Source organism: Dasypus novemcinctus, chromosome 1 (assembly GCF_030445035.2).
Source record: "Dasypus novemcinctus isolate mDasNov1 chromosome 1, mDasNov1.1.hap2, whole genome shotgun sequence".
NCBI lineage: Eukaryota > Metazoa > Chordata > Mammalia > Cingulata > Dasypodidae > Dasypus > Dasypus novemcinctus.
This window is the reverse complement of record NC_080673.1, coordinates 76834375-76906463: the sequence shown is the minus strand read 5'-3', so window position 1 is coordinate 76906463 and position 72089 is coordinate 76834375. Positions and strand designations below refer to the sequence as shown.

At 37.5% G+C, this 72089-nt stretch overlaps 1 protein-coding gene across 1 annotated transcript; it reads right to left on the bottom strand.

Annotated features, from left to right (window-relative positions):
• Positions 1 to 30698: 30698 nt before the first annotated feature.
• QRFPR (pyroglutamylated RFamide peptide receptor) lies at positions 30699 to 69192 on the bottom strand. Its single transcript, XM_004474682.3, has 6 exons — positions 68545 to 69192; positions 39088 to 39246; positions 37297 to 37358; positions 35195 to 35430; positions 33655 to 33752; positions 30699 to 32927 (listed from the first exon to the last, which is right to left on the bottom strand). Exons 1-6 carry the CDS (start codon positions 68882 to 68884, stop codon positions 32527 to 32529), a joined length of 1296 nt encoding a protein of 431 aa, XP_004474739.1. The 5' UTR covers positions 68885 to 69192; the 3' UTR covers positions 30699 to 32526.
• Positions 69193 to 72089: the final 2897 nt, after the last annotated feature.

Here is a 72089-nt window from a genome sequence, read left to right as displayed (position 1 = left end):
TTGTGAACCAAAAGATGTTGTTAAAATACTGAAATAGACAAAATTCTGCTAAACTAGAATTCTATACAGAGTGAAAATATCTTTCAAAAAATGAAGAAGAAATAAAGACTTTTTCGGATAACCAAAGTTGAGATAATTGTTGCCAGGAAATCTACACAATAAGAAATAATCAAGATGTTCTTTGTGCTGAAGGATTATGATCAAGATGAAAGAAATGAAGCACGAAACAAATTCAAGAGCTTATACCTTATAAGTAAGTAAAAAAAATATGACAGTAGCATTAAAGATAGTAAAGGGGCCAGATGGAGGTAAAGTAGTATAAGCTCCTTGCATTGTTTGGGACATGGTAAAAACAGACTTTAGCAAGTCACAGTTGTATTTTTGTAATTTCTAGGGTAACCTCTAAAATAATGATACAAAAATATATAACAAAAAAGTTATTAGATAAGGTAAAATCCAATAATGAAAAGATAATTAATGCAAAAGAAGTAGGTATCCTAAGTCAATATGAATGAAAGGATTACATGACTTGCCTTTCTTCTTCATACAAGGTTGATTCAAACTAAGAGCTTCACCTTCAGGTCTTTTCATGTTATTTTAATATGTTGTTAGAAACAACTTCCTTATCTTATTCTCCATTTTCTTTCCCAGTCCGTATCAGTATCTCCACAGTTTGGAACTATTGTTTTCTATAAGTCATTTTAAACTAAACACTGGCTTGCATTAAATTCTACCACTTTCTCAATTCACTTGACACTTTATAAAGCTTGCAACACCAAGAAACATTAAGTATGCAGCATGTCCAACAGCCGAAGATGCCAGCTCATGAGGAAGGAGGCCAGGAGATTGCTATTTTTCACCAAAAGTATATCCTATTTTTCTGTCAGATATCATCAGAAGGTAAGTATGATCCTACTTTCAAGATATGAAAAAAAGAACTTTAGAGAGAAAGCAATTTTGCTCAAGGTTTCATCAGAAAGCACTAAAGGGATTTAGATGGCAGAATTTCAAAATTTAAATCTTTTTTTTTTTTTTTTAAGATTTATTTATTTATTTATTTATCTCCCCTTCTCCCCCACCTCCCGCCCTGGTTGTCTGTTCTCTGTGTCTATTTGCTGTGTCTTCTTTGTCTGCTTCTGTTGTTGTCAGCGGCACGGAATCTGTGTTTCTTTTTGTTGCGTCATCTTGTGTCAGCTCTCCATGTGTGCGGCACCATTCCTGGGCAGCCTGCACTTTCTTTCGCGCAGGGCGGCTCTCCTTACAGGATGCACTCCTTGCACATGGGGCTCCCCTACGCAGGGGACACCCCTGTGTGGCACGGCACTCCTTGCATGCATCAGCACTGTGTATGGGCCAGCTCCACACAGGTCAAGGAGGCCCAGGGGTTTGAACCGTGGACCTCCCATGTGGTAGACGGATGCCCTAACCACTGGGCCAAGTCCACCGCCCAAAATTTAAATCTTGACCTCTCACACTCCATGCATAGTTCTTTCATTTCCAACCTTGTAAATGCAGTGATTAAAGAATTGTCTCACAAGTACTGGGAATGTAGCCATAGTTTTTCTGTTTTTTAGTATCAGTTTTCACATTTCTTCTCTATGGACCACACTTCCAAAGTTATCAAATTCTTGGAGTGATTTGTGGAGCATTTAGGAATCCAGATTCCCATCTCACCTCAGATCTAACTGCAGTACAGTTAGGGTGGGATTCAGGAGATTTCTGTTTTAAGACACAGACACCACCCTTCTAGGTTATCCTAAAGAAATAAGGTACAGTTAAAAAACCTCTACCCAGTGAAAAGCACTCAAGGTATACAAACTATTTTCTTCAAAACACATAGCAGATCACAGAGCTAAAAAGATAATGGACTGCACTAAAGAGAGTCAACACACCAAATTATGGCTGAGTAAATCTAGACCAAGAATGTCTATTTGATTTAGTTGCTCACCAGTTGGAGCATGTTATTAATGCAGCTACGTGTTTGCACAAGATGACTCAAATTTACTTCTACATTAATGAGATTTTCTGGGAGTTATTATTCTTCCATGTGTGTTCAAATTTGCTGGCAGTTTTTATGAAAATGTGGAGTTGATAGGAATGGAGAGTGGCCAACCATGTCTTCAGTTATGTTGTCTGGCTCTCCAAATAGGTTAATGAAGTGCAGAATATGTCTTTATTTGGGTTTTATTGCTCACATTCATATTCTACTTCTTAATTTCCTTCTAATAAAGTTTTGAGGGAATAATTTATTCCATAAAGCAGAACTCATCAAGAGATTAATGTTTTCAACCAAGATAAGAAAGGGCATCTGGCAAGAGGAAGAAAAATTATTAGTTTGCATGGAAATGAAAAACACTGTCATGTTTCCTCTCCTGACCCACCTTCCTACAGGCCAAGGCAGACTTTTATACCAACTCAGGAGAGCCCTGAGAGAAGCAAATCAAGATGTAAACTGGGCTGTCAAGAGCATCCCATTAAAGTTTAAAATTCTGTACATTCTCCCTTGCTGCCAAATCCACTTATGGACTGCTACCTCCCAGCTTCTTTTACCTGTTTTCCCAGACATTAGAAGCAACTCGCCACCATTTAACTATAGACCAAGCTTGAAAATGTTAGTGCTGAGCCAACCATGTTCAACAGTTCCTGATGACCTTTAAATTTAATCTCTTCCCAGTCCGATTAAAGAAGGCCCAACTGACCTGCCACGGTGCGGCAATGGCGCCATCTATGGAACAATATTTGTAACAACAAGACACGTCTGGGAGATGGAGGTCAGATTTGGGGAAGTGGAATTATACATGTGATATTTATATTATATAACATAGTACTTTAGAACTTATTTTATGAACACATTTTCTGTGCTAATAATGTTATCTTTACATTTACAAGTCAGCTTTGTATTTTTTTTTTACCATCAACAATTTAGTTAATTAAAAATGTGAAAAAGTGGGATACAAAAATAAGGTAAAGAAAACAATAGACTTGGAACAAACAAATCACAACCCACTTAGGACATGGATCTTGGTAAAAAGATGAAGTCCTGAAGCCAGCAACTGTGGTGATAGCATCTCGATTCCTCAGTTTTAGGTGGCAGAAGAAGCGGTTTTCAGTTAGGTCAGTTACACCTTATGAGAGTAATTCCTGCAAACTCAGCCTCAAAGTTGCTCCTTCAGCCCTTCCAAGTATCTTGGGAGTAACCCAAGAGCTGGTAATTTACCTCTTTTTACTTAAACTAGAGTTTATTCTGTTACCTTCCATCTAACCCTGACCACATGTGATAAAGTAGGAATGAAATAGATTGTTATTGGTGGAAATGAGGCATGAAAGAGCTGCCACAGAAAATCAAGTGCCTCCAAGGCTGTGCTTACCTGCAGAGGAGCACAAGCGGTTGACGTGACATTTGCTCTTCTGCGAGGTTCATGTCTGCCTTTACAGGATTAGAAATTATGTTATTTGCATTAGTCAGAAAGTAGGCAGATAGGTGCGGTCAGGTCACAGGCCGGTGCTGAATCATCTGAGGAGCCTGATTTCTAAGCGAACCTGTGGGGAAATGTAGGCTTTCACGTCCAAAACTTCTTACACAATAAGATCCAGGAAGATGGAGGGAGAGAGCCCAGCTTCAGTATCGGCTTCACATGATTTCAGCCTAAACGTTCTGACATTATTAAAATTCCCCTTGGTTCTTAATTCACAGGTAGTTTTGTTTAGAAAGGGGGACTGGCAGTGTAGAGTGTTTTTCAAACTTCAGTCATTCTTTTACCACAGGCAAATCTAATATTTGCTTAATATTTTAAAAAGTCTAGAAATAGTTTAACTTCAGCACTTTCCTAAGCAAGTATATCTGAGAAATCATAAATTTGATCTAGTCTTCACACTTTTTCTGTGACACAGTAAGATATATACATAATCTTTAACTTTTAAAGCATTCAAACGAATATCATGCAAAATTCATCTTGCACGTTACTGCTGAGCACCCTGACATGTGGAAAGAAAATGAGCTTTGGAGTTAGATGTGAGTTCATATCCTTGCTCTACCTCTCTTAGCCTCATTCAGCCTCAGCCGCCACCTTTGTAAAATGAGTAAAATCACTCACCCAGAAGGATTCAGTCAAAATTCACATCAGGGTCAGACCTTAGTCACCTACTAGTAGCTCCAAAGATAACTGGTGGATATTTCCTAATTTTTCAAAGGTTTGAGTATAATAATTGGTCTTTCGGGAAATCTGAACTAGATCAAGTTTTGAGGCATTTAAATATATGCTATTTGACAATTATATTCAGTGGAATAGGCTAGGATTTCACTCGTAAAAAAAAAATAGGACATAATTTATAATAAAGCCAACATTGGCATTGGTATAGAATTGCTAAAACTCCTTGCATTCTGTGAGCTCTACACTTATGATTGGTGAACTTTCCTGTACGATTGTTAAAATCTAGTAAAAATTTTTTTCACAATAAAAAAACGTGAACTGCCAAGACATTTCATTCAAATAGACTTGAGGCATACATGACTATGCTAGAGACAAGATATATTCCAGGGAAATAATGTGCAATGAATGCTGAGTAGGAAATAATGGGCAATGAATGCTGAGTAGGTATTCAAGCAGAATGAAAAGAGGAAGGAAAAGAGTGGCACAATTTTGTTCTAGGAATCTAGGTGACTAAAATAAATTATCATTAAAAAATTAGGAAATTTGTATGTTTCTCAGCAGTATCAGCTTAAACATGAATAAAACCAGGGCAGGAAAAACCTGGATTCTGCTGGTAAAGACAGTCATGGAGTCAGTTGGCTTTTCTGTGTAGCTATGACAGAAGTTCTAAGGTTTGGTTCCTCATTTCCCAGTGTTGAAATAGGACCTGGGATTTCCACTATCCTGACATGGAGAGAGTAGTAGAAGTGATGTGGTGCTGGAGCCAGCAGTAGGGTGTTAACTTCCCAATTCGCCACCTTTTCATTGTGTTAGGAACCTAATAGCTACTTGGGGGGGGGGGGGGGGGAAAGCCTATTTTGCTTAAATTTGCCAGGTTAAAGTCTATGTATTCAGTTGCCTATATCTGAAACGTGACAGGTTGACAAAGTAATAAAACAGATTAATAATATAAAATAGGAATAAGTGCAATAATTGAGGGATAATTATGGCCTAACTCCAGATAATTTAGTATAAAATCAGCAGCCATATGCTTTGATTCTTGCCTAGAGCTGGGAAACTGAAAGAAAAAATGCCTTATTTAGTTTTAAATATCTATGTAATAAAAATCCTTTGGTGCAAATATTCTTCAAGAGGTTTCCCACAACCACACACTTCTGTAGTTCATATAGATAATATTTAATGATATACATTTCTACACTTCATACGGATAATATTTAACAATTGCATATATATCATTCTACTACTGAGCACTAACATGGCATTTAATCCTTAAAACTACCTTATGAGGGAAAAACTATTATTTCTCTGCTTTACAAATGGGGAAAACTCAGACACAGAGAAATTAAGCAATTTTCTTGAAGCCACAAAGTAACCAGGATTCAACTGAAGGAGTCTGACCCAGGACCTTGGCTATTTTTTATTAAATTAGAGAAGCTATATGTTTACAGAAAACTCATCCAGAAACTATCCCTCTCCTACTATTAACATCGTGCATTAATGTGGTCCATTTGTTACAAATGATAGAAGAATATAATTGCAACTGTGCTATTAACTATAGCCCATGGGCTACATTAGGGTTCACTGTTTGTGTTGCACAGTCCTATGAGTTTTTAAAATGTTATTCTAGTAACATATTTAAAGCCTAAAATTTCCCCTTTTAACCACATTCAAATACATAATTCAGTGCTCTTAATTATGTACACTGTTGTACTACCATCACCATAATCCATTACTAAAACTTTTTCATCAACCCAAATAGAAACTACAGTGTAAATTTAAGGATCAACTCCCCATTCCCTACCCCCATTCCATTGTCTCGTTTTTGACTCCATGCTAATTCCACTTATTTCCTATCAGTAAGATCATACAATATATGTCCTTTTGTGTCTGGCTTAGCCAAGACACTTGATAGCTCTAGAATATCGTAGACATAAAACTTTCCAGGAGGGACTAGTGAGGTCCTAAGGTTTTTTACTGATTACTGAGTAAGCATTGTTATCTGGTAGTATTTCTGGGAAGATGTTCTTTAATAAAACTAAAATCAGGAACTCCCAAGGTTGGCAAAAGAAAGAGAAATGGGAAGGGGCTTGGATCTCAAAGCTTTAACCTATGTTCCATAATTTCATCCACCTAAGGAAAATATCTTGTTAAATGTTTTTTGTCACAGTTTCAGGAAGGGACTAAATGCTCCTTTAATTGTCTGACCCAAGGAAGGACAAATTAAAAACAAGAACAACAACAACAACAAAACTTTAATAGCAAACCTGAGACAAAGCTAGAACATTTTAGTGATCCTATCAAAAAAAAAAAAAAGGAAAAGAAAAAAAGGCAGGGTTAGGGGAATAAAATAAAGAAAATAAGATAATGAAGCCAAGGAAAACATGAATCTTTATAGGTTAACGTGAAAATATCAATGTCTTGATAATTCTTGCCACCCTTCTTTATCCTCCACCTACCACCCTGAGCATACTTCTTAACAAGTCAACTCTTTCAAGTTTAAGACCCTAGCGATCAAAATCCAGGGAAATTTTTACGTGTGTTGGTTGGGATGGGGTAAAGATGGAGGTTCTGGGAAGGAGAAGAAAAGTTTTTCTCTGCCTAAGAAGCATCTTCTGAATTCCTATTCTGGGACTAAGAATTCATTTTCACAGTGAATTTCAAAGGAACTGGTTGCTATTTGGGAGACAACACTTACCTGAGAAGCAAGGCCTTGAAGGTCTCTGCGTGAAAGCCATAACAATACAATGTGATAACTTGCTGCAACAAATATAGAGTGGAGGTGGAGATGGAAACAATGGTGGGAGGAGAGTGAATAGGTTTTGCTCTCGCTGAAGTCTGCAAACTGTGTGGACATGACTGTTATTATGAGAATTGTATTTTCTCTAACATACAAGTGTATAAATTAGTGTAGCACATCAATACCAATAAATAATATGTGAAGTCATCAGATAAACAGAGATTGCTCTAGGCAAATTTTTAACACAGGTTAACTATGACTCCAGCCTCCTAGATTATTCTTTATCCCTACTCCTGCCCCAATGCTCTAGGCTAGTCTGTGCAAACTCATAGGATACCCAGGAGAAAATTAACAAAGCTGATTAGCACCAGGTCCTCCAGGCAGGTAATAAACAAAGCCCCACTGAAGTTTTTGTGTCCCTGACCTGAAGAGTTTGGCAAAGATATATATCCAACTCTTACACCGTATTCTCTCTATATTCTGTCTATGACCCCCATCCATTTAGAATTTGGAGAACCAAGAGAAAGTCCTCTTTCCATTCATACTTTTCACACATAGTTTTGATTGAGTTTTGCAGAAATCTCCCATAAGGATGTTTAAACAGCTCATGTAAAGAGAACTCATGTTGCCCTAAGACTGTTCTACAGAGTGAACACAGAAGCAAGGTAGAGATCAGATGAGCCTGGCAATAAATTTTAGTTGTTTTCAGTGCTGACTTCCTCCAACCTTTTCTCACTGGAGCTTACAATGTTCGCCCATACTATCATTGTCAGTACAATATGCTCTGCATTAAAGTTCTATTGCATGTAACAATTCCACACAAATTTACCAGTTTACAATAATACCCACTTATTATCTTAGATTTTTTAACTGACTGAGATTATCTGTTTTGAACTTCTTGGTTAAAGTCTCTTTTGCCCACATCTTACAGTGTTTTATCTTGTATTCTTTGTAAATTAGTAGAAAGGATCATCCAGAAAGGAATTAAGCATACAAAATTTTCAATTCCATCAGGGCACTGAATAGGTGTTTATACATGGATTTTCATAGTATCATTATTCACCGTTGCCAAAAGATAGAAGCAGCCCAAGTGTCCATCAACTGATGAATGGATAAACAAAATGCTATGTACGTCCAAGGGAATGCTGTTCAGCCTTAAGGAATGAACTTCTGATGCATGACAACATGATGAAACTTGAAGACATCATGTTGCATGAAAGAAGCCAAATTCAAAAGAACAATTACTGTATGATCTCACCGATATGAAATAACTAGAATAAACAAATTTATACAGTCAGAAACTAGACTATACATTACCAGGGGCTGGTAGGGATAGGGAATGGGGCAGTTAATGCTTAAATTGTACAGTTTCTGCTTGGGTTGATAGAATAGTTTGGTAATGGATGGTGGTGATGGTAGCACAACATAGTAAACATAATTAACAGCACCGAATTATATATTTGAATAAGGTTATGGGGAAATTTTTAGGTTGTATATGTTACTAGAATAAATTTTTTTTAAAAGGACAGTCCAACAGTGAACCCTAATGTAAACCATGTACATATAATTAATAGCATAATCTAAAAACATCTTTTCATCAATTGTAACAAATGTACTACACTAATGCAGTGTTAATAATAGACTGGTATATGGAAATTCTATGTTTTAAGCATGATTTTTCTATAAACCTACAACTTCTCTAATAAAAATAAATAAATAATTTTTCAACTCTCAGAACTAATCTCTTAGAATATGTGACTTCTCAAAAAGAAAACTCCAAAAGTAGAAGGGGCAAGGCTAGGGAACTATTATATATCAAATAACTGCCTAAGTGCTTTCACATGCATTTTGGTGCTGGATGCTATTACATAAATATTTTAAAATCCTCCCATCAGCATGATAAGGTAGGATGTGTCACCAACATTTTTCAGATGAAGAAGTGAAGTTTCAGGAAATTGAAGAGGACCACCACCGCAGCTAGAAAGTGAAGCCGAATAAACACCACCACAGCACTTACATTTCTACTGATGCAGGGAGAATGTAAAAAAGAGTGGCCACAAAGTAAGATGTGAACAGACAAGAGTTTAACCAAGATGTACAAACTGGGAAATAGTCTTAATTTATAGTATGAACAATCATTCTTATGCATAAAATATAGGGGAAAATACTTCAGAAAAAAGTGAAACAGAATAATAGGAAAATAATAGAAATCATTAGAAGACAGAAGAGAATACATACAGAATATTTTAGAGTCCATAAATACTAGATTGCACAGAAATTAAATATACCATCAATTAGCTTCAGACTAAATAATTTAAATACTTTTAGATAATATGTCTATTTATTTAAGGCCCTCTTCTTTCCAATGGATGGTCAGTTCTGTCATTGGCTTATCCCTAATTCCTAGTCCTCATTCATCTCCATCATAGCCCTATAATTCAAAACTGGCCAGTTACATTGTAGTATTGTTTCTTATTTCCAACTGGCCTATTTTACAATTAATTTCTTCCCCCTTTTCGCCAATAGACATTTATTCTGTGTTGCATGCCCAGTGTACCAAACACTGTAGGCACTTAATATTTAATAATGTGTATATATATACATTAATGAATATATGTATAGTACAGCATCACTCTAAAGCACGGGTTCTTCACCAGGGGTACATAGACCCCAAGGGGTCCGTGGAAAGATTTTAGGGACCTATGAGTTTGAATTGAAAATTCAAAAAAACATTCTTGTGGGACATGTTGGTATAGGTGTGATGTATTTATTAAAAAATACACAGTATAGTCTGGACTTAGTAAGGGGACCATGGTTTTCACCTGACTCACAAAAAGGTCCATAGAACAAAAAAGGTTCATGAAGTCATGAAAATTTATAGCATTAAGCACAATCATACAGTGCCTTAAATATAACTGTATTCTAGCACCAAATATAAGTAAGCTTATCTATTTACTATCTTGTCTACTGTAATTTTGTGAAAGCACTAGAGATTTATAATTTGAGCAAAAGTAGTATTTTAATTTTAGTGCAAAGAATAATAATATCTGTTCTCCTTTTAAGTCTTGATTTTTTGTGCTTTTATATAATTCTGAAAAAGATGATCATCAGATAAATGGCAAAAGACAGCTATTGGAGGTAAAAATGTGTTTGACTTGTTCAGATTTAAATGATTTAGTTAAATTCCCTTATTTTTAGTAGGCAGTCCAATTCGCTATGACTTTTGCCAATGGAAAGCTCTACTTTACTTCTTTTATCTTTATTTACTTATGTCTGCTCTCTCCATTTTTGCAAATCGTATTCCTGGGAAAAATATTTCTAATTTTAGACATTTAAATTAAACGTATGCAGTAAGGTACAAATCTCCATAAAAGCAAAATGAACAAATGAATAAATAGATAAATATTTGCAGAAGGAATAACCAGTGGCTTGATATTTAAATTGAATTCCTCGCCAACCTGGTAAGATGGTTAGATTTAATTAATTCAAAGCAAATAAATTAATGTGATCAGCCTTACATTTCTCAGTTTTTAATTTTTAACAATATCCTTGAGTATTTACTTTAACCTCATTCTATACATAAGAAAACAGATTCAAAGAGGTCAAGTAACTTGCCCAATGATGCAGCAAACTAGTAGCAGAGGCGAGGATTTGAACCCAGGGAGATGACCTTAGCCCATGTTCATTCTACTACTCCACTGATGACTCACTAGAAAAGGAGTGGGGAAGTGGCTCAGGGAAGGTCTTCCAGGTGAGGAATTGGCATGAACAGGGGTGTTCTGGACCCTGTCTTTTATGGACCCTGGAAAATTATGTTCTTAAGCTAACCAATTCCTGTGCCTGTAAATGCAGTGTAGATGGGGCCTTTTGATTAGATTCAGTTAAGGGACCTTGATTAGATCACTTGATTAAATCATTTTTGATTGGACTACATCAGTGAGGCATGACTCAGGTTGGGTCTCTGCCATCTTGCTAGGTCTTACATAAACTGAGAACACACAGAAAGACACAGAGAGAAAGGAAGCTGCCAGAAGTAGAGAGGACTCCAGGTATGCCTACATTTGCAGAAAGGCAGAGAAGCCCCGAAAGACTCAAGGAAAGAATCCCTCTGAGATGAACCCTAGGGTGAGATGCCTGATTACCCACAGCTGGGCTTAAGGAGAAAGTAGAAGGAGACTGGCAGACATACCATCTTGCCTTGCCATGTGGTAAGATGCCAGAATCACCAGTATCTGACTTTGGTGAGAAAGCATTCTGATTATGCCTTCTTTGGACATTTTACAGTGAAATTTCACAAATTTCACTGTAAATTTTTGCCCCAAATAAATCCCCTTTATAAAAGCCAACCCATTTTTAGTATTTTTGCATTGGCAGGCTTTGGAAAATGAAGACAAGGAGTATCAGAAGGAGTAGTTGTGAATGTCCCTCCCCAAATTGTAAGTTCTATTTTCTTTTTGGAATGAACAGAAGCACAGAGGTGTTTATAATCCCTGGACGAAGGCTTGACGATCACCAATGAGTTAACCAAGCCTTCTCCTTTCCTCATTTCTTCCCATATACCTTGTTGGACAATAGTGTTCAAACTCTGACCTAGAGCTTTTGTTAATCCTTTATTCTAGTTTCCTCCTCTGACTAGCACAGAAGCTTCACTAATGAAGATCTGCAACCTGAGGCTTCCCATCAGTCTTTTCAGAATTTCATAGGAAAGCAATATAAAAAGTTAGATAGTTATGAGAACCTACAAAGTTCCCAAAAGCAATGATTAGAGGACATAGTTTATAATCTTGTTCCCCACACAGCATTCTTATCTTTAGCAAGGCTTTAACAAATTTGTATAGCATGCACATTAGAGCATTAAGGTAATAAGGATGCATGTCAATTTAAATCAGTAAATAAATATTGTACCACCAAGAGATACAAATAACTGCTCCTTTTTCTTGAAACTGTTTAGGAAGCTGTGACAGTTTGATATTATTTATGAATTCCAAAAAGAGATATCGATTATGTTTGTATACTGGTCTGTTCCTCTGGATGTGATACCCTTTGATTGTATGAGATTCAGCTGAGATGTCTGATTAGATTATGTTAAGGTTAGTGCTTTGATTCAACCACATCATTAGAGTGTCACTCAGGGTTGAGTCCCAGCCCTTGATGGGCTGATAAAACAGGCTCTCACACAGAAGTAGACACACAGAGAAGAAGAACATAGGGGAAGAGAAACAGTTCATTAGACACACCAGAGGTCCCAGGAAGAGAGATGAAACTGATCATCTATAGCTGACCTTGTGAAGGGAACAGAGCAGCTTTGTCCAGAAAGAAACAAACCACAGGGAGAGAGATGAGCTGTATGTCTATCTACAGCTGAGATTGGAAGAAGCTAGGACCATGGAGCCTTAAGAGGAAGAAGGAAGGTTGAACCCTTACAGACATCACCTGCCATCTTGCTTCAACATGTGCCAATGACTTTAGGTGAGATAGTACCTCTTTAGTGCCTTGAGTTGGACTCTTTATATGTTTCTACCCCAAATAAATACCTTTTATAAAAGTCAACAGAGTTCTGGTACTTTGCATCAGCACCCCTTTGTCTGACTAAAACGGAAGTGAAATAAGATATAAATATAACTCGCAATATTTAGTCTGAAATAATTAAATAGTTGATTTCCTTAAGTATTTGACAGAAAAAATATTTAATGCCTTTACTAATACATTCAACTGCCTTTTTCGTATTTCTTGGACATTTCAAAAGCATAACAACTCAATGTCTAAAGAAGAGAATTCCCTTTTCTCCTCGAAGGGCTTCCATCTCAGGGAATGATACCACCATCTTTAGTGTTATATTAGCTGAAAACCTAGGATACATCGATCTGCACCTACTCCCCAAAGTCAATGCTTCCTTAAATCCTATCCTTTCAGCCTGCTAAGCAGCTCTTCAATGTCTTTAATTCTTCCCATCTTGATTGCCACCTCTTAAATTGTTGTAACCAGAGTGATTTTTTTAAAGCTTCAAATCCTATTTTAGCATTTCTCCTTAAAAATCTTCAGTGGCTCACTTCTGCTCTTAGGATAAAGGCCAATATCCTTAGCATGGCCCAAGGCCTACAGGGGTCTGTTACATCTACATTTCCCCCACCTTTCCAGATTTCTCTGCTGCTATGCTACCTTCACTGGAGAGGCTTCCTGCATGCTGTCATCCTTTAGTTCCTCATAAGCCACATTCCTCACCACAGGACCCTTGCAGAGGCTGTTCCTCTGCCCCAAATACTGTTCTCACTCCTTTTTGTCAATGTAATCTTCTCTTCAGTCAATATTTCTTCAATGAAATGATCTCTGACTTTTTAATTAAGTTAATCCCCCAATTACATGACTTTCAAACCTGTCGTTTCTCAGCCATAGTTGCAGTGTTATTTTTATGTCTTTCTTTAATTAATGTCTAGCCTCTAGACATTAAGATCTACTCTGTAGGAACCATATCTGTTTTGATCACCACTTTGTTCTCAGAATCTAGCAAAATCTTTGGTACAAAATAGGCCCTCAATAATTGTGTTGAATAAATGAATGAATAAATGTACAGAAAATGACAAAACATTAGTAGATCTGGGTTCCATTTCTGTTTTAAACTCCAAGCAGGAAGAAACATATTCATTCAATGGCTTTAAATTAGTTAGAATTCTTTTTGTTGCAAGTGACCAAACACAATTAGACAAATAAAAACAATGCAAGTGGTTTAAGTAAAACTGACTTTATTGGCACATATATTTGAACATTCCAAGAGATGGATTTGGCTTAAAGAAGCTTGATTCAGGACCTGGTTTCTTAGTTCTTCAGTGGAAGCCATATTCTTAAGTCACCATTTGGCTGGATTCACAAAATAGTGGCATCTACCTTATCCAGCAAAAAAGTTAAAGCTTCTCTATTTCAAAGTTGGAAAAAAGTCCTGGGCATGACTTTCATTGGCCTGGATTAGGCCATCTGCTCATCCTTAAACCTATTGCTGTGGCTCAGACTAATCGATGAACAAATGTGCTGCTGGGTGTAGAGCCAATTTCATACTACAGTCTAATTTGGGGAAAGGATGATTATCCAAGTGAATTTTTTACCATAAAAAATTGAATGTTTTCAGTCTGGAAAAAAACAGAAGATACCTTCTACAAGGCTTTAAGGCCTCTCAACTGTTGCTGCCTCCAGGGCAGAAAGTACTGATGTCTACATAAAAGCTTACAGAAATAGTTTACTCGGATAAGAAAGAAAGAAAGATAGCATACATCACAGCCCATCAATGGAACTGGTGGCAGGGGTAGCATAGGAGTATTAACATATAGAACCAAATATTTACAGCAACAACAACAATAAAAATGTAGCATAAGACTTACAAATAAGGACCCTAGAATAAGACTAGGACACCTAAGTGGACCAAATTATGAGGCAAGATCAAAGATCAAAATCTCTTGCTTCACACATAATGCCAGCAATAGCTTCCTGAAAATACTGCCACATATTGTCATTTATTTATGGTTGTTCAGATTCTGGTATCCAGAGTGGACAAAACCAGGTAAGTAGCACACCAACCCCTTGTTACAGAAATGTGTCATATACATATTACATAAGGACACAAAAACTAACAAAGAATAAAACATCAACAAAAGGCAGAGGAGGACTAATTGCCAAAAATATGTAGTACAAACAAAAAGTGCTGTAGTAATTTGGGGAGAGATCAATTTAGGTTGATCTCTTTTGGGAGAAATGCACATAATGTTTTGTCTTTCACATAAGAAAATAACTCAAACCACATAAAAATATATGCTTTTATTTATTTTTCTCCAATAAACTGTAACATCTAGGAAGAGATCCAACAAAATATTCTTACCCTCTCTCTCATGCAACACAAGGCATGTATTTACAAAAGACCTAGCTAAGGATCAGAAAACTATCTATAACCATGGGAACACGAAACTTTAATTTTTAAACAATTTCAGGAGATAACATTTCTCTTACTGCATTTTGAACGTAAAAATAAGATTCCATTTTCATAGGATCTTATTAGCAAGACTAGAGTCCCAAAGGTCTGACATGTCCTCCTCCTCTCCCCAGGGAGGTGAGAGGGGAAAGGTAAATATCCAGAGGCTCAGCCATACCTAATTTTCAACTGGAACTATGGAATCAGGAAATCCTAAATCTTAATAAGGGTCTGCTGCCTATGTTTTCCTTCCTGCATCTTATACTTCTTAACATCCTGCTATATCCAGTCCTATTATCTGTCTCTGACAACTGAGGCACAACCCTTTATATCTTCTCATTCCTGTACAGCAATGCCACAACTCCCCACCATCTATCTTCTTACGTTTTCTCATTAGGTTTTCCTTTATTCAGATTAGAATAATCATCACATCTTCAGGAAAATACCTCTTATTTTAGTGGTGCTCACCTTCTCTACTGGTCTGAATTTTCCACACAATTTTTTGGTATTGTTATAAAATGTGATAAAATCATGCTTCTCTGGTTGACCACTATTTTGTAAAACTGTACTTTTTTGTACTGGCCCAGATGACTGCTCAGGAACCCTTTCAATCTTCCCTAATTAACACATTCCCCAGAGTTGACTGTCCTGGACCCTTTCTACATAATCTAACCCTCCAAACACCATTCCCAATTCATAGGAAATGACTTTGCTTCAAAACCTCTTATTTAAACTCCTGCAAATTCTTCCTCACCACCTCCACGAATCTTTATTTACCTACTTTTCTCTACCCAGAACAATCTTTCTTCCCCATACCATTCTAATCCCAGAACTGGTCTTAATTCTTCAAAGTTCTGCTAGTTTCCTTACTTTCCCTTGGTTGTTCCAGGACCTTCTCTAATTTCCATGGTAATATTTGTACCCATCATTTGACAATATATCCTATGTTGCCTAGTGCTAATTATCATATATATATATATATATATATACACACATATATATATATATTTCTGCTTTTCTGAAAACTGGTAATATCAGTGGAAGAAATCATGAGATAATTCTTAATGCAGTGTATTAGACTGATAGAGTATGTACTTACTAAGTCTGCCTTATAAATTGCAAATTGTTATTACCTTGGCACAAATATTTTAAAATAATTAAAAATTCTAGCTTTATTACCTTCCTCAGAATTTAAAACATGGCTATTAGTAGAACTGTAAGAACTTGTCTTCAAGATGATAAGCTAGATTTGCTTATATGTATATCCCATTCTATTGGCCAGACTCAACAATTACTGGAGCACATGAAAATTTGGCATGTAGAAGTCATTCAATGAATATATACTGGATGGATGGATCAATGCATAGGGTAAAAATATGGATAGCTCCATCCTCACTGGAAAAAGTTCAGCTGATAGGATAATAAAATAGACAAAGTTGCCTAATGGGATAAGGAACAAAGCAGGATGGTCTAGTCTAAACCGTGGCTTGGGAAATCTACTGCAGTGAGGCATAACCTCCTTTCTGTATACTCACAAAGAGGGCACAAAGCAGGGCCTGGATTTGGGTCTGCTTCAGGATTCCTGTATATTACCAGCCAAGATCTCTAATGCCCCAAGGGCATTAATCCTTGAGAGTGGGTCTTAATCCTTTTAATGGAGGCTTTATGAAGAGAAAGCCATTTCAGAGGAGCAGAAAATGGAAATCAACAGCCTAGAAGAGAAAGGAGAGAATATTACCATGTGTCAGGAGAACCAAGACACCCAAGTATTGCTGGCCAGCCAGATGCTATTGACCTTTGAAGAAAGTAAGCCTTCTGGTTTCTGAAACAGAATCAGTAAATTTTTGTTGTTAACCCCACACTTTGTGTGGCATTTGTCACAGCAGCCAGGAAACTAAGGCATAAGCATATTAAATATCCTCCAAGAAATGTTAAAGTGGGTTTTGGTGACATGAGGAAGAAACTAACAGTTATAATGAAAAACCAACTGGATATACTTGGTATGAAAATTCAAAATAAAATGCTATAAATAGGGTTCAAAGGACTGAGTGGATACAGAAAAAGAAAAAAAAAATTATGAAGCAGGAATATCAAATAAAGGAATTACCTCATAGCACTAAGGAAGTTTTAAAGGATGAAAACATTATTAAGGAAAATTTAAGTAACATGAAATATCATACAGAATATAACAGAAATCCTAGAATGAAAAGTAGAGGGAAGGAAATATTTGAAAAATAATAACTAAGAGCTACCCAAAAAATAAAAATGAAAAACTTCAGGCTGAAAGTACTCACAGAGTACCAAAGGAAAAAAATTACACACCTAAACTAAACACATAGTAGTAAGATTTTATAGGATCTAAGACAAATAGTGAATTTAAAAGATAACAAGGAGAAAGAAAATGCTAAGACTGACATCACAATTCTAAACAGCCATACCGATATAAGAAAGACAGAACATTACAATTTCAGTGATGGAAGGAAATGCGCTTAAAACTAAACCACACTTAAATATGAGGGCATAATTAACATACATTCAGGTACATGTGTCCCAGATATCTTTGGTTTGCCTCTCCAGAACCTTTCCTCATCCTGCATCACTCTGCTTCATGTCTGGATCAAGGAATCTTTAGATTGTGTTTTGGGAATAGGGACCATAGACAGGAGATCAGAAGGAGGAAGGAGTATCAGGGCAGCATCTTTATGTCCACAGCACCCTCCATGAGAGCCAGAATGAGCTGCCTGCATTCATCTACCTAAAATCATTGTTTCCTATTAGGTAGCTTTCTCTATATAGGTCTCACTATCTTTTTCCTCTTTTCCTCTTCTCCCTCTTTCTTCTTCTCTTCCCTTTTCTCTCTGTCAGTCATAGAGGTGAGAAAACTGCCGTGCTGTTATTAGTAGCTGAGTACCACATTAACCCTTTTGTTTTTCTGTACCCTGCTCACTCCTTTGTAAATGGTTCCTATATTAATCTTTCCTCAAATTACTTGGTTAGAATATGACATCTGTTTCCAGACAGCTCCCTGAATGTTAAATATTGCCTCAGGGGGTCTGCCACACAAGCCTAATTTAGAAAACATTTTGAAGGAAGTTTTGTGGCAGGCAACTATTAAATACATGGGAAATAAGGATGTGTAAATAATCTATTTTAAATTCCAGCAGTATATTTTTAATTTCCGAAAGCTTTATTAATCCAATTGTTTCTTTTTTTTGTAGCATGCTTTATTTATGGCTTTAAAAGAGTACATTATCTTCTTAAATTTCTGTGGGGATAATAAAGTTTATTCCTAAATTCTCTTATGTTATCTTGAATTATTTGGTTATTCTAGAGTTAGTTTTCTATTTCTTTACTGTAGTCTTGTTCCTTCATTTCTCAGGGTTTCTGAAAACGTCCAATAATCCTTTAAAAAATGCGCAAATGTGAAGCTGACCCAGAGTTCTATGTACATGAGCTGGAGGTGGGGCTCGCTTTGATTTAGGGTGATTGGGGGTGGAGTCAGTCATCATACTTGGGGAGTAGGCATTCCAGAACTCTGAGGTTTCTGCCAATACGCAAACCAACGGTTCTATTTCTCCCCAGACTATTCCTCCAATTTCTGTACAGGGGAAACGTGTGTGTGTGCTTGAGAGGTGGCATGAAAGACTGAGGGGTAAGCACCTTTCTGATGGCTATTCTGTTCCTGGGGAAAGATGGGAAAGAATGGAACAACTCAATATTCTGTAGGCTTATCACAATGAATTGTCCGACATCTATGCATCTCTCTCTTTCACTCTCTAAATATCCAAGTCTCTCTATGATTCTGCTAAAGAGAATAAATCCATCCTCCACTGTGATCTACTCTGTGCACATTCTAGCCTGTGGCTTTCTTTCTCTGTTTCGTTTCATTAACCAGCATCCACTTTTTGTACTCAAGAAACTTATTGAAAATTCTCATCCACTGACTGCCTTTTCCTTTTCATCATTGTTGTAAGTTTGGACATTTTGTTATTCTTTTATTTTCATTCTGTGTAAAACATCAGGAGGGAGGGGAAATAAATAAGTTTGCACAGTCTACCATCTCAAATCAGAAATCATTTCTTAACTATGTTTAAACCTACCCAGGCTGGTGGAGTTTAGAGCAAAAGACTGTTGCACTTCAAATACCTTACCGCCTATAAAGAAAAGAATTAACTGTGTGTTTCTCAGATGTTCTTTTTCCTTGAAATCCCTTTTTAAAAATCACATCTGCCAGTTCATTAAAAATTAATTTAAAAAATACTCTCTTTAAATATATGCTTTTCCTGAGTGAATACAGTTTCCTAAACTTAGTAGCAGTCAAAGAATCTAGAGTAGTAAGACTTCTGTCCTAACCAGAAACCATTAGTTAGGACAATAACCTATTTATTCCTGTCCTCTCATAGTTCTAATGATTCAAATAGGGTCATTTCTGTCACTTTATTTTATTTCTTTCTAAGTTTTTTCTTTTATAGATAAATCATAATCTCGGGTCTGGAAAACAAAAATATTAGTGAATAAGAGGAAAAGGGAAACTAAGAGCTGAGCCAGTAAAGCTATATATTTTCTTAAAGGTCATGAATTAATCTGATTTTTATAATTTTCTTGTTCCTCTTCTCTCATTTGCCATCTAACAATTTTCAGCCTTGGTTCAGAGTAGAAAGGACTTGATATTGAATGAAAGAGGGCGCCTGGGTCTGGCATATAATGGGAACTTCAAAAATATTTGTTGAATAGATGAATGACAATAGCATACTACCAGTCTATATTTTTCAATATATGGGTCTTTGTTTATTTTAACACTTAATGGAACTCTACTTGCCATAAAACCTACAAGTAATGCATTTGAAAAGTAACTGAACTACTGTTTTGCTTTCTACCAATAGCTTAGTAGGTCTTATAGATACTAGAATTATTTGGGTTAAGGTTAAACTATAAGACAATTGTGGTGGTTGAAGGGTTATGCAGCCCAGAAAAACATGTTCTTAAATTTGATTTATTCCTGTGTGTGTGTGAACCCATTGTAAGTTGGACTTTTCAATGAGGCTACTTCAGTTAAGGCATTACACATCTCAAGTAGGAGGGGTCTTAAGCCTATACTGGAGTCCTTTACAGGCAGAATGAAACTCAGACTGAAAGAGAAAGCCACAGAAAGCAAGAAGCTGAAGCAGAATTCAGAAGAGAAGGAAGAGGTCAGGAGACACCCTGTGCCTTAACATGTGACAGAGGAGCCAAGTACCAAGGATCACGGCAGCCAGCCTGAGAATGCCAGTCAGGGAGAAAGCCTTAGTGATGCCTTGATTTGGACATTTCCCCAACCTCAAAACTGTGGGAAAATAAATTCCCATTGTTTAAACTGAACCATTTCATGGCATTTGCTTGGGCAGCTTAAGAAACTAAAACAGCAATGAAAAAATTCATGGATAATGCAACTTTGGTGAGTGGAGAATACAAAAATAATTGTTTATGAAATGATAAAGAAAGGAATTTTATTTTTATAGACTAGATAAGGAGTGGAGAACAAGTTATGCATTAGAAGGAACTTCCTCACTGTGTGGTTTTCATATTTTATTTTATTTTTTTAATTTTTTAAATTTTTTTAGGGGTTTCTATTTTTATTTTTATTTTTTTATTCATAAATTTTTTGTCTTTATTTTTTAAATATTACATTCAAAAAATATGACGTCCCCATATACCCCAACCCCCTCTTCCCACTCCTCCCCCCATAGCAACAATCTCCTCCATCATCATGAGACATTCATTGTATTTGGTGAATACATCTCTGAACACCGCTGCACCTCATGGTCAATGGTCCACATCACAGCCCACACTTTCCCATGTTCCACCCAGTGGGCCATGGGAGGACATACAATGTCCAGTAACTGTCCCTGCAGCATCACCCAGGACAACTCCAAGTTCCAAAAATGCCTCCACATCTCATCTCTTCCTCCCATTCCCCACCCCCAGCAGCCACCATGGCCACTTTCGACACACCAATGCCACATTTTCTTCGATTCCTAATCACAATAGTTCATGAATAGACTATCAGTAAGTCCACTCTAATCCATATTCTATTTCTCCATCCTAAGGGCCTTGGAATGGTTGTGCCCACTCCACATCTATATCAAGAGGGGGCTTAGATTCCACATGGATGCTGGATGCAATCCTCCTGCTTTCAGTTGTAGGCACTCTTGGCTCCATTGTGTGGTGGTTGACCTTCTTCAACTCCATGTTAACTGAGTGGGGTAAGTCCAATAAACCAGAGTGTAGGAGCTGAAGTCTGTTGAGGCTCAGGGCCTGGCTATCATATGGTCAGTCCAGTCAGGTCCCCTGGGTATATATTAAACCCCAGCACCAACTACAGGTCTGGTAAAATAACAGGAGAGGCTTGTGAAAAAAGATCACATCTGAGTCCAGCTCCATTACACAGAAACACAAACTCCAAAAAAGGGCCAGCTGACATGGCACTAAACTCCATCTGCAATGACCATAGAACCTGTGGGTCTCTGTAGCCCTCAGAAGAACCAATACCTGGGGTTGTATCTACTTTATCTGTCTCTGGGACTCTGCTGAGGTGTGCTTAAGGGCAACCCCTCTGATAACCTACCAGCTCTTTTTGGAGACTCATAGCCACATAAACTCATTTGTCCTTTCCATTTCCCCCTTGATTCAGGTCAAAAAGCATTTTTAACTCCTGGTATTCTATGTAGACTGAGATATTCTGCTGTCCGAGTTGACCCTTTTATTCAAGGCCATTTTCTAGTTACATCATCGCTGATATTTGGTAGTAATCCCTCGGTGCCAGGGAGGCTCATCCCCAGGAGTCATGTCCCATGCTGGGGGGGGGGGGGGGGAAGGCAACACATTTACATGCTGAGTTTGGCTTCAAGATTGGCCACATTTGAGCAACATTGAGGATCTCAGGAGGCAACTCTTAGGCACCCTGCAGCTCTAGGCCTTGTTCTTATTTCAGGTGCACAGGCTCACAAGCATAGTCACTAGTATCAAGGGCTCATTGTTGGACCTTCATTCTTTTTTGATCTTTGCCATTGCACTTGGGCGATTGTTGCTGTTCCTTTAGGGACTGTGATAGAGCTCCCCTGGCTAGGAACTCAGCACTCCCTCAGTTGTTGTTTTTAATTGTATCCACTATGAAAATATCCAAACATTTTTATGTACCCTGTAGAACTCCCTGCCAACCATGTGTCCCCTGTCAATAACATCCCACACCAGTATTCCTCCCCTGCCATTGTTGAACCTCTCTGTGATCCAAAACTTCCTGAAAAGTGAAGCCCAATATATTGCCAGGTTCCATTAATAGTAAACTGGAATATAGCGATGAATTTAAAGGTTAGATATAGAATACATATTAATTTAGAAAAATTAAGGTAAAAATAAATTGGGGTATCAAAGAATTAAAAAATGCAAAAGCTTGGTTTTTGATGTTTTGCCTTCCATCACTGCAATAAGTGTTGCCCTGTATGCAAATTGGCAAGACAACTACTTCTGTCTTTTCCTCAGTGTAAATGTCTTATCTTTTTCTTTTCTTTTTTCTAATTATTAAGCTTATCTTCATGAGAGTTTTAGATCACAGTAATTCATATATACAATATACAGTACTCCTACATATCCAACATAAAACCTTTTCCCTTCCACAGCAATAATCTTTTTGCATATTCATACTATATTTACTGAAACTGATGTACAGATATTGAGACAATATCTGGTCTGTTCCTTGGGCATATTAGATTGGACTGGATTCAGAGGTTCGACTTTCACTTGATTAAATAATGATTAAGGCTTTGATTGGGCCACATCAGTAGGATATTGGGTCCCCACCCACCAGAGGAACAGACCAGTTCACAAACATAATCCAATATCTATTTTTGGAATTCATAAGCAATATCAAACTGCTATACCATGGAACTGAACAATTGTCTGTCAAGTATGAGATAGGAGAAAAATTTGCTAAAGCATGACAATAATTCTTCTAAAATAATTCCCAATCCAGATGCCATCTCTTTTCTCATAGAGAAATATACATATTCAGAAAAGGATAGCATGGGCACTGTCAAGAGTCACACAGTTGCAATAGATCATCAAATTTGTAAGCAAGATTAGAAAAATATAAAGATAGCAGCTGTACCAATGACTGAAAAAGATGTCATGCTTCAAAATCACCCAACTGTGTCAGAGGAAAACAAATATAAATTATAGCTCAATTATTCAATTATCTTGGGAAAGATTACAGCAGAGCCTGGCAAATTCTTTTTCTATTTCACTGACTGACAAAAAGATTGAACTCTTCACAGATGAAGATATGGATTTGACTAAATTTCACATGAGTAATTTATGAAATCCAGCTCCTCTTGCATCTTATATGAGTAAATCTCACTCTCACAGCAAAAGTCCTTCAGATGAATGGGAAGAAATCACCAAAGTCACACTGAACAATATCCACAACCAAACATATTATCTAAAAACATTCTAGGGAATAAAAAAGTGACCAAGTCTCCTGAGGAGGATAGTATTTTCTTTCCAGAAGATGGTGAAAGTCACCATACAGCAGCAAAAGGCAGATAGCTAGTACTACAGAGGGAATGGTCTAACAGTGGTCCTAGAGGGAGTTGTAGCATTTATAGATCATGATAAAATCAAAGTGTCCCAATCAACCCATTGGAAGAATGATAAAAATGTTGTGGCTAGCACCCAGAATTGTACTATGGATGTCAATCACAAAAGTGCCCTAGAAGATAGAGAGAATTTACATTCTGTGCCTTTGGCAGAAACTTTTAAAACAGTTTTGTATACCTGGGGGCAGGATGACATGGAGATCACTAGAAGTCACACAATTGCTTTAGAATATAAAACTGTCTCACCAGATGAAATAACTACTAAACCTATGGATAAAAATGAATGTTTGTAGATAATCACAGTGATCAAGAAGTCACCAAGTCCCATACTGTTTTCATAAAATGTCAAAGCATGAAAAAAATACTTGAAGAGTACACTGAATTTGGAATACCAAAAGGAAAAAACTTGGGTGTTTCTTTTCCTATTAATGGTAACTCTGCTAAGGAATTCACCAAAAGTCAAGTAATGGCTGTAGAAAACAACATTATTCTTCACACGGAGCAACAGCATCAGATGATAACTTATACACTGTCTCGGGATCAAGGTGAGATGAAAAGCACCCAATTCCATAGCACTGTAACGAATAAAAAGGTCATGGGAAAAGTTGTTGCTCAGTCCTATACATTGGAAAAAGCCAAAACTGAAAGCTGTCACTTAAATAGTAAAGGGAGAAAAAAATGAAGATCTTATGAACAATCATGCAACTGTGGATCCAGTGATAAATATTCCTATTTACCAAATACTATTTCTTATTTTGATAACTTGGAGGGAAATATCATGTCTTCATATGATAAAGATAAGGAAAAAGCCAGTATTTGCTCAATGCCAAATTATCTTGCTTATGCAAATGATTTAACCAGTGAATATTGTTTGAAATCTGAGGTACTTTCTATCTTTGCTCCTTTTTCTATGTTAGAGAGACAGAAGTCATTCAAACCAATACCAAAGATCATTTAGATTGTGTCATAACACTTCTCAAAGATCAAGAGGATTTGGCTAAGGAGCTCCCAAATTAATTAGCAAATCAAATTTTGGGGGGAGATAACAAAAAAATTTAAAGACAATATCTTTTAAGCTTCCAGAGAAGCAAATGAAGGACTTTGTTAATAATGCAGAACACAGTTTAAAGAAGACCTTTCTTGATGATTTTGTTGCTTCCCCGACTCATCTCTCAACCTAACTACCACCATTATCTCAAAAAGGACAAAGTATTATCAATAAAGATGAAACAATACTGTCTAAAGCTGGAAATAGGCATTTAAATATTATTATAGGAAATTCCTCTATAACTAATCTGAAAATGAAGCCAAAATTCTCAATGAGAAATAGATTAAAGAACTGAAGGAAAATATGTAAACATCTCAATGTGGTACAGCTACAGATATCCACTATGACCTCATCTTGACTGAGCAAGCCAGTCAAATTCACGCAAATCCTAGAGAACCATCAGATCTTGTGATTGCATCGAATCCTCCAAGTTTTAGTAGTATCAAACCAAATCTGAATAATTTGAATGGAAAAACTAAAGATGTTTTAGTCTTTCAAACTGTTCAAATACCATCTCCTTCAGAACACTTACTTATAGCAAATAGGGCACACCATGATAGGAGTAGAGGGAAAGTCACAGAAATGCATAATAACAACATAGAGTCCAACAGTGCTAAGGATAATAGAGATGAAGAAAGGAATTCTCATAATGCAGCAGAAAACATTTCCATTCCATTAATAACAGTTGTAAAAGATAAAAAATAAAGTGAGGAGGACAACTAGCAAGATGGTGGTGGAGTAAGGAGCTCCTAGAGTCAGTTCCTGCTACAGGAAACACCCAGTTAGTAAACACCCAGAGCTATCTGAAGCACCTGTTTGGGGGCTCCAGGAGACCAGAAGAGTATCCTGTAGCATCCTTGAGGGAATGGAATGGGGAGAATGCCCATCTGCAGTTAAGATTCGTAGTAGAGCACTCCACGCCAAGGAGGCCAATGCCCATCCTCCACTGGAGGCATGAGCTTCACTTCCCAAAAACAGGGGAGGAAGAGATGATTGGGCACCAACTTCAGCTATTGATTAGTACATTCAGCAGGCTAAAGTATAATCCTAAGAACAGCTAAAGTTTGAACATGTCCAAGTCAGAAAGAGGCCAGTAGCTGCCATCTGAACTCCACGGCTGGCACGAGGGGAAGTGGGACAAACTGAAAATCACAGTGCTGGTAGGGACTGGCTTCTTTCAATCCAGGTCAGATTGCAGCTCTAGCAAAAATCCCAGCCCCACCTCCAGCAGGGAGAAAGCTGGGGGAACCTGCACCAGCCTCTCTGGGAAATCATAGGCCACGCTGCAGAGGCCGGTGATCAGCCTACTTTGGCAGCACAAGCCACTCCAGGAGCTATTCTGTGGCTGGAATTGGAAGCTCCATTTCCAAAAAACAGGGGAGGAAGAGATGATTGGCTGCTGATTTCAGCTACTGATTAGTAAATTTGGTTGGCTAAAGTACAACCTTAAGAACAGCTAAAGTTTGCACATGTCCAAGTCAGAAAGAGGACAGCAGCCACCATTTTGACTCTGTTCCCAGTGTGAGGAGATGCCTGACTGAGTAAAAATCACAGTGATGGTAGGGGCTGGCTTTTTTCCATCCAGATCAGACTGCAGCTCTAGGCTAGGCTTCAGCCCCACCTCTGGCAGGGAGGAAGGGCTGCACCAGCGTATCCAGGTAACTGCAGGTACTTTTGGCTGACAAGACTGAGTAATGTGGGAAGCGGACTTGGCCCAGTCTACCACATGGGAGGTCCGCGGTTCAAACCCTGGGCCTCCTTGACCCGTTTGGAGCTGGCCCATGAGCAGTGCTGATGCGCGTAAGGAGTGCTGTGCCATGCAGGGGTGTCCACCGCATAGAGGAGCCCCACGCGCAAGGAATGTGCCTCGTAAGGAGAGCTGCCCAGCGCGAAAGAAAGTGCAGCCTGACTAAGAATGGCGCCGCACACATGGAGAGCTGACACAGCAAGATGACGCAATAAAAAGAAACACAGATTCCCGTGCCGCTGACAACAACAGAAGCAGACAAAGAAGACGAAGCAGCAAATAGACACAGAGAACAGACAACCAGGGTGGGGGGGTTGAGGGGAAGGGGAAATAAATAAATAAATAAATCCTTAAAAAAAAAAAAGACTGAATAATGAAAAACCCACCAGGGCAACTGGTCATATTGGACCTACACTGCATAGATTGCTGCCCACACCTGCAGCTCTATCCCCACCCTAGCCAGGGGAGAAAGGGGTGGGGCAAGAAGTTTCATCAGTCTCTCTGAGCAACTACAGTCTAAGCCTGCATGGCTTGGATTATCCCACAGAGTTGTGACTCTGTCCCTACCCCTAGCAAAGGAAAAAGTTGGGAAAAGCTTCATGGGTCCCTGGGGCAATAAGGGCAGCTTAAGCCTTCACAGCTAATAGCACCAACTACATTCTTGGCTCCTACTGTGCAACCAGAAAGGGAGAAAGGGCAGGAAGCCCTAAACTAAAGAGAAAAACTGCACCCAGAATAAACACTCTAATAAGCCAGATGCCAAGACACCAACAAAATATTACAATCCACACCAAGAAACAGGAAGCTATGGCCCAGTTAAAGGAACAAGATAAGCCTCCAGATGACATAAAGGAGTTGAGACAACTAATCATAGATGTTCAAACAAATCTCCTTAATAAACTTAATGAAATGGCTAAAGAGATTAAGGATACTAAAAAGACACTGGATGAGCACAAAGAAGAATTTGAAAGCATACATAGAAAAATAGCCGATCTTATGGGAATGAAAGGTGCAATCAATGAAAAGAAAAAAACATTGGAATCATATAATAGCAGATTTAAGGAGGCAGAAGAAAGGATTGGTGAGCATGAAGAAATGGCCTCTGAAAGTGAACATACTGAAGAACAGATGAAGAATGGAAAAAATTGAACAGAATCTCGGGGAACTAAATGACAGCAAGAGACATGCAAACATATGTGTCATGGGTGTCCCAGAAGGAGAAAAGAAGGGAAAGGGAGCAGAAGGAATATCTGAAGAAATAATGGTAGAAAATTTCTGAACCCTATTGAAGGACATAGATGTACATGCCCAAAAAGCACAATGTACTCCCATCTGAAAAAATCCAAATAGACCAACTCCAAGACACATACTAATCAGAATGTCAAATGTCGAGAATAATCTAGGAACTGAATAGCACAGTAAACTCACAGGTGGATGAGAATTGTGGTTGATGGTACAGGTGCAAGAGTGTCCTTTGTGAGCTAGAGCTAATGTACATTACTATTGTAGGGTGGTGGGAATGTGGACAAGCATGGGAAAAATACAAGTGGAGTTACCTATGGACTGTGGTTAGCAGTAATAATGTAATATTCTTGCATCTATGCCAAAGACATCATGTGTTGATATGGGACAGTATGGAAAATGTATGCCAAATGTACACTATGGACATTGTTAATAATCGGATGATATTGTTTTATAATCTGTAAAAAATGTTCCATTACAATGTGGTGTGTTGATATAGGGGTGTTGTTTGGGAATTCTACACATATGCGTTATTGTTTTGTTAGTTTACAATTTCTGTCATAAAAATATATTTTAAAAATAATAATAGGATGGGTTGGGGGAAAATACACCAAATGTAAGATAAGGACTATAATTAGTAGTAAGATTTTGACAATATTCTTTCATAATTTGTAACAAATGTCTCATGACAATGCAAGGTGTTGGTGAAGGGTTACAGGTGGGACCCCTGTATGATGTTATGCATGTTTGCTCTGCAAGTTCACAACTTTTATTATACACTTTTTGTTTATGTATGTTCATATGTAAATGATATAAAGATAATAATGGGGTTGGAAGAAAATACTTTGGTTAGTAGTAATATTTTGACCATGCTCTTTAATCATTAGTTAAAAATGTTTAACAACAATGCAAGGTATTGGTGGTAGGGTGAGGTATGAGAGTCCTGTATGATGTTATATATGTTTGTTTTTTAAGTTCACAACTATTACACTTACTGTTTATGTATGTTTATGTATGTGTGATAGACTTCAATAAATTTTTTAAAAAATAAGGCAAGGAGATGTTCTTTGGGAATCATTTTGCCCAGATTGTCCCAATTGGGACAATTAAAAATTAAAGAAGAAAAGCTTCAAATGAATCTCTCAGAACTGGAGGTACAGAAAGCGCAGACCCTTGCTCAAATAGGAGATTTTTGATTACTGATTCAATTTCTTCACTGATTATTGATTTGTTGAGATCTTCTATTTCTTCTTGAGTCAGTATAGGTAGTTTGTGCATTTCTAGGAATTAGTCCATTTCATTTAGGTGATCCAGTCTATTGGAGTACAGTTATTCAGAGTATCTTCTTCTAGACCTTTTGATTTCTGTGGTGTCAGTAATAATCTCCCTCTTTGCATTTCTTATTTTGGTTGTCTTTTCTCTTTTTTTTGTCAGTCAAGCTAAAGGTCATTGATATCTTTATCTTTTCAAAGAACCAATTTTTAAAATTTGTTGATTCTAATGTGCTTGTTTTTCTATTTCATATATCTCCGCTCTACTCTTTGTTATTTTCTTCCTTCTGTTCACTTTGGGTATAGTTTATACTTTTTCTAGATACACTAGTTTCAAGGTAAATTCTCTTGAGATCTCTTTTAATGTAAATATTTAGAGCTATGTATTTCTCTCTGAGCACTGCATCCCATAAGTTTTAGTGTGATGTGTTTCATTTTCATTCACCTCAAGATATTGCCTAATTTCCTTGGGATTTCTTCCTTGATCCATTGGTTGTTTAAGAGTCGATTTTTTAATTACTGCATATTTGTGAATTTTCTATTTCTTCTTCTGTTATTGATTCCTAGCTTCATTCCATTGTGTTTAGAGAAGATATATTGTATGATATTAATATTTTATTTTATTGAGAACTGCTTTGTGACCTACCATATGGTCTATCCTGGAGAAAGATCCATGTGTACTAGAGAAAAATGTGAATTCCACTGCTGTTGGTGAAGTGCTCTATATATGATTGTTAGGTCTACCTTTAGGATACCTTTAGAGTATCACTCAAGTCTTCCATTTACTTATTGAAGTTCTCTCTAGATTTTTCATCCATTATTGAGAATGGTGTATTGAAATTTCCTACTATTTGTAGAATCTGTCTATATTTGTTTCCTATATTTTGGGCCCTGCATGTATAATTATTATGTCTTCTTATTAAATTGATCCTTTTATCAGTATATGGTGACCCTTTTGTCCCTTGTAATAGTTTTTACTTAATCTATTTTTTTCTGATGTTTATATCACTACCATAGCTTTCTTCTGGTTACTACTTGCATGGTGTAATTTTTCCTATCCTTTTGCTCTCAACCTACTTATGTCTTTGAGTTGAAGGTGATTCTCCTGTGAACAGCATTTAGTTTGGTCATGCTTTTTAATCCATTCTGGCAATTTCTTTTTACTAGGGAGTTTGAGTCATTTATATTTAAAGTAACTACTGGTAATGCATGACTTTCTTTTGCCATTTTGCTATTTCCTTTTGTAAGTGGTATACCTTTTTAAAATCTCAATTCTTCCACAAATGCCTACTTCCATAATTATTTGGCTTTTTGTAGTGTACTATTTTGAGACACTTCTCATTACTTTCTGAATGTATTTTTTGTGAATTATTCTACGGTTATGATGGGGTTAAAATTTAACATCCTAAATATATAAAAACCATATTTTCTTCCATACTCACTTTTCTTCAGTAGCATACACTGTTCCTATACCCCTTAGCCCCAAATATTTTTTTCTACTTGGTAAAAATGATTTCTTAGTGCATTGTTTTGTCCAAAATCATCCATTCATCATACTTTTTATGCATTTGCATTTTAGCACCTGTACAAAGCAAGAAATGGAGTTACACAATAGACAATACAATATTTCTAAAACAGCTTTGTTTCTAAAACAACACTGAAATGTGAGAAAATTTTTTAAAAGTTTTCACAGGATATCTGGAAATTATATATTAAATATTTAATTTCTAAATATTATTTTAGATCAAGCTCTACAATGTTTAGGGTTATTTGTTTTAATTATAAACTAATAATAAGTCAATATCAGTGTTGATTTATTTGCTTTTTATTTAGTCATATTTGAAGCACATTTACACCAAGTTTAGTGTCATATTAACATTTGATGAGTAAGAGATGAAAAACAGTGAAGCTGACTCAGTTTTAATGGTTTAATAATTTAATGATGATCAATGTTTTGGTACAGGGTAACTGGGCATAACATGTAAACAGTTTACATAAATGACCCTTTGTTAGTCCACTTCAACACAAACCATACCATGAGTTTTCCTCTCTTCACTTTAGTTTTCCTGTAATGTACTGACAGTTTTTCTAATATCATAAGCTGCTTCATCTTTTTTTTCATCCATGCTTATATAGACATATAATATCAAATGTTTGTATCTTAAAAGATCTCAACAGCTTGAGTTCTGTAGTTCCCACTTAAAGCCCTACACCAATGTTCAAAGAAATACACCAATGGTTCTTGAGCTTCTCTTGTGTGTGTATTATGATAGCTGAAAGGGTAAGTGCTGGAAGACTGAAGGCAGAAGAAATGCTTTGGCCATGGGGCTGTGATTGGACTTTTAAAATTTCAGACCTTGAAGGAGAATAGAGAAAGCATTATAATGGTGGCCTCTGGATGACATTTGGAGCAAGAGGAAAAGATTGATGACAGAAGGGTTGGGTTTAAGGGAGATGTGAGTAAGGAATATAGATGGGAAGCCATATTGTTCTCTCTGATTCTTTTGGAGGTCAGCCTTGGACACTGTATAATTTCATGGATTTAGAGTCAAATCTCTCTCCCATCAGCTAACTACACCTAAAGCCTTTTTAGCTAAGAAAATGCCATTCCACTAGTGAAAATAAAAATGTTAAATGTAACTACATTACAGTCAACCTGCAAGTGAGGATCTCAGAAACGTTCTTCTTTTGATTAGAGAAACTGGTTGCAATATACATGAGTGGGAAGTTGGGCAGGGTTGGAGGCACAACTCAGAAAGGAAAAGGGAATAAAAAAGGAGGTCTAAAACAGGAAGAGCTATAATAATGCTTCCTAACTTGAAGGTGTTTTATACTATAATGTGCTTTCTTGCTCATTTTATTCTCTTGGCAATTCTATAATTTATGGTTATGAAATTTATGGTTATGAAAAGACCTCATTTGCAAAGTACTATACCCTCTAACTTCAACCTTGTGCTAAAAATTTCATTGTAGCATTAAACTATTTAAAATTATTCAACTATCTTTAGTTAATTGTCCAATTTAGCAATACATAGAAAGTCACATTACATCGACTGCATGCATGGGAGGAAAACTGTCAGCCAAGAACATTTATTTATTTATTTTTAAAGATTAACTTATTTATTTCTCTCTTCTTCCCCCTCTTGTCTGCTCTCTGTGTCCATTCACTGTGTGTTCTTCTGAGTCAGCTTGCATTATCTGGCCATACTGGGAAACTGCATCCTTTTTTTGTTGTGTCATCTTGCTGCATCAGCTCTCCGTGTGTGCGGTGCCACTCCTGGGCAGGTTGCACTTTTTTCACGTGGGGCGGTTCTCCTTGCAGGGCACACTCCTTGTGTGTGGGGCACCCTTACATGGGGGCACCCTTGCATGGCACGGCACTCCTTGCACGTGGCAACAGTGCGTGTGGGCCAACTTACCACATGGGTCAGGAGGCCTGGGGATCGAACCCTGAATCCTCCATATGGTAGACGGATGCTCTATCAGTTGGGCCACATCTGCTTCCCAAGAACATTTATTTCTGTATGAGATTTTTAAAAATCCACTTTTAAAATCCATGAGGATAGTTTGCTAATTTTTCAAAATTTTTTTCCATATATGATGCCATATTTTCTATGGCAAAATGATTTAAGTTTCCTTCTTGTCATCATTTTTAGAATAAAAAAGATGTCCTTGTCTTTTGCTTAAAGTAATTTTCATTTCAGACTAAAATGTGAATGGCATTGATTATGAAGGCATCATTTCAATTAAGGCCCATTGCCAGAGGCAGAATGTTCAGAAAGTTCGGAACTAAACAGGGCAAGATGTCGTTTTAGATTTTTTTTCTCCTTTGGCTGTTCATACAATTTGACTTCAATATTGCCATCACTGAATGCTTCTCCTTTTATCTCCTCTACTGGGTTCTCTCTCCAGGAAAACTTGGCTTTCTTCTGCATCATCATAATTCCTGAATTCCCATGTCTTCGTGCTGGAGATAAGGACTTTTTTACTATGCAATAACAAACTGCAGACAAAAAGTTTTTCTTAAAGTTTTCATTCATAAATGCATAAACAATAGGGTTACAGATGGAATTGAAAAATCCAATTATTTGCACAATAGCAAAAATCATCTTGATCGTGACATCATCATATGCCTTTTCAAAATTACCTGAAATAAAGTAATAATTTAGAATGCACATTTGCTCTAATAAGCATTAAATAAAGACTTTTCTATTCATTCATATAAAAGTTAATGGTGTGAGTGATCTCAAGACCATTTTGGGGAGAGGCACCTGATACAAGAATAAACATAATCTTTGTGATGGGTTCTCATTCTCAGAGAATCTAGGCTTATAAAAGCCTAGCCTGGTGCTCTACACACATTAGGGGTTTCACTCTATTTCAACTTGATGATTCCAAGCTTTATATAATTGGAAGCAGCAGGTACCCTTCAAATGTTCACCTGTGTTACAGAAATGCAATTATACCGAGAATGACATTAAGTCTCAGGTTATCGGTGAGAATACACTGAAGGTCTGACTGAACCCACAGGTGTCATTAAATTCATGTGCTTCAAGTAAGGTTTCTAAATAAGGGAACACTCATATCGGTCATGTCTCTCCTAATTTATAAATAAACATAGCTAGAACAGAAGTAGACAGGAGAAGAATATCAAAACCCTTGCTTTATCTTCAGTAATTATTGAAGATCTGGTCACCATCATACATAATTACCTCCCATGTAATGTTCCGGTGGTCTTGAAAACATGAAAGAAATATGTTAAATATTTGATTTTTGATGGCTCAAATGAACAGCAACACATTTCAATGACTCATTGTCCATTTGAGTGGGAAATGAATGGGAATATCCGCCGAATGAGAATGAAAAGCACTCACTGTATTCAATCATCATATGAACGACATGGAAAGGTGCCCAACACATGGCGAAGAGTGCCACCACTGTCACCATCATAATGACAGCTCTCTTCTTCTTCCTGGGCCCATAAGGAAACATATTGTATTGGTTAACTTCTCTTTGGCAAATGTGTAAAACTGATAGCAGAGCTATTAAAAAAGTTTGAGCCTAAAACTTCCCAAATGTAAGTTTTCAAATACTAATAAAGTTCATGGTGGGGTGGCCACAGACTGATTACTATATTTTCCCGTTGATATTACCCTCATCCCTATACTTCTCATAAACATATATATGGTGCTAGAAGGTATCAGTTTGCTAACAACAACAGAAAGAGGGAATAGTCTTTATGTTTCTGGCATTCTGCTAGATACATGGCATGGATAATGTCACTAATCTTTCCAACACACCATTTGACAAATGCAGAGACTAAGGTACACAGAAAGTTAAGCAACTTACAAAGTCATACAGCTAGTGAAGGGGTGGCATTTGGATTTGAAATTAAGCAGTCTAACTCCAGGGCATAAGCTCTTATTCACTTAATATTGAAAAGCATTTACTGTGATAGCAAAATATCAATATTTATGAAATAAGAGAATCTTCAAGGATAGAATTTAAAGGTAATCCTTTATTATTCACCTAAATAATTAACCAGGAAATTAAACTAGCGTTCTTCATTACTTCTGTAATGAAGATTAACATTTGCAGGAGACCGACACATTTGCGTGGTACTTTAAGCTTACACGAAGTCATACTAACTCTTCTTTCAACATGGTGGCATTTTTTCCCAAGGAAGTGGGAGATCAAAATCAGTAAGAAGCCGCAGTGCTGAACAGTTTAGAGCCCCAAACTGTCACATTTAGAGGGAGGATTTATTTACACAAACGGCACTAGAGGTCGCTGCACACTTGGAGAAATGATAACGCACCAAATCACTAGATTTCTCCATACAAGGTTTTGTATGTTTCTGTTCTGTTTTTAATAGCCATTCAGGACAGATTATAAAGTAAATCACATGCATTACAAGCGCCATAGCATTATATCATCTTTTGAAATTTCTATCAATGAATAAGATCAGTAATCAAAAGACTTAGGTAAAAATAATTTAAAATAAATAACATGCTTCCATTTCTAAAGGATTCTCACAATATCCCCTCATGTACTTTAGCATCAAGCTTGGGCGGGAGGAAGTAAGGACACTTATTGACATCCTGTGGGGGCACAGACTGAGAGCACCCACGGACTCCTGGGTCCTGACACCAGCTCACAGATCTTCTTACCATGTCACATTTACATATACCTGAAAATATAGTAATTGTCTCAATTCCAAATGAGTTTCTATCGGGAATGGTAACTTCCCCTTTGGTTTGGAAGCTGGTGGTGCTGATCTTTCTTTCTGGCACACATGAAAAATCCTCAAGTTTTAGTCAGTCCATGCCCTAAACATAAATTACCAATGAGGCTTAGACTAAATGGCCCAGTTAAAAATATTCTTAAAAAAGGTGACTATTTCAATAAACAGACCTGGCAATTTTTGACATTTCTTTTCCATGAATAGTTCGAAGCACTGAACTGTCCCCCACTCTTTTCTTTATCCAAAGTTCATAACCAATTTTACTATACAAGACAAGCATCACCACAAGAGGCAGGAGGAAGAGGATGACCAGGATGAAAGTGGTGTAGATTTTCTGATGCACAGGGCTGGTCCACTCTTCCAAGCAGCAGGTGTGTTCTTTTTCATATAAAAAGTCATACTTAATCTTTAAAATAAGAATAATTCAGTTAGAAGAACCAGAAGAACAGAGAGCAGCCAAGTATTATTGCAGCGTAGTATTTTTTAAGCCTACACACATTTTCCATTGGTACAGGTTTCAAATGATATAAAATTTTAATTGTCTTTTTGTTGTGAAGTCTGGCTTTTCCATTTAACTGCTGAATTTCTTAAGAGTTTTACGTCTTCTTTTCTATTTTAAGTGGTATGTTGGTCCACAGCTTGTTTACGTTCATGTTTCATCTCTCTCAACTCTTTGATCTATTACTGTCATATGTTTTCAATTGGATGAAAGGGCACTACAATATTTTGTACTGCACATCAGCTAGTTTAATATTAAATTATCTTGTTTCTTCATGTACTGAAGAGACAAATTTTGACAAGGCATCAGATCAGACCTCATCAAATCAAGAAGTACTGAAAATCCATAATTTGTTACTGCTATTTCATACTGCAATGATCACATTGCTAGGAAAGATGTTAAAAAGGCAATGCTAGATTTTAGATTCTGAGATGAATAAAAATTGATTCAAACTATTACCATTTTAGAAATATTCATACTCAATTATAAGTCTTTGAGTTATATATTTTACAAAAAGTTGATGCTGATTTAGTCATGCTATTTCTAATAGATTCATCTTCTTGTGAGTTCAAAGATGTTAATAATAACAACAACAAATGCTAAGAAGGGCTTGTAACAAAGGCAAGCTAAAATTTTAAAGCTTATTCAAAAGTCACGTCTCTAGGTAATAGGAAAAAAGTGAGATGATTTATGAAAACTATTGATGTTTTAGTTACCCTGTAGTTTTCCAGATGAGAAATATTTAGGCCTTAGACATATTTCTGCCTCCATTTCGAGCAAATCTTATCACCCATCTTCAAAGTCAAATGAATGGAGGAAAAAAGCTTTAAGTTCTAATTGAAGTGTCATCTGCAAATACAACTAAGAATCATAACACTTATTGAAAGTGAAAAATGATTTCAAGATCCAAACTCTCCGGGAACAGGATGTTAAAATGCAGTTCATTCTGACTCCATGTAAGTAGAGGCTACAATGACTAACAACTATGGGGCCATGCATTGACAATTCTAAGGAACAATGCTACACTGGCAGTCTTAAAAAGTGTTCACATATTCCCAGGGACAAGCAAATAGTTCAAGATGGTTTTATGGAAACCAATTCCAGATCCTCTATTTCCATATGTACACTTCTCTAAAATCCCACTGCCTGAGAGAGTGCCTGAGCTTGAGGTGTCAAGCTGGGTGTACATTCCCAGTTCCTCTTTCACAGCATCCTTCTCCTGATCTATAAAAGTTAGATCTTTTGTCCAACCTAAGTCTTACTAGAGCACAAAGGAGAAAGAAACAGTTCAAATTAGTGATATCAATGAAGGCTTCTTTCATCAAGGTGCTGTAAACTCGTGGTAGGGGTTTGTGACTTTTCTTGTCAAAATATATTTCTATGCAGGGCAAAACCTGGCATTAGAATAAAGGTAATTTGACAGGTGTTGGAATTTTCTAAATTCACATTTTTCATACAGTGAGGGGATAGAAGTGACTTTTAATTTAACCACCTCATTGCTCCCATGCCCTGAAAACCATCAAATACATTACTCCTGAGAGAGAATCAAGTGAGCGCAAAGCAGAGAGAGCATCAGGAAGAAATGTGATGCCTTATTGCAACTAGCTGAGAAATTCAAGCTCTGTGCTTTATCCATGTTTCATCACTCTTAATGGATCTGCAGTGAAATCATTACAAATTTGTTGTAATGTGCTTGCAGTAAGGAAAATGATTGTAATTAAGAAGGGTCAGAAATTTCGATAGTATGATCATTAATCCCAACCTCGATTTTACCTCCAGTTGTTGCACATGCCACATAGGTGATCCCACAATGACTGCCACCAGCCAGACCACACCTGTAAAAATGTTAAAATCATCAAAACATGACTCATCTAAGCAAAATACAACTTTGGTTAGTTCTCTAACCATAAAGACTCCCTATTTTCAATTCATCCTGTCACCTCTGTCCTGGAGCAGGGCAGTGGTCTCCTCCCAGGTCCACGCTTGCGTTCTTTCACCACCCTCAAGCCTGCTGCTGGAATAGTCTTCTAAAGACATGTTTAAAATGTTTAAAACTCTTTAGGTCCTCTGGCTGATCAGGGATAGAAGGGCCGCACTAGGGTTTGATGTACATGTCTGATATAACCTGTGGCCACTTCTGGGCAATGAAGCATAGCAGGGCTCCCTTGGCCAGGGCCCAGGGCATAGGCAGTTTCAGCCAGAAGGAGGGTTGGGGTATGGCAGACACAGTGACTAACAAGGTTGGGTCACAGTGTAACAGAGCTGGAGGGAGACATCGGGGAACACTGCACAAAAGCCCCATGGGAAGATGAGTTCTACTTTGTCTAAAAATCTTCCTGTCACCAAAGATGTTTTTGAGAAGAAACTGCCTTGGCTGCTGATTATCAACTATGCTTTTGGATGTTGAGACTCCCTCCACTTCTCTTTCCTTTTTAATAACTCCCGCTCTCCATCGTGTGTTCCTTTCCTTAACTCCTTCCATATCTACATACTGTTTTTAAATGTTTTGATGTTGGAAGGATGTCAATTATTAAAAGCCCAAAGATCTTTGAATTCTTCATACGGGGATGTGACATAAATTTGAAAGTAACTCCCTTAAATTAACAATTTTCTCCTATTGATTTATCTATTTATTCATTTCAAACTACTTAAAATAAGTTTTATTTTTGCAAAGCCTTCAGGGTTTCATTTTATAATTCTGCAATCCAACCTTGGCTAAATTCTTACAGCACAATAAATGTTTACTCTTCCCTCTCAAGTGAGACACTAGGAAAAAATGCTCTCTTTGATTATTGCTTCAGGTGCTTACATCTGATTACTTAGCTATAATAAATTTGAACCACTGTGAAGCACATTAACATTTTAAATAGCTCAATGATAATAAACAGAGAAACTTTTCCATTCTACTTTGCTAGGCATTAGGACATTGCTTCAAATTTACCACTTATCACGAGGTACATGCTCATCATGACTGGCTGGATCAGGAACAGTCACAGAAAGCTGAGGATCCAGAAATGCCTGAAGCAAAATTAAGTAGGTGGAATTCTTTTTTCTCAGGATCTCCAACACTCGAGATTCTGTTTTCTCCTATGGCCCAGGGCCTTCTTTATTTTTTCCTTACCACCAGGAGCACTTCTAAGCAGCACCCTTCTCCTATTTTCTAAAATCACATTCTTGTCCCCTTCAAAATCTCTCTGCCCTTGTTAGCTTAGCTTAGAGCCTTCTTACCTCAGATGATAGTTTATTTAATAATCTAGTGAATGTTGATTTAGCAACGTGGGTTATTTTAGATTAGCTGAAAGTGGTGCTTAAAGTTTAAGACTTAAACCAAACAAGTGAATCTGAAATTAAAGATTTTCAGGGCTATGCTTGGCCTAAAAAAAGGTGGAATGAGGTTAGACACAATTAAGTAGAGGACTCAAATTACACCCCAATGTCTGTAAGTTAGATGAAAAGCTCATCTTCTAGATTATAAATATGATAATCTTTGAAGAAATTCTTGTCCTGTCATGAAGAATGGCATTAACATGAACATAACTGACACTGGAACAGCTGATGACTCACCTAGCATTGTGAAGGCCCTTCGGTTAGTATACTGCCACTTCATCTTAAAAGGATGCACGAGCCCCTGGTGCCTTTCCACAGCAATGCAGGTCATAGTGAGAATTTCTGTCACAATAGCAGTAGACTGAACAAACGGCAACATCTTACAAATGAAGGCACCTACAGCAAGGAATATAGGACAAGTCATACACCCCAAAAAAGTATATGTTCTCTTTGTAATGATCACACTTAGTTAGTTCCGAACCACTGTTCAAAAGTTTTCTGACTAAAATTACATTATGGACACAAAATAATTGAGAAAGTTTGCACTGGCATATAAATATATATGATCATTTTTAAATTAGAAAAGTTGCAAGTTTACAGAAAAATCATGCATAAAACAGAGTTCCCATATACCACCCCATTATTAGCAGTTTGCATTAGTGTGATATGTTTGTTATAATTCACAAAAATAATATGAAAGAATCTTTTTGAAATTGTACTACTAACCATAGCCCAACAATTAGGTTCAGGGTTTGTGTTGTAAAGTCCTATGTTTTGGTGTTTTGTTTTGTTTTGTTTAAATTTCTCTCCCCTTCCACGCCCCCCCCCCCCCCCCCCGTTGTCTGCTCTCTGTGTCCATTTGCTGCATCTTCTTTTGTCCGCTTCTGTTGTTGTCAGTGGCACGGGAATCTGTGTCTCTTTTCATTGTGTCATCTTGTTGTGTCAGCTCTCCATGTGTGCAGTGCCATTCCTGGGCAGCTCTCCTTACGGGGCACACTCCCTGCGCATGGGGCTCCCCTACGCAGGGGACACCCCTGTGTGGCACGGCACTCCCTGCGCGCATCAGCACTGCACATGAGCCAGCTCCACATGGGTCAAGGAGGCCCGGGGTTTGAACGGCGGACCTCCCACGTGGTAGACGGACACCCTAACCACCGGGCCAAGTCCACCGCCCTGTTTTTGTGTTTTGATTTTTAAAAGTTTTATTCTAGTTACGTATATACAGCCAACAATTTCCCTTCTTGATCAAACTCAAATATATAGTTCAGACCTTGTACCCTACCACTTCACTGAATATTCTATTTTCTCTAGAAGCTTTGTTGTGGATTTTTCAGAATTTTCTCCATATAGGTTTATATCACCTACAAACAAGGAAAGTTTTACTTCTTCCTTTCCAGTTGGAAGCCTCTCATTTCTTTCTCCTGCCTAAGCCCTGGCAAGAGCTTTGAGTACAATGTGAGTAATAGTGGTGGCAGTGGGCATTCTTTTCTTGTTCCTGATCTGAGAGGGAATATTTACAGTCTTTCACCATTCAGAAGGATGGTAGCTGTGGCTTTTCACTTGTGCTGTTTATATTATCAAAGTTTCCTTCTATTCCTATAAAGAGTGTGCTATGTTTTGTCAAATGTGTTTTCACATTTGTTTTCAAATCATGTATTTTTTTTCTTCTTTATGTTAATGTGGTGTATTACATTAATTGATTTCCTTATACTGAAACAACCTTGTATACCATGGATAAATTCCCCTTGATTATGGTATATAACTCTTTTAATATGCTGTTGGATTTGGTTTGCAAGTATTTTGTTGGGGATTTTTGCATCTATTTCATAAGAGATCTGTAATTTCCTTTTTATGTGGTATCTTTCTTCTGGCTCGGGTATAAGGGTTGTTGCCCTTGTAGAATGAGTTAGGGAGTATTTCCTCCTCTTCAATTTTTGGAAGCATTTGAGCAAATTTGGAGTTAAAACTTCTTGGAATGTTTGGTAGAATTACCCAGTGAATTTTCTTTGTTTTTCTTTGTTGGGAGATTTTTGATAACAGATTCAAATCTTAACTAGTAATTGGTTTGTTGAGATCTTTTATTTCTTATTGAGGTAATGTAAGTGGTTTATGTGTTTCTAAGAATTTGTCTAATTCATCTAAATTTATTGGCATACGGTTGTTCATAGTATCCTCATAGTCTTTTTTATTTCTGTGGGGCTGGTAGTAATGTCCCCCTTTGCATTTCTGATTTTAGTTATTTGTGTCCTTTCTCTTATTACTCTGGAGAATAACCCTTACACACTTGAGAAGAATAATTATTCTATTTGTGTTGGGTGCAGTGTTCTATAAATGTCTGTTAGGCCTAGTTGGTTTAGTGTATCATTCAAGATTTTTAATTCCTTACTGATCATCTGACTAGATGTTCTATCCACCTTTGAGAATGGTGTGTTAAAGTCTACTCCTATTAACATAGAACCTTCAGTTTCTCCCTTCACATCTGTTAAGATTTTCTTCATATATTTGGGGAGTGTGCTCTCAGGTGCATATATATTTATAATTATTACATCTTCCTGTTGAACTATCCCCTTTATGAGTGTATGATGACCATCTTTGTCCCTTTTAACTGTTTTTGACTTTAAGACTATTTTATCCAATATTAGTATACCCATCCCAACTCCCTTTTCATTAGTGTCTGCATGGCGTATTTCTCCCCATCCTTTCACCTTCCACCCACTTGTACCTTTGAATTTAAGGTGAATCTCTTACAGACACATAGTTGCGCCATGCTTTTTATATCCATTCTGCCAATTTCTGTCTTTTGACTGGAAAGTTTAATCCATTTACATTTAAATTCACTACTGATAATATAGGAATTTGTTGCCATTTGGCTATCTAGCCTTTCGTATATCTATACCTACTTTGTCCCTCAATTCCGTTAATGCCTAGTTTTATATTTGCTTTTTTGTATTGTACCATATTCAATGCCTTCTCATTTCTATCTATATATATTTTTCATCTATTTTCCTTGCAGACACCATGAAGTTAAGATTTAACATCCTAAATATATAACAATCATTTTTTGATTGATAACAACTTAACTTCAATGGCATGTACATTCCTGTACTCCTCTGTCCCCCCATCACTTTTTGTATTTGTAACCACTTATATATTTGTATATTTTATGCCCTAAAACACAAAGTTATCATTGTCTTTCATGCATTTTTAGCACCTGTGGGAAGTAAGAAGTAAAGTTACATATCTAATAATAAAATACAGTATAAACTGGCATTTATAATTACCCAAATGACTGCCTTTACCACAGGTCTTTGTTTCTTTATGGTGCTTTGAATCACTATCTAGTGGCATTTCTTTTTAGTCTGAAGAACGCCCTTTAGCATTGCTTGCAGGGCAGGTCTAGTGGTGATGAACTCCCTCTGTTATTGTTTATCTGATTAAACTCTCCTTCACTTTAGAAAGAGAAGGTATAAATTCTTGTCTGGCAGTTGTTTTCTTTCAGCACTTGAAGTATTTTAACCCATTGCCTTCTTGCTTTTATGGTTTCTGATGAGAAATTGACAATCTATTGGGATTCCCTTGAATGTAACACATTGCTTTTCTCTTCTTTGGATGGACTACCATGTCCTATTTGTTTGTCTTGTAATCTTCTGTGACAGTGCACATTTTAATATTTTAATGTGTTAACACTGGGATTTAGCCCCTGAGCTGTCTATTCCTTATATTATATCCAGTTAATGATATGATATAGATTTGCTTGAGTGCCATGAGCTAACAAATCAGATAAATCAACACAAAATCACTTTTCACAGTCTTTGCAAATTTACTCTTATTGGCTGGTTCTCTCTTTCAGAGTTCAGTCCTCCTATCAGGAAGACAGGTGAAATTGAGGGCTGAGTTCTCACCATCTTTTCTGAACCTGCTTCTTGTCCTGGACTTGTACTCTCCCATACCATTAGGAATTCCCTTGTTTATGGGAACCCAAACACCCACTCTACTCCCTATGAAATACTGTTGACAATCCCAGGTGCTTTAATTTACATATTAAACCTGGTAATCCTTTGACCAAAGTCACTTTGACTTGTTTATTACACTATTTTAGTTGTTTTCAACCTGTTTTCTGCCTGTATGGAAAATTCTGTGAGTGCAAACCAGAGAAGTGATTCCTGGTTCAGCCTTACAGGCTGCTGCTTAATAGACTGCCACAGAGATGCAGGTACCCATAGGCACATTAGGGTCACTCTGTTCCCTCCAGTACAGGGACAGGATCCCATAATGGAAATGCAATCCAGTTCCATACCCAGGAAAAGAAGGTGTGGGGGAGAGGCCAGCAAAGTCACCATGAACTTCTCCTAATATTTTTAAAGCTGCATTTCCTGGTTTGCACTCACCCAAGTACTGGTACCTTCTAACTTTTTTCTGGAGATTTCAAGAAAATGAGTCTGCCAGTTTTTACTAATTGTTCAACAATTCTGTAGGAGAATAGCACCCTTGAGAATCTTATGCCACCATCTTCACCAAGAGGAAGTCTGTTATTGATTTTTTTATATCATTATTAAAAATTGCTCAGTTAACACAAGATAACTACAATAACAATAAATCTGCTCTATTCCACAGTTACATAACCCCCTTATTTTTGTTCATTCCTCAGTCTTGAGTGATTCTGGATGATGTCCATTCTGACTTCTTCAGGCTGAGAAGGGAAGTAGATATTACGTGACAGAGGAATGGAATGGTTTTGCTTGCAGTTGAAGATATTCCTTGCTTTTGGGATGGGGCTAGTCCATCATGATTGTTTTCTTGGTTGTCCAGGGCAGGCCCAAGGAGCTAACCCCATACCTGCTGCATTTCAGGGCTCAACCTGCAATCCGGAGGCTTTAAGTTTCTGAGAAATAAGCTTAACAAGTAAATTGAAAATTATAGGTTCAAATAAAAGAAGTTGAAGAATCATGATAAGGGGGGGAGGTTATAAATGAATATAATTATATTATATTGGAGAAAGAGCTGAACCCGCTGAGATTTTGTTAATTTCATGTAGCCTAGGGCCCACAGGAGCACTTTTGTTTGAGGCTTTGTTTACTGTGGTAATTTGTAAAGTCAGACCAAGAGCTTCATAAGTGTACCCTCCAAAATGACCTCCCAACTCTCTTTGAAATCTCTTAGCTATAAAAACTCCATTTTATTTTAATTTTTTCCCCTTTTGATCCAGGTCTTTCTCCAAATGTTTCACTATTAACACTCAGTGTAAGAGAAGTGTTATTGATTTTTTCAGGCTGATATTCTGAACAAGTGCAGTAGTTGTTAATTTCTCAGCATGACATTATATAATTTCTCAGCATGTTTTTCATTTATTTCTTTCAAATCCAGTCTCCTTTGCAAAAGTAACAATTGCAAAGAATGGTTCACACTGAGCAAGATAATGTGATGTCTTAGTGACAGCAACATTTGTCATATACATACCTCCATTGGCACCTGGCATGCTTTCAAAAACACCTGCTTGTAATTCTGATGTTCTGCCAACTGTATTTGAAATGTAACTTGATGTTTTCCTATATATCATTTTTGTTTAAAATGTTTTATTGACTTTTGGTAACAAATATATATATATAAATATTTCTTTTATAAACGTCAAGTAAAAAATTGTTGACTGATATATTCATTGTAAGAAGTTTGGGAATAAAAACAAACAGAAATTTCAGTGGGAATATATGCAATGGGGAAGCATTCTTCAGGATATGACTCAATATATGAAAATGCCCATTTGAAAATGTTTTCTAAATTCTCTTTTATATACTATGTTCATGTCTCATTGTTCTATTTGCCTTATTCTCTTTTATTCTGAAAACTTTCCTCTCTGACAATCTTTGGCTATCTTTACATATTTAAGAATGGGACACATGGCTGCTTTGTGTGCATGGGCTGGAGCTGTCCCAGAAAGGCTTTGATTCAGGATGAGTGAGTAAGGAGTGAATCACCACACTGTGCGTCTCGCAACTTTCAATACCACTTTGTGGATTTTCCTTTGGGGAGCCAAGGTTTATATCAATTTTGTAGTTTTCCTTAACTTCCTTTAATTACTTTGTAAGAAAAATCTTCTCTATGTATATTTATACCAGAAAACAAGTTCACAAAATTGTGTCTATTCCACTATTTGTCATCTAATTTTCATTATTCTAATGACTACAGATGCCCTTTGTTAACTACTGAGTAGCTTTTCTATGAATGCAAATAACTAGATTTTCAATTAAAAGGAAATGCCCAGGTTAGACATTTGGACAACAAAGCAGAAAACTAGGAATAATGGGATTTCATTGTTTTCAGACTGTTTAAATAACTCATGCTGATGTAATAAAGGAGGGATTTTTTTTGGGGGGGTGGATATTAGAAAAGAAATGGAGGTCACTTTAAACATTAGAAGAATAGCTTAAATGTGAAGGTTATCAGAAAACAAAATGCATTATAAAGTGAGTGAATTCCTCCAGAAATTCTTAATGTAATGTTAAGAAATATTTGTCTAATTTATATTCTTAGATGGTCTCAAAGAATATAATAACCTTGAGTTAGTATAATCTAACATAAAAAATGGAGGAATGGTTAAAGAAATCATGATATATTAATATAATGCATGTTATCATTAATACATTAAATCATCTTTCAAAAAATGTTTAAAAACATAACATAAAACTAGTATAAATCAGAATACACATACACATGCTAAAAGGCTTCTGTTTTGTTAAAAAAGGTATGTAAGATTAAACTAAAATGGAATACAGTGAAATTATTACCATACTTTTCTCTGGGTGTTGAAATAAAAAATTTTAATTTCTTTTATTTTTTGTTCTTTACATTAAATAGAATGTTTCGAACTTTAAGCATAATAAAATTCAACTCAACTGTTTTAACAGTAAGGAAAAAGTTTTATTTAGCATAAAATGAATTTCAGCAGTAGGGCAGGACCAAGGTTGGGAAATTCTGCAGATGAATGACATCATCATGGATCTGGAGTCTCTCCACCAGGTTTGCTTTGTCTTCCTTAACCCGGTTTTGCTTTTGTTCTTAAAATTGTCACACTGTGCTTAGAATATGGCTGTAGTATTGTTAAGCATTACATTTCAAACAACTTTCACAGGCCGAAAGTAAAGAAGAAAACATAATCTTTCCCCAATTCTTTTTTTTTTTTAATCTTTTTTAAAAAAGATACATAAATCACACAAAATGTTACAATAAAAAATACAAGAGGTTCCCATATATCCCACTCCCCACACCCCCCACTTCTCCCACATCAACAACTCCTTTCGTTAATGAGGTACATTCATTGCATTTAATGCATATATTTTGGAGTGTTGCTACACAGCATGGATTATAGTTTACATTGTAGTTTACACTCTCTCCCAGTCCATTCAGTGGGTTATGGCAGGATATATAATGTCCTGCATCTGTCCCTGCAATATCATTCAGGACAACTCCAAGTCCTGAAAATGCCCCAATATCACACCTCTTTTTCCCTCTCCCTGCCTTCAGCAATGCCCACGGCCACTGTTTCCACATCAATGATATAATTTCTTCCATTGCTAGAACCACAATAATTCTACACTAGAATACCAGTAAATCCACTTTAATCCATATTTTATTCCTGGCAATGTCCACTCCACCTCTAAATCAAGAGGGGACTTAGATCCCTCATGGCTGATGGATGGAATTCTCCTGCTTGTAACTGTAGACCCTCTCGGTTCCCTAGTGTGTTGGTTGACCATCCTCACCTCCTGTGAGCTGACCTGGGTAAGTCCAACAAACCAGAGAGTAAGTGTTGCAACCCTGCTGAGGCTCAGTGCCCAGATGGTACAAGGACATCCAGAGAATCAAGCCTCCTGAGCATACAACAATCCCAGTGCCAACAACAGTCCCCAATCCCTTTTAAAAGTGAGGAAACCCTCAGATCTAATGGCCAGAATGGGCTGCCTGCTCATCTTTAAACTCATCATTGACAAAGGGAATGAAATCTAAAACATTGGCCAAGATTAATCTCATCTTACCCTGGGGCTGAGAAGGTGTCCTAACCTTTCCTAAAGATTATGTCCATCCAAATACTTGAGCAAATCAGGTTTCTGTTAGAAATGAATAACATCAAACCAGACTTAAATAATTGGAGAGTTATATTAATGCATAAGGTGACTGCATTAGTTTCCTGTTGCTGTTATACTAAACTACCACAGACTTAATGGCTTAAAATAATATGAATTTATTATTTTATAATTATGAAGAACACATAATGTGTTCCATTACACTCATCTAAAATAAGTTGACAAGCCTTTGTTCCGCCTGGAGGCTCTAGGGAAGAGCTCATTTTCTTGCCTTTTCCAGCTTCTAGAGGCTGCCTGCATTCTTTGGTGTTTGGCCCTGCATCACTCTGATCTCTCAAAAATCCTTAACTTAATTACATTAGCAAAGTCCTTTTCACCACCATGTAAGGTAATATGTTCCAGCAATTAGCATGCTAACATCTAGTATTGGCTGGATATGATCTTTAGGTGAGGTTAGGACCCTTCTCAGCTCCAGTGTTTAGATTTGATTAATCTAGGCCATCTTTAAGGGTCTTATTCTGCATATCACAGTGACTTAATATTTCAAAGATGTCAATTATCTCCAAAAGAATATATTAATTAAATGCAATACCAATCAGAATTCCAGAGAGTTTTTTTTAGGAAGTTGATAAACTTACTTTTAAGTGTACATGGAGAACGAAAGATCAAAACATAGCTAAAGAAACTCTGAAAAGGTGGAGGACTTGCCCTATACAGTATTTGTACTACAAAGCCTGTGCAATAAACGCAAGTACGGGTGGGAATAGGTAATTATTATTGGAATGTTATCAATCTAATGTGTATCATACACCTTATAAGCAATATTTGCAGTGGTATGCTGATAATTGTTATCAACCAGATCTCTAAGAAAGAAAAAAAAATCCCTGATTTGTAGTGTTGTCCAATTTCCCCAGTGTGGGAGGTAAAAGTAAGTACCGTAAAAAACACGTTCTTAATAATACACATTCCTCTGGGTGTGAACCCATTGTAAATAGGATATCTTGAAGACATTTGTAGTTAAGGTGCAGTAAATGGAATCAGAGTGGCTCTTAATCAAACTTACTGGGGGGCATATAAAGAGAATAAGAAGTCACAGAAGCCAGATAGGAGAGGGCATTGCTGTGTGTTGGAAGGCAGGTTTTTAAGCTAAGGATTCCCAAGAATTTCTACAGCCAGCACCAGAATATATAGGCTCCAGGAAAAAGCAAGTCTTGACAATATTTTGATTTTGGACTTCTTCTAGCCTTGAAACTTTGAGCCAGTATATTACTGTTGCTTAAGTCAACTTATTGTGTGGAATTTGTCATAGCAACCTGGCAAACTAAGACAATTGGTATAATTTCTGTGGAGCTGGGAAGAGATATATGCAATCAACTTTGATGAGCTAGCACAAACAAGTTCCAGTACATCATTGGATATAACTAAAAAGAATTCCAACTGGTACAATTTTCTCATTTATGAATTTGTTGGGTTTTTTTTTTCTTCTTCTTCCTCTCTGTTACTTCTCCTGTGTGTCAGAAAAACTTGCTTTATTCCTTGACAGACTAGTTGGGAAAGCAAGTTTGTGTTGACTCATCTTTCATTCCCCACCCTCCTCCATTGTTCTCATTAACTTCTGGAGTTTTACAACAGCATGAAATTCTATCTCTGCTCTCCCCTGCTCTCCCCCTTCTTTTTACACTATTTATGTCTTATACCTGCCAGAAGCATCCTAGGTTGTTGCTGAATCACACTGATGATTTATTCAAAATTAAACAACTAACTTCCACACTAATAACATTTATTGAACATTCGCCATGTGCCAGGTGCTGTTCTAATACAATCAGTTCCATAAATCATTAAAATCCTTATAGCAACACTAAAAGGTAGGTATTGTTATTATCTCCATAGGAGAGGGATAAAGGAACTTGCCCAGGTTGTTCAGATATCCAGTTGGTGAAGTCGCTGAGCATTCTGGCTCCAGATTCTGTGGTCTTAACTATTAATACAATGAAAAATAGTTCTCAAACCACGTTTTCTGTAACTAGTGTATAGAACAGGCCTTATGAATGAAGAAAGTATTCTGGGTGTTTTAATGGTTTGGAAGCATTGATGCTATCTATCTTTTTAAAAAATTATTTCATAACTTGCCAAAGTAATATAACTATTCTCTATTTGTCTATATATTTAAACTTGGAAGACAATTGATTATCATCATTGACCTTTTCTACCTCTCATCTATATCCTGCCCATTTCCCCACTTCTTTTCCACCCTGTTTTTCTAAACCCCATGTTTTCAAATCTTATTGGGATAACATTTTTCCTAAAATTTCTTTGAGTAGAGTGGTCTTAGTTTGCCAGAGCTTCTGTGACAAATATCACATGCTGGCTGACTTAAACAACAGGAATTTAGTGGATCACAGTTTTGGAACCTGGAGATCTTGGGGTGGTGACAAGACCTTGATTGCTCCAAAGTAAGAGAAGCCAGACAGAGAGAGAGAGATGCCATGTGACAGAGGGTTGCCGTCACTGGAAAGCTGCAGACTTGGGAACAATCATGGTCTTGCGAAGACCGTGACTGACTTCTATTTCTGTGTCCGATTTCTCTTGTTGACAGAGACTTCAGCCAAATTGGATTAAGCCTCATCCTCGTTCAATTTGGCCATACCTTAATAATAGTTTCTCCAAGTGTCCTATTTACAAATGAGTTCATACCCACAGGACAGGGGATGGAGTTTGGCCTTGAACATGTCTTTTGTGAGGATATGATTCAATTCCCAACAATAGTGGAGCCCCTAAATTACAAGTTTGTAAACAAGTACAAAAATTAAAATACATTGTCCATAAAGAGGACACAACACATTTTCTTCAGTAACTGAACTCTTTTTCATGGTAATAAAAACCAATAGAGCTACAAAGCACTAGGCAAAAGTCATAGATAAGACGACAGCCACTCTTCCACTCAGTCATTTTTTCTTTTGGGATAATCAAACATAAATATTTTGTCTTTGTCACAGTCTCACCCACACACAGACATTCCAAGATGACAAAAACGTACAATTCTATTGGCAACTAATCACTGGTAAATCAAATTTTCAATGAGCCGTAGTCCTTATAAATTGCAACATCAATTCCTCCAGTTTAGTAACCCAGTTCTGAGGGTTTTCCGAAACTAAATATTGTCACAATGTATTTGACTGGACCAAGATCACGGCACAAGTGAGTTCTGATGGGTTGATTTGTTTTCGGTCAACTGTACTTGCTGTAGCCTGGTTTCTCATATAACTGTGGTACTGACCGCTATAAGAAACTCTTTTTACATAACAACCCAGGCAGCACACAAACATAATCAAATATGTATGTATGCATATACACATTTGAAAATATATTATGTTTATATAATCAAAAAATTTATAGCATAATGATTATATATTTATCTACATAACCAAAACAGTTTTACTATGCAATGTTTTTTGATATTTTCTATTCAAATATATTTCAGTTGTTTTTAAACTACCAAAATGACTTCATGATTTTTTAATAGGTTGCGACTCCTAGTTTGAAATGCACTGTCTCTAAGAAGTGTTGCCTTTGCTCTAAAATGAAGTTGAAACACCTTAACATAGCACTCGAAGGCTGGTTCTGATCTGTGTTCTGATTTTTCTCCTGCCTCCCTTCTCAACACTTCATCACTGAATGCTTAACTCCAGGTATACACAACCGCTTGCATTTTCTAGGAAACCTGCTTTCTCCTCAAGACCTTTATACAATTTATACTGTTTACCGTTCACATTCATATCCTGAGTTCAACATAGTATCTAGCATATAGTCACCCCATAAATATTAGCAGATGAGGAAAGAAATGACTGAACAAATGAAAGAAAATTCTATCAAAACTATTTCATAAAAATGTACTCTCACAACAAAATCCCATAGATTTCAATCTGAAAATTCCTGACAGAGGATGTAGAGAAGAGTAAAAGTCCCCAATAATCTAGAGGTTTATTAGGGGAACTTACTGAAAATCAAAGTAAACAGTTTCATATATAGATTATTTACTTTGAGGAAATTTTCACCCATTTAATTTCCAGCTGGAAATTCTCAGCTGGAATTCTGTCATCAACAAATCAAGATGACAAGCAAAGTTGACTGTGTTAAAATGTTGCACTCTCTTTGGTATATTGATGACTTGGAAAAATAAGTAGGGTCCTGGTTACTGTATTAACTGCCTCTATGATTTAATAGACAATCAGAGAGAAATATTTAGCCATAGCCTATTTGCTAATGAAAAATGTTCAGTGGTGACCTGTTACCATTAGCCAAAATAGTTTATTCCATGGTCTTCAAAAGCAAAGTAGAATAGAGCAATGGTATGTTATAGATCAGTGGGTCTCAACTTTATTGTGCATAAGGACCACATAAGAATCTCGTTAAAATACAGGGTCTGATTCAGTAAGTATGGGATGGGGCCTTAGACTATGTATGTCCAACAAGTTTCCAGGTAATGCTGATGCTGCTGGTTATCGGACCAGGCATTAAGTACCAAGAAGAGTGTGCTACAGATAGATTGAAGACTTTCTGTTTTGCCTTTATGTAATGTTATTTCCTGGACTCACATAGTTTTGTCACCAAGTTAAGTGAGCCACATTACGACCACTTGACTTAATGACCTGTTGTGGTTGAGGGAGTTCCTGTCCCATCTAAGAAGAGCTGTCTTTCTTCTTGGTCTCCTTCCTCCTTTACCTCCCACACTGAGCTTCTTTTCCCTCCTCCAATTACAAGGAACCAGCCCTGTTTGCTCTGAGATACAATATATTACAGTTACCAGTGAAGAAGCCACATTTCATTTTACTTCTTTATATTAAGAAGTTTTATAAAAAAACAACAATTGCAATTGTCTGTAACACTCCACATTGTCACTTCATAGAGCTGAAACATGTTAAAAAGATGTATAAAAGGCATTCAGAGCATAAGAGCTCCGTATACACTCCTGGCTCATAACTGTCTCAATATTTTTTCTAGTTAGTGATATCCTTGACTTTTTTCTGTGGGGTCAGTTGTAAATCCTCCTTGATTACTGATTTTTTTATTTGCATCTTTTCTCTTTTTTTCTTTTTTAGTCTAGCTAAGGGCTTGCCAATTTTACTGATCTTCTCAAGGAACAAGTTTTTGGTTTTGTTGATTTTCTCTATTATTTTGTTCTCAATTTCATTCATTTCTGCTCTAATCTTTATTATTCTTTCTTTCTGCTTGCTTTGGGAATGGTTTCCTTCTCTTTTTCTAGTTTCTCCAGTTGTTTAGTTAGCTCTTTGATTTTAGCTCTTTCTCCTTTTTTAATATAGGTGTTTAGGGCTATAAATTTTTTCCTCAACACTGCCTTCACTGTATCCCATAAGTTTTTAAATTTCCATTTTATTCTTTGATTTTAATATGTCATATCTTACTTTCATCTGTCTTTTACTCTTTTGGTTATTCTTTCTACTATTATTGCCTATCTATACTCTACTCCAAGCCTCTCCTATCTTTTACTTTTGGGCTGTAACTTTCCCTTTAATACTTCCTGCAAAGGCAGATTCTTTTTTATGAACTGTCTTAGTTTCTGTTTATTTGTGAATATTTTTAACTGTCCTATGAAGAACAATTTTGCCAGATAAAGAATTCTTGGCTAGTAATTTTTCTCTTTCAGTATCCTAATTGTATCACACCATTATCTTCTCATCTCCATGGTTTCTGATGACAAATCCACACTAAGTCACACCTTATATATGATGATTTGCTTCTTACTTGCTACTCTCAGAATTTTCTCTTTATCTCTGATGTTTGACATTCTGAGTAGTATGTGTCCTGGAATAGGTATATTTGGATTTATTCTGATTGGGATGCACTGTGCTTCTTGGACATGTAAGTTCATTTCTTTCATGAGAGTTGGAAAATTTTCAGTCATTATTTCCTCATATACTCCTCCTGCCCTTTTCCCTTCTCTTTTCCTCTGGAACTCCCATGACACTGAAGTTGTAGCTTTTCATGTTTTCTTTTAAATATGCTCAATTTTTTCCATTCTTTTCTCTCTCTGTTTTTTAATTTCAGCTGTTCTATCTTCTTTATCACTAATTCTTTCTTCTATTTCTTAAAACACCAAGTGTGGTGTTTTAAGCATCTAATATGTTTTTCATCTCACTGTGTCTTTCATTCCTATGAATTCTGTTACTTTTCTCCTCAGGTTTTCACATTTTTCTTTTTGCCCACTCAATGTCTTCTTAATATCCTTTATCTCTTTAGCCATTTTGTCTTTCATCTCATTAATTTGACTTTTGAAATTTCTATAACTCTCATTGATCTACTGTCTCAAATCCTATGTCTCATTTGGCACTTTTATCCTTTTCTTTCCTTGGACCGTTGCTTCCATTTTCTTCATATGGCTTGTAATTGTTTGCTGATGTCTATACATCTGATTATGATGGTGAATTTTCTCAGATTCTCAACTTCTATCTCCTTCATAGGGATTTACTGGTAGGAGGCTGTGTGTTACTGCTATTCTATGATTCTTGGTTCAACCTATTCTGGGTCTTTAGGATTGTCCCTGCTAGCTGCTCAAATCTGGCTGCTGGACCCAGTAAAGGGTGGAAGTCTTGCCTTCATGGGCCTTGGGGAGGGAGACTGTAAAGGCTGGAAAAATCCTATTTAAATTTCCTCACATGAACTTCCTTGATTGGCCAGCAGATGGCACTCTTCACCAGCTCTTTCAGTTCAAACCCTTATCAAAGTGTTTGCTGCAACCCAGACCAGATCAGTGTGATAGAGGATCCTGTCTGAGGCTAGAAGTCTAGTAATTCAAACTTTCTCAGAGGTTGTTTCCCAACCTTTCTTGGCAGCTCCCCCTTTTCCAGGGTAGTAAATAGTTCCACTCTTCTCAGTGTCCTCAACAACCAGTCCCATTCAGTAGGAAGAGTGTTTGAGAGGGTTGGATCTCTTTACTCCTGTACTGGGTCCCAAGGCAGACAATGGTGTGGCCTCTCCCAGCCAGGAACAGTTCTTGGGACAAGCAGACCAAATTTGTGGGTCAAAATCTGGGCCAGCCTTAGGCTGTGTTCCTCTATCTCCCATTTCCTGGGCAGGTGGATCCTTTTGGGCCCACGTTGTCTATAGCAGCTTCAGAATTGTCTGTAGGGTGGGGGAAATGGTGCTGGTAGCTCCAGCTGCAGTTTAACTCACAGTTTTGCCATTGAGATTCTCTTCCTTTGTCCTTCTCTCTTCTGGGCAGTGTCCAGCCTTCCTATGGTATCCTAAACCCCAGAACATTTTTTTCCAGGCTGTTTCTACCTGTCTCCTAGCTAATTTTCCTATCCTTGGTTTTTAAATGAAAGATAGTCATATCCCATTCTCTTATTTTTGGCTTTCTATTTGTCAGTAACATCTGTAGGTCAAGTCTTTCTGACAATAATAGAAACATGTGTATGACTTTGTTTTGTTTTTTTGTTTTTTTTTCTGTTCTCTCTCTTTTTGAAAAAGTATTTTTTATGCTCTGCACTCTCAGAAGAGAACAAAAGGAGGAGCATGTACAGATCAGATTTAACTACAAAGTGTTTCTTTTGCATGTTTACTACAAGAAAGACCATTTAAAATGAAGTCTGCCAAAGATCAAGGCAAATGCCTTCTACATTGCTAGTCAAGGTTCATACTTATCTTACATAAAATATCCATCATTGTTACTAAATAAATTTGAAAATATTTTACAGAGACCTTTTCTTCCAAAAACTTAAAAATTTCACAGATAAATTTAAAAGAGACAAACTAGTCAGTTAACCTCTGTGGAGTCCATGCATATCTAGTGCATTTTGCAGCCTTCAAACATTTCCTAAAGAAGGTACCAAAACAGTATCCAAATAAACCAGCCTGAGACACCCACCTTTCTCACTAACCCTGCTTGAAGAAAAGGCCCCTCTAAGTTACATGACCCCTCTAGTCTTTGTTGATGGAACCATACTTGGCACCTAACCCAAAGCTTAAGCCAATTAGATTCCCTCTTTTTGGACTACAAACAAGGAAACATAATGCAGATACAGCGGCAGCTGAAGCCTATAGAAAAACCATGAGGAAGAATAGGAGGCACAAGGATTCTGAGAAAGTAGAAAAAAAGACAAAAAATTTAACAGAGAAACTTTTAAAAAATGTATGAAATATCCTAGTTTCTTTCTCTTCCTACCCTTCACTACTTAACTAAGGGAAATTGCTTGTTGGATATTTTCCTTTATTGGCCATTTAATAAACCAGATTGTGTGGAAAAAGTGAGAGAAGATATCAGGAAATGAGGATGGGCTGTTTTCATGAATTGGGCTGAGATTTACGGGGAGGTGGGGGAGAAAGAAACAAGAATAGGGAGAAGGGGGAAGTAGGAAAAAAAGAGGAAAGTTCTCATTGGGCTGAAGGGGAAGTGTAAAGGGGAGTTTTCTTTTTGATAGGCAATTGAAAGGAAGGGGTGAGAAAGAGTCTTATGGGAAGCTACAGAGTACAAGAGAAGACCTAAATGGAATAGGAGAAAGGAATTTCAAGAAATATTTTTGTGACAAACTGAAAACTTTATCTTTGAAAGGTATAAGTAAAGATTAAAATTATTTTACAGTAGTGCTGGACACTGGACCATATCTCTTTGAATTTGACACTGTGTTAAGCATGAGCCACTTGGAGCACTAGATTTATTTATCTTCTTACAGAGTAGAGAGGAAGGTAGATGAAATGAAATTCTGAAAAGACAGACCAAACCAAAATATTAAACATTTTAGTAGTACAAAACAATCAGATTTAAAACATATGGCTTTATTCACTATTGGATAGGAGCAAAGTTACATTCATGGAAGGATCCTGAAGATCATGAATTCTACATGCTGAGCTCCATAAAGCTGCTGCTTTGGGTCCCACTCAGTTTCCATAAGACCAAACTGTTGCTGTCCTTAAATTCAGAAGAGAGTCCTCTCTCTTTTATTGCTACAAAATAACTTTAACATAACACCCATTACTCCAAGTAAATTGAGTTTTTGTTTCTTGCAAACAAAAAAGCATGTATAGAACATATACAAAAGATAAATATAATTTCATTCTTATGTGCATCATAAAAAGAATACAAGTAAATGCTAAAAGGCCCCCAACGTTAATACAATGATACAGAAGATGACGATTAACTAATTAAAAAAATATTTATTGAACACCTCTTATGTGCTGGGGACCCACTTAATTGCTTGGATAAACAAGATAGACACACTCGTTGACCTTTGGAGCTCACATTTGAATGGAGGAGATCAAACAGACAAGCAAATGAATTATGTCTTTAAAGTCATAAAACCCAGTTATTTCCTCAATACTGAAAATACATGTGCTTGCTGAATTAACCAGCTGTTCTTGCAGACACAGTGGTAAGATCTATATCTTATACCTAATGATTCTATTTATAGGTATTATACAATTTTAACAGATTCTACATTCGCCCCAGCACTTTTTTTTTATCTTCTTTTTTTTCTTTAAGTCCTGACCTAATTTATTTTAAGCACCAGGATACTGCTAGTTTCCAAGGCTCCATCACTCCACTGTTAAAGAAAGTCAAACTGTTCTTTTAAAATATTTTACCAGGTATATTAGTTAGAGTTCTCTAGGGAAAGAAAACCAGCATGTATATATTAAAGATTATGAGATTTTCACAAGAATTGTCTCACTCAACTGTAGGGATGGGCAATTTGAATTCCATAGAGCAGGCCACAAGCCGAAAACTCTGATGAAGGTTTGCAGTGACTTTTCTAGTAGAAGCTGGCTGGCTGAAGAAGTAGAACTCTTCTCTTCTGACTGCTGAAATAACAACTTCTCTTTTTAAGGCCTTAAACTGATTGGATGAGATGTCTCTCATTGAAAGGAATCTCCTTTGTTGATTTTAGATGTAGTCAGCCATAGATACAATCAATTTACTGATGATTTAAGTCCCTGAAATATCCTTACAGTAACAATAAGGTCAAGCAACAGTGTTTTGTGAGATGTCTCTCATTGAAAGGAATCTCCTTTGTTGATTTTAGATGTAGTCAGCCATAGATACAATCAATTTACTGATGATTTAAGTCCCTGAAATATCCTTACAGTAACAATAAGGTCAAGCAACAGTGTTTGCTTGACCAAACAACTGGACACCATAACCTGGCCAAGGTTATGAACTTCACCACCCCACAGTGTTTCTTCCTCAGAATCCACTGAAGAAATCACTGGATCAGGTTCATATTGGTAGTTACATTATATTTTGAACTAATAAAATTCCTCATAAAAATAAATCCTTCATTGCTTATAGATATTGCAAGACAGAAAAACTTTAAAGGCCAGCATGTTGTTTACTCTATGGGAAAGCTAGATAGGAGTCTCATTTTCAGAAGTCCATTTTCATGAAGATTTCTGAGGAAATGATTGCAGTAACTATTTGATTTCAGAAGTTTTTTCCTCCATGTCCCAAATTAGTAACTGATGTCTAAGGCTAGAACTGCTGTAGGCAACATTTGAAGAAGTCATTTGCACAAAGCATTTTGTGCACAAATGGGCAGAAGCAGATGCTAAAGCATAACTCAGTGCAGAAGGAGCAAATTGACCCCTTTCTGATATAGCCACCATGGTCAAAATTCCCATCTCTCAAGCCACACTCCTGGGATTCAGATCCTGGCACCAGCACTTATGTCCTACTTATATGAGCTTGGGCAACTTACCTAATGTGACAGATTGATTTTGTTGTCGTTGTTTTTAAAAAGGGCTACAAATTCATTCTATAACTGTAGGCAAGCCCCTCTGCAATGGTGCTTTCCTACTTCCCACATCTTTGAATCTAGGCTGGCAATGTGACTCCATTTGTCACAGTAGTGATATTTGTATAACTTCCAATCCTCTGAAGCTATGCTTCTGGCTCTCTTGGAATATGATGCTGCCATGCCAAGGATTCTGGGCTATCCTGCCAAAGGACAAAACCTCATGGGACAGAGATGACCTATCCCCTCCTTAGGCCATCTAAAACACCAGCCCCTATCAAGTCACCTGATGAAAGCAGTCTCATCAGTGACACCAGGTGAGACTATCTAAAGAACTGTCTCCCTGCATTCTTTCCTTCAGGGAGAAATTCCAGTCAAGTGGTCAAGCATTCTCATAGCATGCTTGGGGGCCAACAAGGCCACATGGTTTAGCATTGCAGCCATTAGTTTGGCTAGTCATACCTCCCCAGACTCGCTCAGTAAGGACAGTAGAAAAGCAAGATAAGCACAGTATCAGCTCCCTGTGTCCTTAGTGCCATAGGAGGACACCAAACCAGAAGCCCTGCAGCCCAGTTAATTGCAATTGCAATTGCAATTGGGGGAGCACAGATTCAGGTAGTAACTCAAGTAGTGTACCATCTTGGAAAGTCCAGGCAAGAGTTTTTAAAAAAAAAGATTGGATAAGTTTTTTGGTGGTTGGTGGATATTTGGGATACTCCATTTGTCCTTCAGGTTAGATAGTTCATTGAGTCCTTTATCTTGTGGCTTATGGTGTCTGGATGCCCCCCTTTGAGGAACATTGTTGCTTTGCAACCTCTGACACTGTGATTTCTGGCTGATATCTGTGTAAGAGTAACATCCAGAATGGCCTCTCAAATTGCTTAACCAAAGTAACTCTATTTTGTTTTATTTCTTTTTACACCTTTAATAGGAGGCAACAAGGTGGAAAGTCTTGAGCTCAAGTAACACTAGGGCAGGGGATGAAAAGTAGTCTTGTGGTAATCTACCACAAGAAAGATAAGAAACTGCCTTACAGTAGCTCCTCACTGGGCTCATCTCCTCTTACTCTAGGAGACATCACTAGACATCAAGACTTGGCCAAAATGTCCATCATCATTTGAATGGATAAGCAAACTGTGGTATACACATGTAATGGAATTATTACTCAGCTGTAAGAAGGAATGCAACATTAACACACAGGAAACATGGATGAACCTTGAAGACCTTATGTTGAGTGTAGTAAGCCAGTCACTGAAGGACAAATAATACTTGACCTCATTGATATGACTTAAGCAAATTGAGCAGACTCACAGAACTGAAGTCTGAAAGAGGGGTTAACAGGAAACAGAAAGGGAGTAGAGGGTGATGAGCTGATGCCCATAGGGGCAAAATCTATTATAAAGTGGAAGGGTACGGTTGAGCACTGGATGAGCTTGAGAGTGTGCGTTGAAGTGATTGGGTGCAGATGTGCTGTTCTGTGGTGGGGGGAGTAGAATGGGGGTGTTGGGTTGGACTAACCATGGAATTGGGGGGAGGGTTGAAAGAAGGAGCAGGTGAATTTTGGGAATTTGCAGGTGTGTTGTTAAAACTACAAAGGTGGGAATGTTTTTTTGGCAGTGGGCATGGGGTGTGGGGGATATGTGAGAAAGGGCGCACCTGGGACATGCCTTTATGGAATATGGAAGTGTTCATCTTGTCATAATGTGTTAATTCAATATGTGGAGACCCACACAATAAATAAATAAATATTAAACTCAATCAAAGGGACAAGAATCTTTCGAGAACATAGGCAGTGCCTCATAAAAGAAAACAGACCAATATGTTAAGCCCTCAATATTATTGCAAGTAACTATGAATCTTATTCTTCAACATTTGAAACTTAGTGGTTACCACAGTTGGAGGGGGGGAGAGGGAAGAATAGAACAGATGGAATATGGAATATGGGGCATTTTTAGGGCATCAGAATTGTTCTGCATGATCTTGCAATAATGGATACAGGCCATTTAAAATTTCACCAAAACTTATAAAAGTGCACAGTCTAAAATGTAAACCATAATATAAACCAATGATCATGGCTAGCAGCAATGCTTAAATATTTGTACATCTATTATAACAAACGACCATCCACATGTAAAATGTTACTAATAAGGGAGAGTGGAAAAGAGGGAAGGCTTTGGGTGTATGGGAATCCCCTGTATTTTCTATGTGATTTTCTGTAGTTTCAAGGTTCTTTGAAAATAAAATGGAAAGAAGATGACACTGGAGAAACATACAGACAAAATTGTCACTGTACATACAAGATAACTGATCTTATAGTGATGAAAGATACCATGTATAAAAAAATTTTATTTTATTTCAAATTTTTAAATTTTTAAAAATTGTCATATTCTGTTATTTTTTAAAATTATTTTATTTTCTTATTTATTTCATTTTTGGAGAGGTTTTGGAACACAGAAGGGTCACAACTGTGAGGGGAAGATCACTGGTGTGGGGTATCAGTGATCGGGGGATATGTGGGGAGTGGTGCCCTTGGGACATGCCTCTATGGCAAATGAATATGTTCAAATGTTCATGGAGCACTGTCTTGGTGGGTGGAGACTCACACAACAACCAAAAGAATATTAAATTCTCATTCTAGGGAATCTTGCTACATTCTCTAAAAGAACAGCAAGAATCCCCCAAGTACATGGGCAGTGCTTACTTAGAGAAGGAAGACAGACGATTATGCCAGGCCCTTGATATTGAGGACTGTACTTATGAACCTTTCCTTGTGAAATTGAAACTTAGCCTAGTATTATATATTTCCTAAGAGTTAACTCCTGAAAGCCTCCTTTTTGCGCAAATGTAGCCTCTCTCTAAGCCAAACTCTAAGCATAAAAATGTACTACCTTCCCCCATTGTGGGACATGACTCTCAGGGATGAGCCTTACTGGCAACAAGGGATTATTACCAGTGCCAATAGCAATGCATGTGGAAAAAGACCTTGGCCAAAAGGGGGAAATATTAAATAAAAATGAGTTTTTATGGTTAAGAGATTTCAAAGTGAGTTGGGAGGTAATTCCAGAGGTTATGCTTACGCATGTCTCAGCAGGATCTCATTGACTGCCACAGTGAACAGTGCCTCAAACAGAGGGGCTTCTGAGGGCTCTAGAAACATCTAGACATTATAAGCAGGGTAGACACACTCAGGAATGAGGCACCCTGTCAGTGGGCCTTTGGAATTTATGCTCCCCAATATAACAGAGTTATGCTCATTTATATTTTCCCTACACATGGCTCTTCTGCCCTTTTTATATGAGCCTATAATTAGCACTATACTTGTTAAATATATATTCCAGAGACCCAAATCATTGGTCTATTCATGTGCTGCTTAGGCCCTGAATCTCAACGGAACTGCAATACCTACTCTCCAGTTCACTGGATTCACCCAGGACAACTAACAAGGAAACAGTAATTGACAATGCTCATTCCAAGGACGAGAGAATGTCTGCAACTACAAGCAAGATAATTTCATCCATCTGCCCCATGAGTTCTTAGCCCTCTCTCAATCAGAAACACAGTGGGCATCACAATCCCCAAATCCTAAAGTTTGGGGAATGAACAATGGCCTAGAGTAGATTTATTATTCTATTATAGGCTTATTATTATTTTAGTAATGGAAGAACTTTTATCATTGCTATAAAGGCAGTGGGCACCAGAAAATATGAGGGGAGGGAGATGGAAGCATAGGTATAATTCCAGGCATTTTCAGGACTTTGGAATTGACCTGCATGACACAGCAATGATGGATACAGGTCACTATATATTTGTCAAAACCTATAAAATTGTGCAAGGTAGAGTGTAAACTCTTAATGTAAACTGTAATCCATGGTTAGTAGCAATGCTGCAATATATTTTCATCAATTGTAACAAATGTACCACACTAATGAAAGATGTTGTTAATGTGGCAAAGTGTGGGAGGGAGAGGGAATGGGGCATATGAGAATGTCCTATATTTTTTATGTAACAGTTATGTAATTCAAAGCTTCTTTAAAAATAAAGTAAAAATAAAATTTAAAAAACACTTGGTCAGACAGTGGTCATGCCTTTCTAGGTGGCCTATGTGGAGACATGCTGGTGCTGTGGTGGGGCAGCACCTCTGCATTTCTTCATAATGATAATGCTGTAAGTAATTCAGGTGGGAGTGACCCAGCCCTCCTACCCTCTAACATCATGGTGGCACAGGACTAAGTCTGGAACAGAATATTTCATATTTTGGGTCACAATGATTGAGTCTATGAATAAGTGAGTATGTCAGGCTGGCTGGAATCCTCCCAGAATTTTTCTGCAGCTACCAGGAAAGATCCTTTTACCCACTTATATGAGGAGTTTTAAAGACAAAATCTCAACGTATAAGTGTATAGCTCTTGGGACCATCTTTCACACTAACTAGCAAAAGACAGTTCAAGGAAGAATCCACCATATAGAGGAAGCAGAGCTGGGCCAAGAGAAGGAGACTGACAAAGCCCTAGAGTCACTGTTGGAGGATCTATATCCAATTGTGCCTAAAGCCAGTCCTAACCCTAAACGTTTTTCAGTTCTGTAACTTCTATAAGGCAAAACATTCCCCTTTTTTCTGAAGTTGGACTTCCGTGTTTGTATTCTGGAATCCTAATGACCCTTCTATTAATCAGAGAACATGCTGTGCTGGGTTCTAGAAAAGCAAATTTAAAAAGAGATTCTTTTTTTTTTTTTTCACTTCTAAGTGCACAATAAAAGTTTTCAAACTTTCTCTTTGCTAAATCCTGTCACCATTTTACCTATAAATTGCCTTTGTTCTAATTAGAAAGAACCTTTGATATAAAGACTGATGCTGTTACTGCCAGTCGTCCACCTCTCAAGAAAATGTATTGATTTTTTTGACCCATCATATCCATTCTTCTCTCAAAGTGTATAATTGCTTCTTAAAAAGATCACCCAGGGGCTAGCCCTGTTGCACAATTCCTGAATTTACTTGCAAACCACTGCTGCTGTTAGGCATGTCTTTGATTTATCTTTTATTGTTTTAGCTTTCATCATTTCTGTTAGAGAGGAAAAAATTCCCACAATATTGCCGATTTTATATCAATTTCATGATATTTAAGTTTTTCTAGGAATTCTGAAGTTTCTGAAATGTCACAGAGAAGGTGAAATTATTATACTTGCAAAAGTAAAAATTTTCCCAAAGCTAGGCACATTTCACCTTCAGTTGCAGAACATTCCACCACCCAGAACTACAACCATTAAGCAATAACTCTCCATCCCCCTCCCACACCCCCTGCAACCAACACTCTGCCTTCTGCCTCTATGAATTTGCTTTTTCTAGACATTTCATACCAGTGAATTCATACATGTGTTCCCTTCGTATCTTGCTCACCTCACGGGAAACTGAAGAGGTCTTCAAGGCTCATCCATTCACGGTTTGGTGAATGTGATTTAATACCGCTGACTTGTGCACTAAAAAATGGTTAAGATGGTTTTCATGCTATGTAGATTTTTTCATAATCTTAAAAATGTAAACAAACAAAGCAGGAGGCTGGCTGATTTGGTGCAGGGGTGGTGGTCTACCATCTGCTTTGCAGCGGCCAGGGTCTGGGCTGGTCCTACAGGTGTGATGCCCAGGCAGCTTGCAGAACACCCATTGGGGTGTTCCACAGAACACCTCCACAGAAGCCCTGAGATGCCCCCGGTCACCTGAGATCCAGAGACAGGATGCCGCCAGCCTCCTCCCCACGGGACGCTGTCACTGGATATAGAAACGGGGCTTCCAAAACGCCTTACGTTTCCGTGCCTGGTTGCTTGCAGAGGGCGAGGAGGCAAAGCCACGTGGGCTAGGGCTGCTGGGCCTGAGCTGGGCCCACCTCCCCCTCCTTCATTGCTGTATGGTATCTTTATGGTAAAAAAAAAAGATTGTGTAGTTGTAGGTCGTATAAGTATAGAAACAATTCCATATAACTGCAGAATGAGGTATAATTATCATGCAATATAATAAATTATATGAAGTGCAAAAAAAAAGTAATTTTTCTAACCACTAATCAAATATTAAAAGAGACCTGAAAATGTTCCAGGATAAGCCCTCTATTGTGAACTGGCCCAGACAATTAAGCTCTTTTCATCAAAGAAATTCTCAATGACTTCTCACAATTTATTAGCTTTCCATTTCTAAAGACTCACCTAAATTTTTCTGTATACAGTGCTGTGTACAGTAAGTCCTCTTTCCTCCTCCTCTCCTTTCCTTCTTCCTTTCTTTCCTACCTTCATTCAAGTAAAACACTTTATTTTTCTATATGAAATCTTATACAAAGTCTCGTTTATTAAAAAGAGAAAGGGAGCTGTTCCAAGGAGGCCTGGGAGTTTTGCCCATTCCATCATCAGCCCACTCCAGCCACTAAGCCCTGGGTAGATGGGACAAATGAAAATCTTTGTTGTGGGGTATGCTAATTTGTAGCTACATACTCATTCTCCAGATGAAAGAGAATAGTCTTCTAGTCTCTTTGTATTTCTTATATTCCTACCTTTTCATCATTTTTGGCTCCTCTCCAAATCTACCTAAAGACTCCAAAATGTTGTGGGCTTCAGATGATGAAGTAATAGAACAATGCTTACCATAGAAGACCTGCCTCAGAGTTCCATGCTGGACTTCATTTTATGCAACCTGCTTCTGCATTTTACAAGCATTCTGACTCCAGTGCTATTTTTAAAAATATAATAACCATATAGAGCTGACACATGGGTCAGGCACTGTGTTTTTCAGTGCTCACATCCATTTAAAAAGTACTGTGCTTTGTAACACGTAATCCTCATAACAACGCAAGTCTTGGTGCTGATAGCATTTATACTACACCTCTGTGGCTCTCAACCTTGGCTGCACAACCTTGGCTGCACATTAGAATCTTTTCTAATTTGAAGAAATTTTATTTATCCAATACCCAGTTTTCACCCTCAGACCAATTAAATCAAAATCTCTCTGATTGGGAGCCAGACATCAGTGTTTTTAGCAACTCCCCAGGTGATTCCCATGTGTTGCCTAGATTAAGAATCCCTGCTCATATCAGCTGCTGAGAAAACATGCTCAGTCATTGAATTCTGAGTGGTTTTTAGAAGTCATGGAGACAGTATTAAGAAAGAGATACAAAGAGGAGGAAGACAAAGACAAAAAAAGAACAGACCGCAAATAAAGATACTTAAATTCTTTAGCCCCAAGAGAGCGATGGACACGTTCACTGCTGGAGTCTCACCAAGTAAAGCAGAAATGTAGAACTGAGAGAGAATTTTCCAGGTCTGATTTCTTTTTGCCATGGCCACAGGCCATCCTTTTTTATTGACAAAAAAAAAAAGTCATAAGCAAATGATATTTATAGTACTCAGGGGCAGAGAATCTTCCAGCTAGCTTCATGTGGGAGAAATTCTGGGGAGTAGTCTGGGAGAAATTCAACTGGTGGACCAAAAATATGCTTATCAGGGCATGGTAAAGTGATGTAGAAAAAGGGATTGTACATCTCCTTGCCTCAGAGTTGGGCAAAAAGAGATTCTGACTTGTCTGTAATTCATGTAAATAAGCTAAATGTTTATGGATAAACTTTGCCTCACCTGTTATTCATGGCACCACCACTGCACAAAAAGAAACTCAATGTCTTTGCTCAGTGGTATGCTGGAAAACAACTGCCTAAACAAAACAAAACAAAACAAAACAAAACAAAACAAAACAAAACAGGCCTACTTTGTAGCTGCTGATTTCTAGAGTATAAATACTCTCACCCTGACCCTGTCAATTTCAAGCCAACAACATGATGTCCCTGAATAGGTAACTGGGAAGAGATGTGTAAAATGGGCTCCTAAGCCAGGGCAAGCTGATTCCAGAGAATCAGATGTAAGATGTAACTGGTTTGAGCTGGACTTGTCACAGGAAATTTTCCAAAGACCATCAGGAGATTGTAATGTGTATCCAGTTCTGAGAACCACTAGTTAAAGTGGTGCTTATCAAACTCTAATGCTCATACAAATCAATGGGTGACCTTGCTAAAATGCAGGCTCTAATTCAGTCAGTGCTGATAGATGCATAGACCTTAGCAAGATAGATGCATAGACCAAAAGAAATGAAAAATGGTAACTGACAGCCCTACCAATGTTGGAAATATTAGAAAAAGAGGCTTTGTAGGGAGGTCACATTGGAGGTGCATGAATTTTACTTTTTAAATTTGAGTTAGATTTCAACATGATCAAAATCTGGATTCCCAGCTTCTCTGGAAAAACAACGACGAAACAAGATCTGATGACACTGACTGCAACCCCCTCCCCCGTGAGGCAGTTCTGCCCCAGTTAGCAGAGGTCACAGTCTTCCTTTTGCCACTGTCTCCTGCTCACCCTCACTGCTTGGTTTGTTTCCTACTTCACCTCTGAAGGAATGAGGGGTATTGATGTTTTAGGTGCTTGTGAAACTTTCAATACAGCTTTTCCTTCTCAGTTACACTAAGTTACCTTTCTGGTCTCACCTTTAATCACATATGAACTGCATATTCCTGAAAGGCCTTATTTGACGTTCTTAGAATATACCACCTTCTTTCTCTCCTCTTAACTATGGGTTGTTCCCTGTTCCTAGAACTACACTCCAACATTCTAGACTGAAAACAGTCTTAATTATTCTCCAAAACCCAACTCAGACATCACCTCCTTCACAATGCCATCCTGAGTCTTCTATGCTCCCATCACAGACTGGATCCTCTTCTATTAAATCCTATTTTTGCTTTTTTTTGTATTCCCAAGGTAGAGTGTTTTGAGACATTGAAGGTCCTCAGTAATTTTACGAAATGATCAATTACAAATTAATTTACATCTCTTACATTACCTTCTTTTGAACTCTTTTTTACTAATTCATCAAAGGAGGTTTGTAATTATTATCCTATCCTATAAAGTAAAAGCTAAATTCTCTTTCCTTATCCTTCTCTTCATTGCCTCTGCAGGTTCTTTCCTCTCCCCTAACCTTCAATGTTGGTGTTGTTTGTTCAATCTATAAGGATATTATTTATTCTATAAATTTGGCCCTGGATAAACATAAGCCACTTCCAATTAAACATCCCTTAATATAATCAATTCCTTATATTTTCATGGCATGGCCAGTTTCTTTTCAAAGCACTTTTATTAACACACTTTATCCTGACAATAACTGTATAAAATACACACTACCCCTTTTCAATACCTAGGAGCTAAATTGAAATGCTCCCCACGAACTAGGGAGCAAGGAAAATAGGAAGCTTGAGACAAACTTTGGCAGTGGCCAACTAAGCCCTCAGTAGGGAAGATCTTGGAAAACACCATTAAGCCTTCCCCTGGCATCATTTCTCAATATGTCTGGGAGCTAAAAATCTATGATCCCTAATATTTTACTGAAAAAAGAATGAGAAGAATTACTGTATATTAGAGTCAAACAAAAACACAGGCCTTTTGATTCCCACTGTGGTTAATTATGTCCAAATTTATAAAAAGAGCTACAATCACCTAACAGTACAAATATGTTTCATAAATCTGCCTTCACAAAAACTTAGAAATAAAAACTCCCACACCTTTTCCAAAAATAATCAATTTATGTATATGACAAAAAGTTTTCCCAGTAGTTTTATGGTGCTAGCTGAACTGTGCAACTTTAATCATGCCACAGATAATTATTTCATCAGAGTGTATAGGAAAGTCTATCATTCATAAATCAATTTATAACTTCCTACATTGTGTCACCTTCAAATCAATGCTAAGTACTCTAATATTTGGTGCTTTTTTGGGAAATGTTTATGTTGTAGATGATAGATTTTAATATCCCGACTCACTAAGAATAAAAATACAGTGCCAGGGGGAAAAGATGAAGATCTCAAATTGGTGATGGTGGGACTGAGGAAACACCCTCAATGAGTTTAAAAGGAATTAGCAAAGGGATGGAAATGGCCAAGTTTGAAGACATAATGATCCTTTTCTCACACATTCTCTCCAAGTTTCCAACTATTTTCCTAGAGGATTGATGTGGGCACAAGAATACACCCACCCATGAAATACACCTTAGAGGTACTTTCTCCCCAAGATGCACCATTAAGCAGTAGTGGACAGGGCACACCATCAGTTATAGGCTTATGACAGGACACTCCCTAGTCATTTCTGTCTGGAATGACTGGATCATGTCAGAAAGTACGGTGCACACACTGCTCCTAACTGTGGCTCGGAATGGCTTTCTCTGCCGTTTCCACTCCCTCTAAGCAAGGAGAATTTCATTGCTCTTTCTTTATCACTCAGGATGTATCATATTTTCCCTGTTTCTTCTCCCTGCATCATTCTGTTAATACGATTTTTAAAAAGGACTGGTCCAAAATTTTTTCCCTGCAAATGTATTATATATGCTTTTATTAAAAAGTTTTTTTAAAAGTCCATATACATGATAGCGTGTCCAAGAGTTTTTTTCTGGAAGCCACACAATAGACTAGGGAATGAGCCTGAAGGCTGAGAGCGTGAGCAGATGAGTTTTAACTTTTGGATATTTCAATATTTGAATTATTTTTATTTTACTTTTATAATTAAAATATAAACAAGAAAGAAAAAAACCCCGGTAATTGTTGAAAAGGGAGCGGAAGTAAATGAGTAAATGGAGAGCAGTGCCCTTAAGTGCTAACTAAGCCTTTCCCTGCCGGAAGGAAACGCTAGACCGAATCAGCACCGCGAAAAACTTTTTATCTCCAAACGCGCACAGGTGGGGAAGTTCCAGAACACCGTGCTCGCTTGGTAGAAAAAGAAATGTAAGAATGTCAGAAGAAAAGAGTGGGAGCTCCCCTGAAAGGGCAGGGTTTGGGAGCGGGCGAGCGGGAAGCGGACTCGCTTACCCCCCAGCCAGTTGTCGGAGATGTTCTGGAGCAGCGTGACCGGGATGCAGAAGAAGGCGATGAGCAGGTCGCTGAGTGCCAACGAGCAGATGAAGATGTTGGTGACAGTACGCATGGCCTTGCTGCGGGTCACCACGTAGACCACCAGCGCGTTGCCGAAGAGCGCCAGGGCGAAGATGAGCACGCCGGTGAGCACGAAGGCCAGCTTGGCGCGCCCGGGCAGCTCTGGGGTGTAGACCAGCGGCCGCAGCCGGTACAGCGCGATGAACTGCTCGCGTGTCAGGTTGTGGTTCCGCAGCAGCCGGGAGAACTGCTCCGGGGTGATGTTGAGTGACTGCATGCTGCTCGAGTCTCGAACGCCCGGGGCGCGGCGCGGACTACGGGCGCACCGGCCAGGCGGTCGCCTTCCTTCCTTCCTCAGAGGGAGTGACGCCGTGTGGCCCGGACCCGGGCGCGCCTCAGGGCTCCCGGCTGCACTCTAAGAGATTCGGGAAAGGGAAGACAGAACAGGGTTTAAATCCACCATAAAAAGGCGGGAAGCCAAACTGCGGAGGCTCAGTCCCGTTGGCCAAAAACGTTCGCGATTCAAAGAAAGGTGAGGAGCCGCGAAGGTTCAGAATGCCCGCGAGCCGCGCCTGGATCCCCAGCGTCTCTCACTCCGCAGCTTCCGCGCCACTAGAGCCGCCAGGGTGGGGCTGGACTCCAGCGCCCCTCCAATCGCTGCGGGACTGCCGCGGCGCGGACAGCGCCTCCCCGCGCCTCAGGGCTGGGGAGACTTCCCGCCTCCCCGCCTTCCCACCGCCCCGCGCTCTTCTCGTACCTAGATCCTGCTTATCTATGAAATTGATTATTGGGGTTTCCCACAGAATCACGGTTCTCCTCTAAAGAACAATGTGGGCCACAGTTACTCACGATAAAATAAGATTAAAATTTCCCCCTGCATTCAAAAATTATTATGAATCACAAAAAAATTACAACGATAGTGCAGAGAGGTCTTCTGACCCCACTGATAGCATCTTACTTAGCTATGGGTCAGTATCAAAACCAGGAATTTGACATTGGTCCAGTGTGTGCGTGTGTGTGTGTAATGTTCTGTGTCATATCGGATACGTAGATTCCTGCAACCACCACCAAAATCAAGATAAAGAACTATTCCATCACCACAAAGATCTCACTCATTTTACCCCTTTCTAGTCACACCCAACCCCTCTCCCCACCATCTCTAATTCCTGGCAACTACTAATCCAATCAACATCTCTATACTTTTGTCAGAAGGTTAGATAAATGGAATCATACCTAATGTCACATTTTGATACTGATTTTTCCTTCATTCATCACGAATGCCCTTTACGGTTGTTGCCTGTATCAGTAGTTGGCTCCTTTTCATTGCTAAATTGAATGACATGGTAAGGACATACCACAGTTTCTTTACCCATTCTATTAGTGGGACATTTTGGTTGTTTCCAATTAGGGGCTATTACAGATAAAACCGATCTGAAGAATCATGAACTTAAGTTTTTGTTTCTCTAAAAAATGCCAAGTGTGATTGTTGAATGAATGGTAATTGTGTGTTTGGTTTTTTAAGAAATGGCCAAACTATTTTCCAGAGTAGCTGTACCATGTTACATCCCCATCAGCAAAGAGGATCTTTACTCCAGATCCTTGCCAGCATTTGTTATTGTCACTATTTTTTTTTTTAGCTGTCCTAATAAGTGTGCTGTGATATCCCATGGTGGTCTTAATTTCCCTAATGGTCAGTGACGTTGAACATCTTTTCAGGTGCTTATTTGCCATCTGCATATCCTCTTGGGTGAAATGTCACTAAATGTATTTTGCCTATGTTCTAATTGGATTGTTTGGTTTAATTACTGTCGAGGTTTTAGAGTTGTTTTTATAATCTAGATACCAGTTCTTTGTCACATAGGTGGTTAGCAAATATTTCCTCAGTCTGTAGCTTGTTATTTAACCTCTTCTCAGGGTCTTTCACAGACTAAAGTTTTAAATATTGATGAAGTCCTATTTATCAATATGTACTTTTTTTTTCCTTTCTTTAATTTTTAAATTTTTTGGTTTTTTTTGTTCTTTACTTTTTTATTAGAGAAGTTTTAGGTTTACAGAAAAACCTTGCAGAAAATGCAGAGTTCCCATATCGCTCCTCCCCACACACAATTTTCTTTATTATTAACACTTTGCATTAGTGTTAATGCATTTGATAAGAACAATATTATTATAATTATACCATAAATATAGTGTAAATAGTTTTCATTAGGGATCACTGTTTGTAGTGGACAGTCTTATTTGTTAATGATTATTCTACTAACATATATATACCCTAAAATGTCCCCTTTTAACCTCATCCAAATACATAATTCATTGGTTTAGTTACATTCACAATGTGTTGCTACCATCACCAGCATACATTACCAAAACTTTTCCATACTCTAGAGCATAACTCCAAGAGTTTACTCATCATATTTTGTTCATATTAATAAGACCATACAAACATTTCCTTTTCTGTCTGGCTTATTACACACAGCATCATGTCCTCAAAGTTCATGCATGCTGTCATATGCATCCCAACTTCATTTCTTCTTATACCTGAATAGTATTCCATTGTATGTATATACCACATTTTGTTTATCCATTCATCAGTTGATGGATATATGGGTTGCTTCCATCTTTCAGCAATTGTGAATAATGCCACTATGAACATCGGTGTGCAAGTGTCTGTTCATGTCCTGGCTTTCACTTCTTTTGAATATGTTTCTAGTAGCAGGATTGCCAAGTATATGGCAGTTCTATATTTAGCTTCCAGAGGGCCCATCCACAGAGGCTGCACCGTTTTACATTCCAACCAACAGTGAAGGAGTAATCCTATTTCTCTTCATCTTCTCCAGCAGTTACAGTTTTTTGTTTTTTTTTTTAATGATGCACGTTCTGTAAAGTATATATCTCATTGTGGTTTTGATATGCATTTCCTAATAGCTAGTGATATTGAATATTTTTGCGTGCTTTTTGGTCATTTGTATTTCTTCTTTGGAAAAATGTCTGCTCAAGTCTTTTGCCCATTCTTCAAATGGGTTGCTTGTCTTCTTATCATAGAGTTTCATGATCTCTTTAGATAGCATAGAGATGAAACCCTGATTGAGTATGTGGCCTTCTGAAAATATTTTCCATTGAATAGGCTGCCTTTTCACCATCTTAACAAAGTGGTTTGAAGTGCAAAAGTGTTTAATTTTGAGGAAGTCCCATTTATCTATTTTTTCTTTCATTGTTCATGCTTTGGGTGTAAGGATTAAGAAGCCACCACCGACTACAAGATCTTGAAGATTGTTTCCCTACATTTTTTTTTAGGAAGCTTATAGTTATAGATCCTTTTTTATTTAGGTCCTTGATCCATTTTGAGTTAATTTTTATACAAGGTGTGAGATAGGGATCCTCTTTCATTCTTTTTCCCATGAATATCCAGTTTTTCCAGCACCATTTGTTGATTAGATTGTTTTGGCCAAACTGGGTGGGTTTGACAGCCTTGTCAAAAATCACTT

What these genes read in the sequence shown, in the direction of transcription:
- QRFPR (XM_004474682.3), bottom strand. Translation starts at nt 68,884, where the DNA reads ATGCAGTCACTCAACATCACCCCGGAGCAGTTCTCCCGGCTGCTGCGG. An exon ending in CTCCGACAACTGGCTGGGGG is followed by an intron (nt 39,247 to 68,544) that starts GTAAGCGAGTCC and finishes TCCTTGCTGTAG; the next exon opens with GTGCCTTCATTTGTAAGATG. An exon ending in TCATATGATGATTGAATACA is followed by an intron (nt 32,928 to 33,654) that starts GTGAGTGCTTTT and finishes ACTTTATTTCAG; the next exon opens with GTAATTTTGAAAAGGCATAT.